Consider the following 72,089-nt stretch of genomic DNA (forward strand, 5'->3'; position numbering starts at 1 on the left):
ATGTAATTGTCATGCCTCAAAAATTGGGAAAGGGACTCAAGGGCATACATAGAATGAACCTACTTTAAATTTTCTTTTAATTCATTGATTGTAGTTCCAGTTGACATTATGACTTTCAACTTAGAAGCATGCTTTGCTTAAAAACCACTTAGCAAATGCTGTAGGAACAGTGGCATTTTCTTTGAGTGCCTTGATAGGACCACATAGCTCAGCTCACGAGAAGTCAAGTGACAGGAAATTCCGTGGGCACAAGGCAGCTCAGCTATCATCCAGCAATCTGAGGTTTTATAAAAAGGTTTGGTCTGGGGCTCTCTGCAGGTGGAGGAAGGCTTAGGGTATGTCTACACTATGAAATTAGGTTCAATTTATAGAAGTCAGTTTTTTAGAAATCATTTTTATAGAGTCGATTGTGTGTGTCCCCACACAAAATGCTCTAAGTGCATTAGCTCGGCGGAGTGCTTCCACAGTACCGAGGCTAGCATCGACTTCTGGAGTGTTGCACTGTGGGTAGCTATCCCACAGTTCCCACAGTCTCCCCTGCCCATTGGAATTCTGGGTTGAGATCCAATGCCTGATGGGGCAAAAACATTGTCACGGGTGGTTCTGGGTACATGTCATCAGGCCCGCCCTCCCTCTGTGAAAGCAACAGTAGGCAATCGTTTCGTGCCTTTTTTCCTGAGTTACCTGTGCAGACGCCATACCACGGTAAGCATGGAGCCCGCTCAGCTCACTGTCACCGTATATCTCCTGGGTGCTGGCAGACATGATACTGCATTGCTACACAGCAGCAGCAACCCATTGCCTTGTGGCAGCAGATGGTACAATAGGCCTGAAAACCATCTTCATCATGTCCAAGGTGCTCCTGGCCGCCTTGGTAAGGTCGGTCAGGAGTGCCTGGGCAGATATGGGTGCAGGGACTAAATTAGGAGTGACTCGACCAGGTCATTCTCTTTAGTCCTGCAGGCAGTCCTAGTGTACCATCTTCGGCCGAGCAGCCAGGAGATGTGGATGGCTTGCAGTCCTTCTGCACCATCTGCTGCCAGCCAAAGATGTAAAAGATAGATGGAGTGGATCAAAACAAGAAATAGACCAGATTTATTTTGTATTCATTTGCTCCCCCTTCCCTCCCTACCTGAAGTCCTCCCTGAAATACCAGAGGGAGGGATAGTTTAGTGGGTTGAGCATTGGCCTGCTAAACCCAGGGTTTTGAGTTCAATCCTTGAGGCGGCCATTATGTGTGACAGTTGTTTTTGTTTCTCCTTGATGTAAAGCCACCCCCTTTGTTGATTTTAATTCCCTGTAAGCCAACCCTGTAAGCCCTGTCGTCAATCGCTCTTCCCTCCGTCAGAGCAACAGCAGACAATCGTTCCGCGCCTTTTTTCTGTGCAGATGCAATACCATGGCAAGCATGGAGCCCGCACAGATCACTTTGGTAATTAGGAGCACATTAAACACCATGCGCATTATCCAGCAGTATATGCAGCACCAGAACCTGGCAAAGCGAAACCGGGCGAGTAGACGACGTCAGCACTGTGACGAGAGCGATGAGGACATGGACACAGACTTCTCTCAAAGCATGGGCCCTGGCACTGCAGGCATCATGGTGCTAATGGGGCAGGTTCATGCTGCGGAACGCTGATTCTGGGCCCGGGAAACAAGCACAGACTGGTGGGACCGCATAGCGTTGCGGGTCTGGGATGATTCCCACTGGCTGCGAAACTTTCGCATGCGTAAGGGCACTTTCATGGAACTTTGTGATTTGCTTTCCCCTGCCCTGAAGCGCAAGAATACCAAGATGAGAGCAGCCCTCACAGTTGAGAAGCGAGTGGCAATAGCCCTGTGGAAACTTGCAACGCCAGACAGCTACCGGTCAGTCGGGAATCAATTTGGAGTGGGCAAATCTACTGTGGGGACTGCTGTGATGCAAGTAACCAACGCAATCAAAGATCTGCTGATATCAAGAGTAGTGACCCTGGGAAATGTGCAGGTCATAGTGGATGGCTTTGCTGCAATGGGATTCCCTAACTGTGGTGGGGCCATAGACAGAACCCATATCCCTATCTTAGCACTGGAGCACCAGTGCTAAGCGAGTACATAAACCGCAAGGGGTACTTTTCAATAGTGCTGCAAGCACTGGTGGATCACAAGGGACGTTTCACCAACATCAACGTGGGCTGACTGGGAAAGGTACATGACGCTCGCATCTTCAGGAACTCTGGTCCATTTCAAAAGCTGCAGGAAGGGACTTTATTCCCATACCAGAAAATAACCATTGGGGATGTTGAAATGCCTATAGTTACCTTGGGGACCCAGCCCATCCCTTAATGCCATGGCTCATGAAGCCATACACAGGCAGCCTGGACAGTAGTCAGGAGCTGTTCAACTACGGGCTGAGCAAGTGCAGAATGGTGGTAGAATGTGCATTTGGATGTTTAAAAGTGCGCTGGTGCAGTTTACTGACTTGGTTAGACCTCAGCGAAACCAATATTCCCATTGTTATTACTGCTTGCTGTGCACTCCACAATATCTGTGAGAGTAAGTGGGGGACCTTTATGGCAGGGTGGGAGGTTGAGGCAAATCGCCTGGCTGCTGGTTACGTGCAGCCAGACACCAGGGCGGTTAGAAGAGCACAGGAGGGCGCAGTACGCATCAGAGAAGCTTTGAAAACCAGTTTCATGACTGGCCAGGCTACGGTGTGAAAGTTCTGTTTGTTTCTCCTTGATGAAATCCCCCATCCCTTGGTTCACTCTACTTCCCTGTAAGCTAACAACCCTCCCCACCTCTCTTCGATCACCGCTTGCAGAGGCAATAAAGTCATTGTTGCTTCACATTCATGCATTCTTTATTAATTCATCACACAAATAGGGGGATAACTGCCAACATAGCCCAGGTGGGGTGGTGGAGGAGAGAAGCACCGGGAGGGTGGTGGAGGAGCGAAGGACAAGGCCACACAGCACTTTAAAAGTTTAAAACTTTAAAACTTATTGAATGCCAGCCTTCTGTTGCTTGGGCAATCCTCTGGGGTGGAGTGGCTGGGTGGCCGGAGGCCCCCCCACCATGTTCTTGGGCATCTGGGTGAGGAGGCTATGGAACTTGGGGAGGAGGGCAATTGGTTACACAGGGGCTGTAGTGGCGATCTGTGCTCCAGCTGCCTTTCCTGCAGCTCAACCATATGCTGGAGCGTATTAGTTTGATCCTCCAGCAGCCTCAGCATTGAATCCTGCCTCTTCTCATCATGCTGCCACCACCTTTCAGCTTCAGTCCTCTCTTCAGCCCACCACTTACTCTCCTCAGACCTTTGTCTGCCTCCACGCATTCATCTGTGCTCTGTCAGTGTGGGAGGATAGCATGAGCTCAGAAAACATTTCATCATGAGTGTGTTTTTTTCGCCTTCTAATCTTCACTAGCCTCTGGGAAGGAGAAGTTCCCGTGATCCTTGAAACACATGCAGCTGGTGGAGAAAAAAAAAGGAACATTGGTATTTTAAAAAAAACACATTTTTATAGAACAATGGGTACACTCTTTCATGGTAAACCTTGCTGTTAACATTACATACATAGCACATGTGCTTTCGTTCCAAGGTCGCATTTTGCCTCCCCTCACCATGTAGCTAGCCCCTCCCCATGGCTAACAGTGGGGAACATTTCTGTTCAGCCACTGGCAAACAGCTCAGCAGGAACAGGCACCTCTGAATGTCCCATTAAGAAAAGCACCCTATTTCAACCAAATGACTATGAATGATATCACTCTCCTGAGGATAACACAGAAAGATAAAGAACGGATGTTGTTTTAATGCCAGCAAACATACACTGCAATGCTTTGTTCTACAATGATTCCCAAGTATGTGCTACTGGCCTGGTGTGGTAAAGTGTCCTACCATGGTGGACGGAATAAGGCTGCCCTCCCCAGAAACCTTTTGCAAAGACTTTGGGAGTTCATCCAGGAGAGCCCCAAATGCCAGGGCAAATCAATCATTAAACATGCTTGCTTTTAAAACATGTATAGTATTTTAAAAGGTACACTCACCAGAGGTCCCTTCCCTGCCTGGCGGGTCCAGGAGGCAGCCTTGGGTGGGTTCGGGGTGTACTAGCTCCAGGTCCAGGGTGAGAAACAGTTCCTGGCTGTCAGGAAAACGGGTTTCTCTGCTTGCTTGTTGTGAGCTATCTACAACTTCATCATCATCTTCCTCATCCCCAAAACCTGATTCCATGTTGCCACCATCTCCATTGAAGGAGTCAAACAACACAGCTGGGGTAGTGGTGGCTGAACCCCCTAAAATGGCATGCAGCTCATCATAGAAGCGGCATGTTTGGGACTCTGACTCGGAGCGGCCGTTCGCCTCTCTAGTTTTCTGGTAGGCTTGCCTCAGCTCCTTAAGTTTCACGCGGCACTGCTTCGGGTCCCTGTTATGGCCTCTATCCTTCATGCCCTGGGAGATTGACAAATGTTTTGGCATTTCGAAAACTGGAACATAGTTCTGATAGCACGGATTCCTCTCCCCATACAGCGATCAGATCCCGTACCGCCTGTTCGGTCCATGCTGGAGCTCTTTTGTGATTCTGGGACTCCATCATGGTCACCTCTGCTGATGAGCTCTGCACTCACCTGCAGCTTGCCATGCCGGCCAAATAGGAAATTGAAATTCAAAAGTTCGTGGGCCTTTTCCTGTCTACCTGGCCACTGCATCTGAGTTGAGAGTGCTGTCCCGAGCGGTCACAATGGAGCACTCTGGGATAGCTCACAGAGGCCAATACCATCTAATTGCATCCACAATACCCCAAATTTGACCCAGCAAGGCCGATATCAGCACCAATCCCCTTGTCGGGGGTGGAGTAAGGAAATCGATTTTAAGAGCCCTTTAAGGAGAAAAAAAGGGCTTTGTCGTGTGGATGAGTGCAGGGTTAAATCGATTTAACGCTGCTAAATTCGACCTCAACTCCTAGTGTAGACCAGGGCTTAGTGATCTGACTAACCCCTGCAGCGATGTGAATACTGTTAAGCAAATAATTATAAAAAATATCTCTGTCATGAGCTCCATTAGCACCTCCCTCCACAGACAGGCTGGGCCAACAGAATGAGGCAGTGGTTGCTAAAAGGTTGGGTGTATGACACATTAGAAACTGAGATATTCAAATGATCTTCAGAGCTATGCAAAGTAGTTTGACAGAGCCAGAGCTGTGTGCTTACACCGCCTTTCAGAAAAGCCAGTACAATCAGAAGCTGGACTCACAATCTCCCTCTCTCTCACTCACAGCTGAGGTGACGATAAGAACTGTGGGGAACTGCAAAATTTGCCGTGCTCAGCAGCTTCACGTGTGAGGTCACTTCTCCCTTCTGAGAATGGGCCTTGTTCTCATGCAAAGAGGATGATGGTCCAATGCTTACGGCAGTAGTCTGGGACTTGGCATAGCTGGATTGAATTCCCTGCTCTGTCACAGGCCTCTTGGGTGACGTTGGGCCCAGAACCTCCAAGGTAGTTAGGTGCTGCTCTGCTGAGCCTTGCAGTGCCTATGCCCAGGAGCCCCGATGGCTAGTGGCAGTCTCAGCCCCAAGTTAGGCACCCAGGCTCCCCGTACTGAGATTGGCACCTCCCTCTGCTCAGGATCCTCTGCGGTGAACCCTCTCCTGGAGTGAGGCACCTAAGCCAGCTCAGTCGCTGAGGCAGCCCACACCCTAGCAGCCAAAACTGCCTGTCTCCTGTTCAGTACCTCTCTCACACACACCCTACATTGCCCTGTACTCCCGTGTGTCTTTTGTGGGGGTGCTCTGCTGCCCCTCCACCTATCAGTGACATGCCTCCAGTCCTCCTGATACAGAGGCTGGCAGATAGCAGGTGTGCTCTCAGCACGCCTATGGAATCAGGTGTGTGTATGGGGGGGCACCTAGTTTGAGAATCCTGCTTTGGCTTGAGCTAGGGCTCTGAGCAGCTTGTTAGCTGTGAGGTGGTGTCAGCACTTAGGTTGCATTGCAAATGCCACCTGGCAGAAACGCAGGCATCTAGGGGATGTGGACACCTATGAAGTTAGGTGGCAGCTGAGTGGTAGCTTTGAAAATAGCCGTGGCACCTAACTGGTGAGCTAGACAGCTAGTCTCTTAAGTATCTTTAAGGATCTGGGCCTCTCTCTGTGCTCCTCTGTAAAATAGGGATAATGGCACTTACCTCCTCACAGCAGTTTTGTGAGGTTAAATACATTACAGACTGTGAGGTGCTCAGACACGACGGTGATGGGGCCAGATAAGTACCTGTGAGAGCTAGAATCCTGAGTCTGTTCAACTGGGTGTGGGAGTAGTGCTTAATTTGTAATGAAAGAAGTGCCAGAGCTCAAGCAATTCTTTTACATTTATAACAGATGTGCCAAGCCGAGGGGGGCTGGGGCTATGAACTGCCAAATTTAGAGCTGCTGGAGCTCAGCCCTGGCACAAATTAAGCTTGGTGTGGGAGGCTAGGTTGACTCGCAAGGTTTTGGTTAAAAGAAAAGGAGTACTTGTGGCATCTTAGAGACTAATAAATTTATTAGAGCATAAGCTTTCATGAGATACAGCTCACTTCATCTTCTGCTTCTTTGTGATTCAACCAGCAGGCATGTCCTCAAACTGCGTGGGGGAAGCTTTTTGTGTCTGTCTACTTTGCCATTTTTTTCTTTTTAACTGCAGAGACAGATGTTTTTAAACCCACCCCTGGTTCTTCCCTGAGATGTCTCACTCTCTCAGATCAGGCCTGTTTTCCCCCAAGACACTCCTGGCTTTGGGAAGACAAAAAGCCAAATATAGTGAAGATAAGATACCACCCTCAGTGTGACTTCTCTCTACTCTGCATCATTTGATAATACTGTGGCAGTAACAATGTTATACAAGACAATAATAAATATGAACAAAGCGCTGATCCTACATATAGGTTTGCTAGCCAGCCATGTAGTTATAGGTTTGATTTTAACTGTGGGGACAAATGGATGTTGGCTAGAGCTGGGCCTGAACTGAAGCCCCATATTAGACCTCTAGATCCAAATGTCCTATCTCTGTAGTGGGTAGAATTAAAACCACAGATATCAAAAATGCTGAAACTAAGAGAGTGAATTCTAGATCCTAATTCAGATTTTTCCAGAGTTAGAGGACTTCCTCCCAGGGCTGTCAGAGAGGCACAAAGTCTTACAATTTGAACAATAAACACACTCTGGGGGCTACATACCTTGGTTTACCAAATTCCATAAGTGTCCCCAGAGGCATCTTCTACCCAGGCACAGAATAATTTACTGAAAGTCAGAGAAGTGGCTGTTTTAGCCATCATCACTCCTAGTGATTTCATTGTTTTAACCTCGTGCTTGTTAAAGCTTGATTTCCCTTTCCAAATGGTGTGTGGGATCCACAGTTCCAAAAATAAACCCATAGCTATGTCAGTGTGACAAAACTTGGACATTCAGAAAGGAGAAGCTGCTCTACAGGCGTTTCTTTTGCTGCGAGAAATGATTTGCAAAACAAACCCAGCAGAAATTATTTATTACAAAGCAAATACAAGTTATAGATATACTAGAGGGAACCAACCTGAACGGGCAGATGGAGACTTGCTCGGCCTTTTACTTTATTTTTTCTAATTAACACTGAACACCAAAGCTATTTGAACACTTCTGCACAGCACCCTGAAACTGACTGACACGGTATGTCTACACAGCAATCTGGAGCGAGTGGGAACAGGCCTCCATGCCCAGGTTGACAGACTTGGGCTAGAGGAGCTCATGCTATCGCTGTAAGAATAGCTGTGTAGAGATCACTTTGAAGTTGCGGCTCAGGCTGAGCAGAGACTTGCAAGGCTAGGGAATGGCACTTGCCTCTGACTAGATCTAGTTTGCCTAAAATGGAGCAGAATGCAGCCACTTATCTTCCTGGATGGAACACGGGTCCTAGCTGCTCAGGTCAAACTGGAGCATTGCATGCTGGCACCTGTGGTCTCAGAGGGCCACACATTCATAATGAAGATGAACAAAGCCATTGGCTGCATTGTAGAATGGTGTGAAAATTATTTGCCTTGTGGGATACACTTTGGTCCACCTGGTATTAGAGGATGGAACAGAGGAGAGTCAGAGGAAATAATTTGCATCTCAGTGAACTCTGAAGACAGGGCCAGCCAATGGATCAAACATCATTTTGAGCAAGCCAGAATCACAGCCCCCATGGTATAAACGTTCCAGGATGAATGTTAATAATAAATCTATCACTCCACTAGTGCTCCCTGATTTGCAACACTCTGGGATGCTCTTCTATAATGCTGGCCCAGTGTTTGTTGGGAAAAATCCACTTGGAAGCCAATACCATTTTGATGAAGTTCTGCAGGTTACTATACCTTCAAAAGCACTTTGCTAAACTGTAGACAAGCAACCATGAGGATTCTTAATGAGTGGGTTTCCGTGGTGCAATGAATAAGTATATTGGGACTGAACGTGATTATATTTCATAAAAGGCCTTGGTCACTCATCGCTGTCAGTTTCAGGCTGCTTGAAATATGCACGTGCCTCATTCAAAGGCATATATACACTGTAGCAATCAATATAAATCTTTAAACAAAATAAAACAAATTTCATCCCATAAAGATCTAATTCATTAATGTAATGGGGGTGGAGGAGAGATAGGATGGGAAGAATAAGTGCTCCCCTTGCACCACAGCGCCTGTATACATTTGCATGGAAAGGGTAACAGCTCTTTGGTTGGAGGTTTGAGTGTCACAATCATGAGATCCTGCTGAAATCCAGGTTGGACATCTTCAAATGTTCATTGTCAGGGTGATAAACTAGTAGAGAAATAAAGATCAACAGTTATGACTGATAATCCCAGCTACCACCATCAAACCCCGGGTGCAGGAGGAAAGGCCCTTGTAACAGCACCATCTTGTTTTGAATCGATGCCGTACAATGCAGGGGAATTCTGATTCTTGTGTCAATGAGCTAGTTCCCTAGTTTAGTTGTAGTCAATACAAATATTTGTCAGCAAAGATAATGGCAAGATTCAAACACTTCTTCATGACTAAGAGAAAGGCAACAGGACAAATTCTTCTCTCACCTGCACCTGTAAATCTGAAGTAACTCAGTGGACTTTGCTGGAGTCACTCTGAATTTACAACAGTGTAAATAAGAGTAACATTTTAGTCCAATTATTACAAGGAAAGAAATCTTAGGATGCCAAAAAAGAAAATTTAATAATTCCCAGTAGCAGGGACAGAAGTTGAACCTCCACCTCCCCCTGACTCTCTCACATGGAAATTGTTCAACATTAAGCTCTTTAGTTAAAAAAAGGAATGCACTGTAGATCTCTAAGAATTAGTTTATTTATAATTATTTATTATTATACTGTGGTAGCACCTAAAGGCTTCCATTCCCATTGTGCTAGGCAATATACCACCATCTAACAGCCAGATGGGCCCTGCTCCAAAGAGCTCCTAATAACTGAAATGTGGAATGAGATGGAACGGATGGGCACAACAGAGAGACGAGGGAGCACAAGGAAACAATGAGAAGATACGGATCACCGCAGTAACAAGAGGACAAAGTGCAGCAGCTGCCTGTCAGGCACAGCCTATAGTAAAGGGTGGTATGGATCCACAATGACTTAGAAAGAACCAGGAGGCATTTTTCTCCAATCAGCTGCACCCATTTGCCCCAGCAGTGAATTGGGCCCAGAGAGAGTAAGGAGGAGAGACCCCCAGAAAGAGGAGAGAAAGGGAGCAGTGACTATGAAATGGGGCGAGAAGGTGAGAAATCAGCTTGGAGGAGAGAGAGTTATGCAGTAATGGTGAAATCCTGGCTCCACTGAAGTCAATGGCAAAACCTCCAACTGAATTCACTAGGGCCGGGATTATTCCCCAATTTTTAAAAAGTGACAAAGTTCTAGAGCAGATTTCCAGGTTGTCAGTTTTAAAATGAAGTTATGATCATACCTCATTTATATTCAGGTTAATGAAGTCTCTGTTTTTCTTACTTAGTGCCAGGAATACCCCTGAAATAAACATCAGGACATCTCAGTTATAAAGACTCCCCATTCACATTCATACACATAAGCAGCCTGTCCCACTGCGAAGCACCATTTGTGACTGTTCCATATAGAGGAAGGAGCTGGCTCTCTATAAAGGCTTAGATCACAAGTGACTGGTGAACCCTTAGAATGAGTTTGAAAACTGAAGTCCTTGTGAAGGCAAAATGGCCATTGATTTCACTGGGACTTTTGCCTGAGTATGGACTTCAGAAATGAATCCAAAGCTGGTGGTGTTTGGATACATGTCTTACTCCTGAGGGCATTTGGTGCCAAAAAATTAAAAATTCTGCACCAAAAAAAGTAAAATTCTGTGCACAATATTTTAAATTTTTTTCAAAATTCTGCAAATTTTATTTGTCAAATAAATGTGGAGGCTCCAGCATGGTATTGGGGAGCACAGCACACTGGCAGCACAGAGGTGGGAGATCACTGTGCAGCTCTCACTTATCACCCCTACCCGGGACACAGACTCAGCAGTGAGGCTGCACCCAACCCTGACAGTGCAATGACCAGGCCCTCCCCAGAAACACCCCAGAGCCCTGCTCCTCCATGCCAGGTGCACCAATTATGGGAGACAGGCTCAGCAAGGCAAGATCCAAATATGGAGGGGCTTAGTGTAGGGGGGATCCAGGTGTGGGTTGAGAGGGTTCTGTGTGGAACAATCTGGGTGTGGGCAGCTCAGTGGTGTAACTGGGTGCAGAGGGGATCTGGATGCACAGCAGCTTATAAGGGGGTTCAGGGTACAATGGTAATGGGACTCTGCAGGGGGTCCAGGTGAAGGTGGTTGGGGCTCAGCGGGGGGGTCTGGATGTGGGAGAGCTTGGGGGGTCCAGATGCTGGGGGAGTGGGGCTCAGTGGGGTGGGTATCCACGTGCAAATGGTTGGGGCTCAGTGGGGTGGGTATCCACGTGCAAATGGTTGGGGCTCAGTGGGGTGGGGATCTGGGTGTGGGTGGCTTGTCGGGGTGGTCCAGGTTCAGGGAGAATGGGACTCATTGAACGGGTTCTGAGTGCAAGGGGTGAGGCTCAGCGGGAGGGTCTGGGTATGAGAGGGTCTGGATGCATGGGGGTTGGGCGGATGGGGGAGCAGCTCCCTATACAGGGATCCCTCCCCCTGCAGCTGAGGAGCAATGGATGCAAGAAGGGCAGGGGGGAGTTTGCAGAGCTTCCTGCAGCCAGGAAAGAAATCTGGAGGTGGGTCTGATCTGGCCCTGGATTCCATGCAGGGGAAGAGGAAGTCCCATCCTCCCCAGCCCAGCCTAGCCCGGACTAGCAGCTGAGCTTGGTGCAAGGTAGGAACCACCAGCCGGGTCTTCCCCAGTCCCGCTTCCTGCCCCACAGTGATTTACCTCTCTGACAGCTGCCCTGGGCACACAAAACATACTGCTGGTGAGGGTCACATGACCACTCTTATGGCTTCCCTTTGCTTCCCCATCAGAAAGTCATTTTTCTGCAGGAAGCAAAGAAATCTGCAGGGGACATAATTCTGCGCATGCACAGTGGCGCAGAATTCCCCCAGTAGTAATGTCTGAATTTTTTCCAGGCTATCTGCATTTCCTGATTCTAAAAAGTGATGGTGGGAATATAGCGGGAATATGGCAGAAATACGTACTCCCTCTCTGTGTTTTGACCCTTCAATTTCCAGCACAGGCTGGAACCAGAAAGGAAAAAGAAGCAAAAAAGTTAATAATATTGTTTAAGAAAGTTAACTAAACTGTTTTTGATCCTCAAAGTGGTTGGGTTTGGTCTAAGGTTTGAGCAAGGGTCAAAGGATCACTAATTTAGGCTGATTTACCCATCCCTATTAATTGCTATTAGTCTGGACAGAGAAAGACCCTGCATGCAAATGAATCAAGAGCCAGAATTCATAGCTGTATTGTCGGTTATATTTTTCAGTCAAAAACCCAAACAAATAGTTCAAAAGTGTGCAATGTCAACATATGTGCATGTCTAACAATCCCTTACATGGATCACTGACAGCATTTGAAATGGGCCTTCAAGATCGTAGGTCAGACCTCCAGTACTTGAGCTTGAGAAGTAACTCCACTAATTGGTTGCAGCAGTAGAATGTTATCTTTTAGTGGACCAGCCTTTACCAGGGATATAACCCAAACTTTGTGAGTGTGTTACACATATGATTTCAGCAAAAGTGGATACTCACGACTTGCATTCTCTAGGCGAATTAAGCAGTTTAGGAAGTCATCAAAATCAATATGGAACTGGTCATCAGAATATCTGAGGACAATCAGCTGCAGCAGGTAATTATTGAGTTGAAATCCTTTAAAAAAAACAAAAACAAATACATAAATAAATAAAGAACCAGCAGCAACAACCTAACTGACCTGAAAAGAAATCTGTGAGACTTTTATAAATAATCTAGTTATTTGTTGGAAATTTGTTAGTGGTCAAGTACTCTATGAACTGATTCCCTGTCTCTAGCAGAAACTGAGCTGACTGCAAACTGGTTTTCATTTAAAATCGATGTAGAATTCAGAAATAAGAATTTTTGAAATTTTGCAGTTTTCACTCTACAAATTGTTCTCTGTGTGAGAGAAAGTTCAGTCTCCGGTCGAAGATCTGCCCCATAGTATTTCTGTTTTCCCAACATAAATCAAATATTTCTTTTACCTGCAGCTGTTAGGGCACTACGAAGCTCATAGGAGGACATGGTGCCGGATTTATCAGAATCAAACTTAAGGTAGACACCCTGCATGGGGGAAAACGTAGACATTCAGCATTTAGTACGTTAACAAATCTCACATATTTGTAGAATATAAAGCAATGGAGTTTCATGTTCTAGATGCTTATCTTTAAAACTGTTGATGTAGCACAAACATTTAAGGAAGTTGAGGGGACTTTGATCTGGATCCAATCTGGCTGTGTAACTGAGGGTATATTTGGGATCAAGCTGTCTCTATCATATTTGTTATGAGCTGAGTGAAAGTTGTTATGGGTTGAGTTAAAACCTCATTGAAATCGGTAGGTGTGAACTCACTCTTCAGTTAACATAACTGCAAGGGTGAGCCCCCACCTAAGACAAAAGGAGTATGTGAAACCATCCAAAACTTTTTGCAGAGTATTTTGTGTGTGTGTGTGTATGTGTATGTGTGAGAGGCAGTGCTTAAAGTGGTCTGAAAGAAGTAATGGGGGTGGGGGGTTTGTCACAACCTTAGCCTAAGTTAATTTTCATGCACTTGATACAGATAGCTCACAATTTTTGCATATATATAATACATAATACATAAAATTTTTAGTTCAGTAAAGTATGTATACCTATTTGTGTAATGCAAATTACTAAAACAGAATATATCCTGAGAGTTTGAGGGGGGGAAGGTCTGGGGGTTTGTGAAATTCAGTGGGGTCTATTTGGGGATAGGGGGCTGGTGTGCAGTGAGATTCAATGGAGTTGGGGGTCTCTTTGGGAATAGGGACTGGGGAGGCCGTAGGAATGGGGTTGAGGGGGTCTCTCGGGAGTGGGGGACAGTCAGTGGGGTTTGGGGGGATCTGAAGGGGGAGAGTGTGCAGTGACATACAGTAGGGTCTGGGTCTCTCAGAGCATGGGGGTGCAGTGACAGTGGGGATAGGGGTTCTGTGAGATTCAATGGGCCTGGGGGGATCTCTGGGGTGGGAGTGCAATGACACTGAGGTTGGGGGTCTGAGAGGATGGCATACAATGTGATTCAGTGGGGTTGGGGGCCTTAGGGATGGGTGTGCAGTGACAGTGTGGTTGGGGGTCTCAGGGTGCAGTAAAAGTGAAGTTTGGGGTCTCTCTTGAGGATGGGGGACTAGTGACAGTGGGGTTGGGGGGTCTCTCTGGGGCTAGAGAGAGTCCTTTGGGGGCCTGTTCTCTGCCTCCCATTCTTGCTGCTCCACACCCCATCCCACTCTGCTGGCCTGGCTCCGAGCCTGCTCCTGCAAGGTGGTGGGTAGCTGGAGGGGTAGGGTCTGAGGCCCCTGTGGATTCTCCCAGCCCCATCCTGGCTTCTAAGTTGTGCCAGGGCTGGTCTCCCTATCTGAGCTACTACATCTGCTGCTCCCCGGTCTTCTATAGTTCCCAGCCCTAGGCTCTGCTCCCTCAGAGACACAGGCCCCCCCGTCTGCAAGATCGGCAGGCAAAGGAGCCAGGAAGTGGGCACTACCTGTGGCCAAGCCCTGTGCTGTATGAGGAAGCAGCAGGAGCCTGGGGAGCTTATGAGGCAGCAGCTATGGTAGATGCTCTGTGCTCCCCATTAACCCCAGCTGAGCTTTACATTTCCCCCCCCCCCTAGATCTGCAACCCCCTGTGATCACTCCCACTTTAATAAGGGAGAACATGTATGAGAGAAACTCAGAGAGACAGCTGAAAGCAGTGGCTGACCCTGGAAGAAACCTGAGGAGCGGTTTTTGGGTCAGGGTGCCGGCTGAAAAGAGCGCTCTTGGTGCTATGAGCAAAAGAAGTTGTTTCCTGCTGTTTGTTTCCTTCCGCCGTCAGAGACACAGAGCTTTGCATGTTCTTTGTAAATAAACAAAACTAAATCAAAGAAACACCTGACTACCACTAGTTCCTACTCCTAACTGGAACAACTTACCAGACCCTGAATTTCTGACTAGCTGCTTGGGTCAAAAGAGGAATTAGGAAGCATGCTGAGCTGAAAATCAAACAGCACTGTTTATCAAGCTGAAGTAAAGTTCCACATTTTCCTTGTGGGACAGAATATATTGATCTTCACTCAATTGTGAATTAGTTATATCCATTGTTATATTCACTCTGAATGTTTTAATCAGAAATATCTGGAAATCTCTCCATTGGGGGCATGCATTTCTTAAATGTACCAGTTTAAAAAAAAAATCACAAATTTGTATTAAAGGATTGACAAAGTAAAGTGATCCAGAAAAACAATTGAGATTTTGGATGAAAAATCCAGGAAGCAGAAAATTGCAATGATCACATCTTGGATGTAGCATAAATTCAGAAAAGATTATTAATGGCCCATGAGGAAACAATTATTGTGCCTTGAGATGCAATCCTGCAAACATATACTCACATGCTTAACTTTACTACCATAATAGTGACACTGATTTCAAAGGGACAACTCATGGTAGTAAAGGTAAGTAAAGTGTGTAAGTGTTTGCAGAATTGGAGCCTAACCAGTTAACATTGTTCCAGACCCTCAGTATTGCTTACTGCTGAGGAGATAAACAATGGAACATAATAATTCATCACATGACTATTTTCCACTAATCACAAGTCAGCATTTTCTTCTTGTGTGAAACAATAGGAATAGAATCCTCAAATGTTATTTTGATTAGCCTCCTATTAAAGCACATTTCTGAAATTCATTACCCCAAACATAGTTTCTTAGCTTACCAAAATTACTGATATTTCCAGTAAACCATTCTGGTTTGGGACAATGGAAAACTAAAAATTGGTCATACTTCCCAGAAGAAAAAAACATTTTGAAGAGCTTGTGTTTTTAATCAATATTTTGTGCTTTTGAAGATGTATGCCATTAGATTTTTGTCTCTGAAAATCATAGAAATAGAGGGCTGGAAGGGACCTTAAGAAGTCGTCTAGTAGTTCATCCTGTGCTGTGACAGAATCAAGTATATCTAGACCACCTCTGAAGTGTGTTTGTCTGATATTTTCCTAAAAAACTCCAATAACAAAGACTCAAAATAATGAACACAGTCACATACAAGCCACTTCTTTAGTTTGTCCCAGAAAATCTTGAACTCATTAAATTCCAGTTTCCCATTACCACTGGACTAGTATAAGCCACATTAAGGAAAAATACTGGTTAAGTGAAATCCCATGTTACGTCCAAATCCCATTTTATGTCCAAGTCATTCCTTTACTCAGATAACAATAGCTACACTAGTCTAAGCCTATGATGCTGTTGAGAGCAAACAATTGCAATGATTGCTGTTGGAAACCTAGAACACTGTATGATAGCTCTGCTGAGTAATGTAAGGAGAACACTGTCCCAAAGCAAGAGCAGCTTTGGATTCCAATTGGATAGGAACGATTCAGATAATTAAATTACCTGATAAAAAATGCTACCATATTTTACGGGAATTGCTCACTCACGGCATTATCAGCATTGCTATCTTAGGGCCAGATTCTTCTACCTGGAGTCAGTCAAAAAACAATGGAACTACTTGTAGAGTGAGTGTGACAGAACCTGGCCTTGGTGTTTGGGACAGTTGCTATAGAAAGCTGAGGTACTTTTTAATAGAGGGGTATTGAGATTTGTTATAACTTGCCTCTTTCCCATATGTGGGAAAATCCCTCAGTCCTTAGGGCCCTGATCCTGCAAAGTGCTGATTTTAATGGGAGCTGAGACACTCAGAACCACCTCCCAGGAGGTGCTAAATCCATCACAGGATGGGGTCCTTACTCAGAGTGAGGGCATCAGGATTTGGCTGGTGATGGCTACTTCTTCCACCTCGTCTCAACATTTTATCTTAGTTTTTCAGGTGAGAGCCCTCCTAAAGGCTACCAATGCAGCAAGCATTCCTACAGGCCACAGTGTTCAAATCTGGGTCTGCCTAAAGTCTGGAGCTACACCCTAAACAAGCCCCTGAGTGGATGGCCTAATTTGAAGAGGCACTGAGCACCCATAACAACCATAGGATTGTAAAGGTGCTCAAGCACCTCTGAAAATCAGACCACTTACTTGGATGCCTAAGCATGGATTTAGGTGCTGAACTTCACACACTCAGGTTTGAAAACTTAGGCCAGAGTAGTTTTAGAAGCAGCCATCTTCTATAGAGTGGCACTTCCCACTATTCAGCAAAAGAATAAATGGTCCCCGGTTTTATTCAAAACTGGGCAGATTTGCTTGAGAGCCTCACAAATCTTAACCATTTTTGACCAGCCTGGGCTGAGTTTTGAGTTGGTAGCTGTATCTCAAATCAGAGGCAGTTTTGTTTTGTTTTGTTTGGGCTTTTATTGCAAGTATTTGTGAGGAGGTGCCACAAATAACAAGGGCTGGAGAAACAAAAACAAAAGAGGAGAACTTACTAGCTGGACAGGAGACAGATACAGCAAGCAGCAGCCAGCTGCTATGTTAGGGCTGTGGCTGCTTGGTCTGCAATATTAAATGGCCAGCTATCAGGGGAGCAGCTCAGCAAAGTACCTATGAAAGGGAAGAAGCTATCCTAGGAAGCTTCAGTAGTGATCAGGCAGTTCTAAGACAGCTGTTTCTTGGGAAGGAACTGGCTTTTTGGAGCGCAAGGATCTGGTTGACAGCTATTTCCAGATTTTTCAGATTTCTGCCCAGTAGTTGAAATAGCAACATCTATTATATAAATAAAATGAGTGAGATTTTCAGAAGAGCTCAGACAGGGACTACACTGAAGTCTATGATATAACCTGAATGCTTTTGAAAAGTCCCACTTTAAGTTTCTATAATAAAAGCTGGAATACAATTTTGACACCATTTGTTTGTTGTGCTTAGTGTACCTCCACTATTTCACAATATTGCACTCATGTCTAGCATAGGGGATGAGAAAGATCTCTCAGGGCACTTGCATACATTCAGTGCCAGTGTGGCCCCAGAGAATTCACATCAGCATTTATGTGAAAGGATACATCCATGAGAGAGATGATGTTTTTACATGTCATGAGGCTTACTTTCTCAAATGCGATGGTGTTTGCTGAAAAAGCATAAAAATCAAGTTAAATAAGAAATAAATTCATTGGGCATAAACTTAAAGTCTAAAAAATTAACAATGAAAAAAAGTGGAACAATGTGCTTCATAAAGAAAGATATAGTTCCAAAGATACTCCTATGACTCTACTCACATGAGAAACCTCCAATGACTTCAGTTAAAATCTCATTCAATAGGACTACTCAAAAGAGTAAGAGCTGCAGGACTAGCTTTGTAAAAATCCTTTAAAAATCTTAAATATAATGATATTAACAGTCAAGCAGGGATTGACCATCTCATCAATCTGATGATGCAGAGTAGAGCTGATAGAATCACAGTTTCAAAACCATATGTCCATATATTTTATGCATTTATTGTTGTCTTAAGGGGTGTTACACATACTTTTGAATTAGCCACTAAAAAATTATTGCCTGATCGAAAGCTCAATGCAGTCACTGGGAGTCTAATGGGACCCACCATTATTGACTTCACTAGGTACTGGATCAGTCCCTTAGAATTTACTTTAGGTAACATTTTCAGAAATGCCTATGGGTTTAGGCACTTCTGAACATTTTGCCTTTTAACACAACTATTAAACATTTTGATTTCCAGTGTTTTCATGATGAGGGGGAGGGAACCAACCAACAAACCAACCAGAATCGGAGTAGTATAATAGTGCAACAGGATGCACCTGCCATTTAAGATTTGTGAGACCTGTAAGCCAGCACTTCCCCCTTCCAACTGTGACTTTTTAAAATATCTATGGAGCAGAGGATGTGGTCAGTGAAGGGAGGAAGTCGTCTTGGGGAGGTGAGCTGGGATTTGTAGGACACCACACTGCTGACTCAGCACATAGGCCCTGAGACAGGAGCCCTATAAGCAGGGTGTGCCAGACCTCTCCTCTCCTTTGGTGGTAAGAGCAGATTGGGGTAGTTCCCAACTGGCCTTGCTCTGGGATCCAGGGGTGTGGTATTGCTGGGAAATGTTATTTCCCTGGCAACTAATTTGGAATCCTGATCTGGGCAACGCATGTTGTAGGCAACTGAACCCATTTTGTTTTTGAGGCAAACTCTTTTGAGGAGGGTCTACAATTTCTAAAGTAACTGGAGGTCCTTTGTGCTGCTTGTTTGATGAGTCAAACCAAAGCCCTGGGCAGGTTTTTTTTCTTCTGTTTCTAACCTTCATGGGCATGCCCTTTTGTTATTGTTTGGCCTGCCACAGACAGTGACAGGCCCAGATCTGCAAAAGTATTTGGGTTCATAACTCCCATTAATTCAGTGGGAGTTGGGTGCCTAAGCATTTTGAGGATCTGGGCTGTATGGACTCAATCCTGAGTTAAGTGGAAGGGGAAATGTGCTGAACTACACCTATAACTGCAGAGTGTGGCAAGACGGTCACCAACATTACCGCAACAAGCCCTTGCCACCTCCCCATATCCTGCATGACTACATAGTTCCCAAAAGGAGCATAGCTGGAGGTTGAGGATGGTCTTTTCCTGAAAGCGCTGAGCCCAGATTCACAGGATGATAACAAAGTGCTCAGCAGCAGAACAACCGGAGACCAGAGAAATGAGTGACGCATTGCTAAACATGCTTCATCAAAGTATCCCACAGTGCTCAACAAACCTGAGGAGATGATTAACAAACTAAGCAAAATAGGTCTCTGAAATCCACACTGCATATTTCTTAACTGTCTATGGCTAAATACTGTTCTTGGTTACTGTGGTGTAAATCTGGAATGATTCTACTGACTTCAAGTGAGTCCATCAGGTTTCATATCAGTGTAACTGGGAGCAGAATTTATCCCTTCTTATACAGAGGCCACTTAGAACATAAGAACAGCCATACTGGGTCAGACCAAAGGTCCATCAAGCCCAATATCCTGTCCTCTGATAGTTGGCAAAAGTAAACTGGACAAATGACCAGTTTTGCCAAAAAAGCGGCTGCGACCCTTAGTGGGTGCGACCCCTAACAGGGTGCAGAGGAATGGGGGGGGGGAGAGCAAGTGGCAATGCCAGCCCTGTGTGGGAGGGAGGTCTTGGGAGAGTGGCTCTGGCCAGCCATCCCCACGCGGGTGTGTGGCAGGGGGTCTTGGGCCGGCCCCACATGCAGGAGGTAGGGGGGCCTCGGGCTGGTCCCAAATGGGCAGGGTAGAGGGAGACTTCAGGCCAGTCCCAAGCAGACAGGTGGCAGAGGGGGCTCGGGCTGGCCCCATGTGTGGGGGGGAGAGGGATGCCTCGGGCCAGCCCCACATGGGCAAGAGGCAGGGAGGGCTAGGCGAGGGGACTTGCAGGGGGGCAGGGAGCGGGCCTTGGGCTGGCCCACTGTGATGTTCTGTTTTCTCTTTGGGAAAATATGGTCATCCTACTGAAGTGAAGCCACTTCAGGGTTGAAACCAAACAACTGTGTAACAGCACTCTGCAGAGCTACAGAACAGCTGAGGATGGAAAGTGAAGAACACTGTTAGCTACAGGGTAATTACAGGTAGGAATTAAATGACAGCAGCTGTGTTTATGTTCTCATTTTGTGGACCTAGTGTGCCTTGTGCATGAGCAGATATTTAGTGGGCATTGATGCTATTCAGTGAATGGAGCATTTGCTGAGATGAGCACACACAGATTTCCTGCACATTCCCATCAAATGTAAACACAAGCTGCTGTTTGTATTGTGGAGAATGGCTTGAGTTTCCTTTTCCTTGACTATTTTAAGAATCAGAAATCCAAATGAAATTTAGATACCCCAGAAAACCAGAGAACATTAGTTCTGCTCCCAGTAACTCATTGAGTCTCATATTCTTCAGGAGGATAAAAAATAGACTTTTTACTTTTCACAATTTCTTCTTTGGTTTTGTCACTATTTCGTTACTATTATTATCATTTGTTTGTTTTATGGTACTGCCTAGAGACCCTGTCCAACATGGAGGCCATATTGTGCTAGGCACTGAACATACACATAGCAAGAGACAGTCCTTGTCTCAAAGAGATTACAATCTATATAGACAAGACAGATGAAGGGTGGATGAAAGGAAATATGATCCCCATTTTACAGATGGGGAACTGACAGATTAAATAATTTTGCCTAGGTTATGGTAGAGGTAGGATCTCCTGAGTCTCAGTCCACTGCCTTAGCCATAAGACAATCCTCTTTCTCCAGAGCCGGGAACTGGCATCACTGACCTGAAATGGATTTTGTTGGGAGACAGCGTAGGCTAGGGGTTATGTCAGGGAACTTGGGTTCTGTAACCCGACTCTGCCACTCACTTGCTGTGTGACATTATGCAAGTTACTAGGCAGTGCCTCAGTTTTCCCACCTGTAAAGTGGGGATAATATCCACTTTTATAAAGCCCTTTGAGGTCCTTGGATGAAAGCCACTATATAAGTGCAAATAAAGTTGTTAAAACCTACTTTTTTTTAATACAGCATCCAGAATGTATTCAAGTTCTTCTGCAGTTATCTCCATGTCCTAAAGTTGAGAAATTAAAGCAGCTGTTACTTTTGTGTGTCTAGATTCAGACATATTGAAAGCCTAACAGAATGCAAATAGCATCCATCTGACAACCACAAAACTCTACTGCACTACTGTCACTGGCTTTACAGCTTGCTGCTGAAATCCAAGAAATAGTGAATCACACAAACAACAGAAGGACTTAAAAAAAGGGGGGAGATGGCAAAATACAACCGAGCTGCTCACTGACATGCTACATGGAATCACCGTTCTTCTCAAACAGGAGGTGTTTATTTAAAAAAAATAACTGCAGCTTCAGACACAAACAGGCTCCCTCACAGCTAGTGTTCTAGTGTTTCAGAGTAGCAGCCGTGCGAGTCTGTATTCGCAAAAAAGAAAAGGAGGACTTGTGGCACCTTAGAGACTAACAAATTTATTTGAGCATAAGCTTTTGTGAGCTACAGCTCACTTCATCAGATGCATTTGGTGGAAAATACAGTGGGGAGACTGGGAATGGATGAGTCATTACACAAAGTAAAACTATTTCCCCATGGTATTTCTCCCTCCCACCCCACCCCCCACTGTTCCTCTGATATTCTTGTTAACTGCTGGAATTAGCCTACCTTGCTTGTCACCATGAAAGGTTTTCCTCCTTTCCCCCCCCTGCTGCTGGTGATGGCTTATCTTAAGTGATCACTCTCCTTACTGTGTGTATGATAAACCCATTGTTTCATGTTCTCTGTGTGTGTGTATATAAATCTCTCCTCTGTTTTTTCCACCAAATGCATCCGATGAAGTGAGCTGTAGCTCACGAAAGCTTATGCTCTAATAAATTTGTTAGTCTCTAAGGTGCCACAAGTACTCCTTTTCTTTTTGCGAATACAGACTAACACGGCTGCTACTCTGAAATCAGGAACTTTATCAAGGACACAGAGACATCTAGTGGCTGAATATATACTGCAAGTCAACATATTACATATGGAACCCTGAATTTTAACTTCACATGGAATTATGTGACAATAGACATATATATTTTCAGCTACATAGAGTTGTTCCCATTCCAGTTTTTTCAAGACATTCATGATTTTTATAGTTTCATAAAGTTGAAAGCTAGATGGGATCATCAGACCTCCTGCACTTCACAGGCCATTGAACTGCATCCAAATACCCCTGTGTTGAGCCCAATGATGTCAGTTAAACTAAAGCATTTTAGTCCTCAGGAGACAAAACTATTGTGCGCCACAAGCAGAGAACAGGAAAGGCCACTGCCCAAGGCCCCTGGGATGCCAGAGAATTGATTGGGTTTGAGATACACGCAGATGAACCTGGCAAGTGATACATGGGGCCCACGTAGCAGAGAAGGCAACTCTCGCCCCCAGTTTCCTTGCTAATCTGACCTGGGAGAAAATTCCTTCCTGACCCAAAGTCTGGCAATCATACGAACAAGACTCACCAGCCTGATTGCACTACCTCAGAGCACCGGCCACCCCAGTGGGTATCATGTCTCTACCTGTGGCAGATCTCTGCTGGGTCAGAGGAAGGTGAGGCCCCCTCCCCGAAGATTACAAGTGTATATTGGGGAAAAACTTCCTTACTGATCCCCTCAGGGGACTAGCTAAAGCCCTGAAGCATGATGTCATAGGCATGACCATAAGACAAAACTAAAAGCGTTCTGAATATGCACTCACCTCTCCTGCAACCTGTTTAAACAATGCCTGGAACTGTTTTTCTTCTTCTGTTTCTTGTTGCAGTGTGGCTGGTTTAGGGGGCTACAAGAACAGGGATAATTAAAACTATCAGAGAGCTAACATTTGTTCTTGCACACAGATTATGAGTAACAGTCACAGTAACACACTTTAAGATAGAAGGGAGCACCAGACCATCTAGTCTGGCCTCCTGTATATCATAGGGCAGTGACACAGCCAGCACCCGCACACTAAACCCAACCACTGAAATGAGACCCAAGTATTACAGTCCATAGGAAACTAAATTATGATGTGTCACAGGCAGAGAACAGGAGGAACTGAGATGCACCAATGCTTGAGGCCCCTGCAATTGCAGGGTAACAATTAATCAAGCCAGCCATCCTTTCAGCGCATTTAGGAGAGCTATGCATTTTGAAACAGATACACCTTTCAGATTTTATCATCTTTTGTATGAAAAGCTTAACCCTCCCTGGCACTCAATGTCTTAGAAATTTTCACCTTTCATTTCCGATAGCCCATGCTATTGTGTACTCCTAAGGTGTAGGCAGAGCACGGAGCTGAACAGCTGATCAATGGTGGCCTCCAATGCTACACTGTTTTAAAACTATCAGTTTTCCATTTTATAACCACATTCAGCCAAGTAAAGCCTGGGATAAACAGGTGCAACTGTCATGGACGTCTCGGGGCCAGATTCAGTGGTGATATTAACTGCTGTGTGAAATACAAGGCTGGGTGTAAGTTGATCGTAAAATAGATGTAGGCAGCAAAGTAGTGTAACTTGCCCTGCTTTGGCACTCAGTGGCTGTGCAAAATGAGTGCAACTTGCATTCCAATGCACTGGAAAGGTATGCGCCGAAAGAGAATCAATTAAGTGAGGAAGGTCCCACACTGTGCCCAACACTGCCTTAGAATAAGAAGTATAAGTTACTGTATATCCACTGAATGCCAACATGGTGGAAGTTACATTAATTTGACACTTACACTCATTTTTCTGACCAATATACACCCGAAATGACACTTAGCCCACCATTTATCTACTACCATTCAGATGCCAGATGGCAGGCACTTTAATACCTTGGCTAGATGAATAGATGTATATCACTAATGACTGTGACCTTGAGAATCTGGAAATGTGAAGCTCAATTTGTTACCCAGTCTCTGGAAGTAAGGGAAAACTGAGTGAAATATTGCCAAAAAGATGCAAAGCTGAATCTTGCCTTACTTTCCTTCCGTAAGCATTTCCACTGAAATCAGTGGGACTATTTGCAGGAATAAGGTGAACAAGATCTAGCTCAGACAATACCCAAACATAGTGACTACAAAGTGGTTCAAGGGCTGCCTATCAGATTTTTTTTTAAGCGTAAAAATCAGCTTAATGTTCAGCAGCAAAAATTGTCTAATCATTTTTATGAAAATGCAATATCAAGCTTTTGACCCCAAAATGTTCTGAGAATATGCGTGCATGTTTGAGTGTGAATAGGTTCTGTGGCCCAAACTGTGTAATACTGCACAGTATGGCTAATGGGCAGATCCTCAGCTGGTGCACATTGTCTCAGGTCCATTGATTTTAGTAGCTATGCTTATTTATACCAGCTGAAGAGCCAGCCCTTAATTTCTTTCTGGTTTCAGCTGCCTAACAGCAAACAATTGGAAGAATTATTAATGATTATGATTGTATTATTAGGGTTGTTTTACTAAACCCAACACAACTGTAGATTTCACACACACAAGGTTGGCATTTTCATAAAATTCACTTGAAATGAAAAAGTACAAATAGAGCATATTGGATGATGCTGACTTATCCAGTCCTTATTTTAGTTCTGTCGATTTACCTCTGGGAGATTAATGTCAATGTTTCCATCCACATTCCTGAGGAGAACAAAAACGTACTCAGTAACAAAAGACTTTGCTGGGGATCCTTTCTGTTTAAATTTTCCAGGAGTAAAAGCAAATATGGTATTTTTATTGAACAAATTATTCACTTTGGGTGAAATTCATCCCCATGCAGCGGGTCAGGTCTTTGCATCACATGAGCTCAAAACAGAGTTTAAGTGGTTCCTAGGCCTGTCTGAGCCTTGTCTACAGGGGTTGATTTCAGTTTTTATACGTTGTGCAAATGCTTTTTAAAAATAACATTCTTTATTAAATATGGTCATACACAGAGGAAACAAACAGGAATATTATTACATGTGCAGAACAATATATACTATGGAGCAGCTACTAACTCTTCACAGTTAAGGTTGCAATTGAGTTTTCAGAGTAGCAGCCGTGTTAGTCTGTATTCGCAAAAAGAAAAGGAGTACTTGTGGCACCTTAGAGACTAACAAATTTATTTGAGCATAAGCTTTCGTGAGCTACAGCTCACTTCATCGGATGAAGGGAGCTGTAGCTCACGAAAGCTTATGCTCAAATAAATTTGTTAGTCTCTAAGGTGCCACAAGTACTCCTTTTCTTTTTAATTGAGTTTGTTACAAGTCTGATTTCCCCACCTCCTAATACCCACAAAAATAGTCAGAGTGGGCTAAAAATTGGGAAATTAAGTCTGGAGCCATGGTAGACATTTTCTACCACATTTTAAGTGTATTGAAAAAGTGTGCTGATTTAGGCCCTCCTGAAATAGAAGCGTTCACTAGAATTCAAAAACTCATTAAATTCTTTCTTCCCCACTTTGTAGCAAAAAACCTGCCAATCCTCCCCCACAAAAAAAACAAAAAACAAAAAAACCCCAACCAAACAAAAACAACACACCCAACAACAACAAACAAAAAGAAAAGGGGAAAAGCCTAGATTACTAGATTCCCCTGGCTGAGATCTAATGCACAGCACCACAGGTTAACTTTTGTTAATTACAAGAGTTGCTCTGGCAATGAACTCCATTTAGTTCATTGGGAGCCTCACATAGCAGTCGAGGGCATGCAGGAAGTGGATGGGAGGGATGCTTCGTCATCTCTGGGGTCTCTTGTCTGGAGCAAGATGGGGAGAATGCCCTCAGGAATCTCTCATGGTTCTTAAAAAACCCAATTAACATGGCTGGTGTGTGAGAGTTTTGGAAGTTGCAGGAGGCCTGTTTGACTGACCACCCTCCACTGATTACTTACTCTGTGATGGCTTTTTTCTCAGAGAAGATTCTCAGGCAGAAGTCAGCTTCCTGGTGTGGCTCAAAAGTAGTAGGAACAATAACATAATCCCCAGGTGGCAGCTTGACTCGGTCAGAGACTTCCCTTAAGTTAATGTAGGTTTTGCTCCTTGCCTTGGAAGGGTGGTATCTGAAAAAGTCTTTGTTCAAGTGTCCATCTTTGCTAGGGCTCTGCAATGGAATTTGAAGCAGGGATTTCAGTTTTATTCATTAGTGTGTGCAAAGTAATTGATGTGCATGGTTCAGATATGTCAGATTCCCACCTCCCTTCTTGATCTAGAATCATAGGGCCAGATACATGCATGATTCACTGGCTCCAGGATCAGGAAGTAACCATTAGCCCTGGGCACTCCTCCCATCCCACTCTCCTGTGCTGAATGGAGCTTGGATACAAGGGGAATCTAGCTCTCAGACTCTAAGGTCAGGCAGGCATTTTATGCAGGGACTCTAGGATGGAGAAACTCCATTTTATCAAAGCCCTTCTGCACCAATATAAGGACATTTTAAAGGGAAAGCTACCATTCTCATCATTATTTAAAGAACGTAGGTGATTAGATACCATAGCAATGGGTGTGATGCAGAAATCTTGACTGACGCACAGAGAGATACAAGGGGGGAGAGAGAGAGAAAGAGCAAACATGGCTACTACATCATAAAATACCAAGTACCTCATAAATAGCATAGCCAATTGTCAGCATTTCAGCACCTAGTTTCCTGAGTTTACGTCGATTCTTTTGCATCAGAGCTGCTATAAACGTGCATTCATCTTTCCCATCATCTTTCTCTGTCAAATGCAGCTTGATCTGTGGATTTGTCCAAAAGGTGTCTGCCAAAGCAAAGAACACAGAGGTTTTTCCCCTCAAAAAAAAAAAAAAAAAAAAAAAATTAAACTGAGCCAAACAAGGACAATAGAGAGAGTAATTTGAGGTTTGGGGGTTTTATGTTTTTTTTATTTTTCCATTTTCCATTATGTACCTTGATGATTTCAATGCAATTCTGCACACACAGAGCCAAATCCTGAGGGACTTGGGATTTAGTATAAACAATAGCAGAATTTAGCCCCAAGATCTCATTAAACGGCAATGGTTTAAATCGGAGATGAAAGTTACAAGACAATTAATGGAGGTTTTGTTGAAAATATAAAAGCACAAAGGGTCAACTTCTGATCTCATTCATATTGGTGTAAATTTGGTATAACTCCATTCAATCAGTGGAGTGGCTTCAAGTCTACACCAGCATGATCAGAATGTGATAGTAAGGGCTGGATTCTCCTCTCACTTACAGTCCTTTGACATGGGTGTAACTTAACTGATCTCAGTGGAGTTACTCCTAGTTTGCATAAATGTACATGAGTGGAGAAAGAGGTGCACAAAACTGCAAGACAAAGAAAATTATTTCTCTCAAGTGGAATCTTGTGACTGTTTTGATATTTTGCTGGGTTTCAGCTAGTTGAGACTCCGCTGGCTTTATTCAGCATATGGTTGTGGAAGTTACAAAGGGGTGAAGAATTCTGTGGTCTATAATGGATGCTTCCATGGGAGTGTGAATTTTTTTTTAAAGAAATCTCTGTTCACCTAGAAAATTTCTGCACCCTCCAGCAGTGGAACCTCTGACCCAGCTCCCTTGATGGACCGTCACCTCCCACTTGTTGGTAGCATTGTCCCCAAGAGCATCTGGGGTGAGGTTGCAGATCTCAACTTTATCAAAATGTGCTTTGAAGTCTTCAAAGTTCATCCTAAATGAAAGGAAGGGAAACCAGTCAGTGCATCACATTAGTGACTGAACAGAAGCAGAAACTACTACCGCAGACCAATTCAAAATGCAGAGTATCAGAACATAGGGCCGGATCATGAGTTTCTGTAAATCAGTGTAGCTTCATTGACTTCATTGGAGCTATGCTGATTTACACCAGTTGAAGAGCTCTCTCCATAGACCTGATTCTTCTCTCCTTTACACAAGTGTAATCACAAATAACTCCATTGACCCCAATAGGCCTGATTCTGATCTCTCTTATACCAATCTTAATATAGTGAGGCTCCACTGACTTCATCTGAGTTACTCCTGATTTACACCAGCATCAGGGAGAGAGCAGAATCAACCAATGGCGTGACACTAGTGAAAAACTGGTGTGAGAAGGGACGCTCTAGTCTTCTAAAAGAAAAGGAGTACTTGTGGCACCTTAGAGACTAACAAATTTATTAGAGCATAAGCTTTCGTGAGCTACAGCTCACTTCATCGGATTTTGCTTTTCTTTTTGCGAATACAGACTAACTCGGCTGCTACTCTGAAATCTAGTCTTCTAGCCTCACAGCTCCTGGCCCAGTGATCCTTTTTAGTGCAAAAACAGGACAGAGGGGTTAAAGTTCTGCCAATATTGAACTATAACCAAGTGTGATATGCTGCGTATAACCATTCCTACCCACATACCAAGAAGCGTACAGACAGCCCACTGTGCAGCAAGACATAGGAGGGGTCCACTGGCACTTCGCTTGCTGTGAACGGGTCTGCTTTCAGACCTGAACCAAACTGGAGTAAGAACCAGTAGGGGAAGTATTTACCAAATCAGAGACTGGTGTGCAATACAGCAGCTGCTGCTGCTGGATAGCATGGGAAATAGAGCAAGAAAACAGTGTAGCAGAAACCAGGTATAGCGGGGCAGTTACCCTGCTCCAGCTCAGAAAAGGTTAAAAGCCAGTCCTTGGAGAGGGCTGGGGCTGAGAGTCAATAAGAAAAGGCTGATTGGGAAGGCAGCCACAGCTTGGGCCATGCCCAACTAGGAGACAGCAGGCCCTATTAAAGGGCTGTGAAGCAGTAGCTGAGTCAGTCTCTCTAGCTCTTGAGAGAGAAGGACCTGACTGCCTGGGAGAGAAGGGTACTTGAGACAGAGCAGTGCTAGGGAAAGGGAGCTGCAGCCTGGCAACTCCCCAGGCTGCAGGCCTTGATAGAGGCCTATGCAGGTACAGGGGCTGGGAGGAGCAGCCTAGGGTTAGGCAGAGGCAGCTGGTCCGCCCCCCTTGCCAGTGATGAGTGGCCATGACAGATTGCAGTTTGCCCCAGTGAGTGGGGGCTAGATGATGGCTGACAGTAGCCACTGAGGCAAGGTGGGGATAGAGGGTTGGGGGTTCCCCTGGGAGGGGAGACCTAGACTGTGGGGTACTGCTGGGGCCAGAACCCTGAGGTAAAGGGCACCGGCGTCCAGGAGGGACCCGGGGCCAGCAGCAGGCAGGACACCAGCCTGTAGAGGGCACTCTGAATGCTAGAAAAGAGCTAATTCCCAGACAATCAGCAGGAGGCGCTGCGCCAGTGACTCTCAATTCGCTACACCAGGTATCAAGTTGGGCAGCTAGGCCCAGATCCTCAAAGATATTTAGGCTCCTAAGATCTATTGAAATCAACCTTTGAAGTTCTGGGCCTTAGTGACTGAATGACACAAATGAACAAGAATAGCAGGAAAAAGCCAGTGAGCTCCAGGCAATGTGTATGAGTGGGTGTTGACAGGATGCGATCCTTGCAATAGCACACAGGGGTAGCAACGTCACAGTCCCACCAGCTATAACAGATCCCATATTCTGCTGAATAAGTAATAGGTGCCTAGGATTACTTTAATTTACACTGGCCTAGAAACTTTTCACCGCACCCTTTTGATAGGGGAGCAAATAGCACAGTTTGATTTCACTGTCTTCGTCTCCCTTTTTGTATTGTGTCTCCCTTCAATGTATTGCTAGCTCTGCAAGCCAGGTGCACTCCAGCTTCTCGCTTCTGTTCTTGGTACATTGAAAATAAGGGCTGGATAACAACCCCTTTTGCTTCTGTGTACCCAGCACAAATATCCTGGCCGTGTAGCATAATTTATGTCTTTTGGGCCAAGTGCAAATTCTGCTCTTCATTACACAGATGTACGTGTGAAGTACTTACCAGCACTTCATTGGGGTTGCTCTGGATTTACACTGGTGTGACTGAGAGCAGAATTTGGCCCTATATCTTTGAAAGAAAGAGAGGGAGGGAGACAGAGATTTGGAAGCTGATTTGCTAACTAGCCCCAGGGTTAATCTTTCCCCTCTGGCAGAAGTACAATAATGAATGTGAAATTTGCCTCTCCTCTCTACCCTCCCTTATCAAGACTGACCTTAATTACTCTTGGTGTAAATCCAGAGTAACTCACTGTAAGTTACTGAGATCAGAATCTAGCCCTGAACATGTTACCCTTAAGGTCTTGCTAGTTCCTAGTTACTAGGAACCCTTAGTTACCAGGAACCAAAGGGTAAAAGAGACAAATTCTTAACAAAAATGTATTTCCCATTTGAAATGTCTTAAAATTTATATTTAAAACAGTTAACGCAGCCTTCTGTAGTTTGCATTATGCCACTCTGATCTGAATGCATGAGAATAAACTGGTAAAACATGACAGAAAAAAACACCACATGTAGGTGCTATTATTATTTATAATGTAGCACATAATCCACGTGCCCTGAGAAATGCATGAAAGTTAGCCATATCCAGAAGCTATAGAATAGCACTGGTCTTTAAACTGTTAGTGAGCTGTTTAATTTTTTCCCTTTAATTTTCAGGTGCAGTATGTAATGGCTTACAAAGTAAATATCTGTTGGAATCCCTGAAATTAAGACTTAACTATTATTATTTATTATTATGTCTACTGCAGTAGAATCTAGGGACCCCCCCCCCGCAACGCCATTGTGCTTGGTGCTGTAAACATAACGCAAAGATAGTCCATGCCCCAGAGAACTCACAATCTGAACATTTAAGATGTTGAATAGAATTTTAGGGGAACTTGAGAAGTCATCAAGTCCAGCTCCGTGTTGAGGCAGGACCAAATAAACCTAGACTATCCCTGGCAGGTGTCCAGTGATGAGGATTCCATGACCTCCCTTAGAAGCCTATTTCACAGCTTCGCTACCCCTTATAGTTAAAAAGTTTTTCCTAATATATGACCTAAATTTCCCTTGCTGCAGATTAAGCCGGTTACTTCTTGGCCTACTTCAGTGGATGTAGAGAACAATTGATCCCAGTCCTTTCTGTAACAGCCCTTAACAGATCTGAAGACTCTTATGAGGTCCCCCCGTCAGTCTTCTTTTCTCGACTTTTCAAAACAGGCCCAGTTTTTTTTAACCTTTTCTTATAGGTCAGATTTTCTAAATCTTTTGTCATTTTTGTTGCTCTTCTCTGAACTCTCTCCACATTTTCCATGTCTATTTTAAAGTGAGGTGCCCAGAACTGGACACAGTACTCCAGCTGAGGCCCAATCAATGCCAAGCAGAGTGGGACAATCACCTCACATGCCTTACAGACAACACTCCTGTTAACAAACCCGAGAATATTAGCCTTTTTTGCCACTGCATCACATTGTTGATTCATTCTCATATTGTGATCCACTATCACCCCACATCCTTTTCAGCAGTACTACCCCGCTAGCCAGTTATTCCCCATTTTATAGCTGTGCATTTGATTTTTCCTTCCGAAGTAGAGAACTTTGCACTTATCTCTACTGAATTTCATCTTGTTAAATTCAGACTAATTCTCCAATGCGTCAAGGCTGTTTTGAATTCTAAATAATACTTAACTCTTATATAGCATTTTTCACCACTAGATCTCAAATCACTTTACAAAGGAGGTCAGCATCCTTTTACAGATGGGGAAACTGAGGCACAGAGAGGGGACATTTCTTGCTCAAGGTCATTGAGCAGGCCAGTGGCAGAGCTGGAAATAATTCATGGGTCCTCTGAGTCTCAGTCAAGTGCTCTATCTACAAGATCACACTGCTCTAAATGACAGCAAAATATGAGAAAAAAATAGCTGAAAACTCTTCAGAAGTTGTTCAGCTGCTCTGTGCTGATTTCACTACTTTCATGTCCTTAAGGATGCACGGCACATGCAGTGCATGCAAGGAGCATTTGTGTAGCCTCTGACATGCAGCACTGAAACTCATGAGTCATTCTTTCACCTGGTGTGGCACATGCTGCATTGGGAGAATCACCCAATTCAAATGGCATTAGTAAATTGAAATGTAATGTACAGGAGTGGAGTATTTAGACAATACAAAACTTGATAGACTTGTTTTTGAAGCATTCCTTACATTGTGTAAGTCACCTGTGTCTGAACAGAACAAGGAATAATGGTCTCAAGTTGCAGTGGGGGAGGTTTAGGTTGGATATTAGGAAAAACTTTTTCACTAGGAGGGTGGTGAAACACTGGAATGTGTTACCTAGAGAGGTGGTGGAATCTCCTTCCTTAGAAGTTTTTAAGGTCAGGCTTGACAAAGCCCTGGCTGGGATGATTTAGTTGGGGATTGATCCTGCTTTGAGCAGGGGGTTGGACTAGATAACCTCCTGAGGTCCCTTCCAACCCTGATATTCTATGATTCATGGTCCTGGCCCAATGAGTTTATGACCCTGGACAGGCAGAGAGACAGACTACAACTCCTCAGAGGTCTTTGATTTCTGGGTGTCTAAGGGTACAAACTTGGATGCCTCGCACATTCCAAATTCCTACTGCAATCCTACTTTCAGGAAACAAGTCCAGTACAGTGTCATTCATTTTGATCTTGAGAACTTTCAAATTCACAATGTTTTAAATATATTAATTACAGTTGCTAAGTATGGCATTTTAAACATCGTAAAGATATACTCTGCTATTAAGAATATGTAAATTGAGAGTGGCTTATATCAAAGTTGTATTGTTCCAATCCTCTTTGGATTAAAGCACTAATTTCCCATTCAGAGCTAGTCTCCTCTGCCACACTTGGTCTGCCTGCTTACTGTATTTATTCTCATCAGCATATTTATTTTTCAAAAGGGTACCATACCAGAATTCTCCATCATCTAGCACTGTCTGACACAGGCGTTTATGCTCCGATGGGCTGACTGACTGCCATTCAGGAGAACTACAAGAAAACAAAGTCAAGCTTTACAAGGCTATCAAGCACTTCATTTCCCTTGGCTCAAAGACACCAGATGGATATATTAGCAGATTACACCGCTTTCAGATTGATTTTATTTGAGCAGTAGCCACAACAGGTGCCTTTAAGGAGCCTGATTCTGCTGCTGTTAAAACCAATGGTAAACCTTCCATTGACTTAAACAGAAGCAGGATCAGCTCTTAAATCTTGAGGTTACAGTACTGCTGTACTGACCAGTACCGCTGTGTTTGCAATGATCCCCACAGTGAGAATAGGGAATACTACAAAAAACAAGGTAAATTTAAGTACTGCGAGTGGTATATCTCTAGATTGTACATCCACTGTACTGTAAACCTTGTTGTGCATCTGTATCATTATTGCCATGAAGTTTTTTGGTAGTATAGAACCATCCGGTGCTCCCAGATGAAGTCAGTGGGAGCAGATGTTGCTCTTTAATTGTACAAATGAGTGGAGAGAGAAACTGAAATAGCTGATGTCCCAACTGAAAATCTATTTTTTCATTTCCATTCACTGCTGCCATTCCTGGTTCTAGCAGGGATGGAAGCAGAAAAGTCTACATGTTTAATGAAAGCCTGCTCTTACAGCAGTGTATATTTCAAACCTGATTCTAAGCAGGAAGTACCAGAAGTCTCTAATGAGATTATTAACCTAAGCCCTGTGCCTGCAAGTCAATGTGTTAGTGTAGACTCCCATGCCCACATGGAGTCCCACTGGCTTCAGTAGGACTCTGTGTGGACACTGTGATCTGCATTAGCATTTCCACATGCAGGATCAGAGTCCCTTTTGGCAGACACAGCACTTTGGCTAAAAATCTCAAATGGCTGGATACCAATTCTAAGTTGAACTACTAAATCTTTTGAGACTTAATCATCTCTAATTATACTGCTCAACTCTTCTCCCATTTTTGGAATTTACAAAGGATCATAACTACCTTTGGAAATGTAAATATCTGGGATTGATTTGTTGATCGTTTTAAGAGAAGGGGCATTTGATAAATTTCCAGCACTGATTCAAATCTGCTAATTATTTCACTGTTTTTAAAAGGGCTGTCAGGATGTATTATGGAACCGTCTCCTCTCATTTATACCAGTGTAAATCAGGAAAAACTCAGTTGAAGATAATGGAGGTAAAGCAATGTAAGTGATCTCAGAAACAGGCCATGAATAAATGTATTCAAACATGAAAAATCCAGCACTGATTCAAATGTCCCTTCTCTTAAAACTAGTAGGAATTTTCAAAATAGAATCTACTGTTTACCATTTATGCTGTTTGCTTTTTTAAATGACTATTTGCATTTCATCCAGCTTGGATAATGAAAGAGACTAGGGAGTTTCACTTTTTTTCCCAGTTGGCATTTGTTGGGTCTTTTGCTCTTTACACAGCCACTGTAATATGAAGGTTTCAGAGTAGCAGCCGTGTTAGTCTGTATTCGCAAAAAGAAAAGGAGTACTTGTGGCACCTTAGAGACTAACAAATTTATTAGAGCATAAGCTTTCATGAGCTACAGCTCACTTCATCCGATGAAGTGAGCTGTAGCTCACGAAAGCTTATGCTCTAATAAATTTGTTAGTCTCTAAGGTGCCACAAGTACTCCTTTTCTTTTTGTAATATGAAGGAACAACACAGGTAAGTGTGGTCCAAATTGTCTTTAATAATTATACAACATGCAAGGCCTACCTACATATATACCTTGGAGCTCTGGCTTCAGAAACATAGAACACAGTAAGTGCCATTAGAGGGCTCACAAAATATTTAAAAAGAGATACTGTCCAATTCCTACACACTACCTCAGCACTTTCCAGCTCTCCTGCAATAGCACAGTGTTTGGATGTTTGTATACTGCAGGGGAATGTTTAAATAATACAAATTATACATTTTCCATTGGAATTATCTTAAAAATAATGATATTTATATTAATAGTGGATTTTGTTTCTATTTTTAACAGTACCTACATTTTGGGACTAAACAATCTTTACAATGCCTCTTTAAATGGTAACTGAGCAGTCTTGACAATACTGAAGTCAGGATGTTATGACTACAACAGCACTGTTCTGCATGCGTAGACTGTTAATTAGACTTGACTTTCCTCCTCGTCAGTCTGACCTCTATGCAATACAAATGGTTATTATACATAAAACTAACTTGTCACTCCAAAGGCCTTTCCACTCCACTTGCCCCCATGGATTTCTTGGCCGTATGAGTTGCACCTTTCGGCCTCGGTAGCTCACCTAAATAGGAAGACAAAAATAGAGAAATTCTTGAGTGGCCTTAAAATATAATGGGACTATTGGTATTGTAGTAATCCCTGGCTGGCTGCTGTCATTAACTAAGAGACAATTCTCCAGAGTGCATAGGCTAGATAACTCTTCTGGGCACTGGAGAACTCTGCTGGAGCCAATGTGCAGGGGGTAGAAGGGATGGTGGAGAGGAAGGAGAAACCTCCCACCGGGCTGAATTAGAGTTTCACTTCACAGGGGAGAAGAGTGGTGTTGGGTGAATAATGGAGTTTTTGGTTTGCTGCAAATTTAAAAAAAAAAAAAAAAAATTTCAGACCAAACTGAAAATTAAATTGTCTGATATTTCTGGCAAACCCCCAAAAGTTGAAAAAAAAATCATTTCAGATTGAACAAATCACTTTGATTGACCCAAAATGAACCATGCTGTTTCAATTTCATGCATCTGAAAATATTTTTAATTTCTAAAAAATGAAAGGACATTTCAAAATAAAAAGTGGTTTTGAATCAAAAAATCCACATGCTTCAAAAATGTGTTTCAAAAATGGCAACACTAAACGTTTTGGTTTTTACAGAATTTTTTTTCCCAACCGAATTGGTTTGGTGAAATCAGCACAAATTCGTAAGATATTTAGTGTCACAGAATCAACATTTTTTGCCCCCTCCCCCCAAAAAAGTTTTAGTTGAAAATTTTCACTCAGTTCTAGGGAAAAACCGGAGGATACAGACAGTCCTCTGGCTCCCAGACCTCACCCCCTAAGTTCCTTGAGGCACAAGAAGCTGGGCACAAAACCTTAGAGGGGGAGAAGGGGCATGCCCCGTGTGGCCTGCCAAAATCCAGTCCCCTCCTCGTACACCGCAGCCACCCCAATTCTCCAGCCAAACTGCATCCAGGAGATGTGAAGAACAGGATTTATGATCTTTCACTTTCCAGCTCTAGGTTTCCACCCACTTGAGATTGCACCTCTTGCCAGCTCACTTTCCACCACATACTGTCAACATAGCAATAATTGGAACGTACCTCGTCAATGCCAGTTATTGAATAAGCATGACCCTTTATGAGGCCGAAAGGGGTTCGAGCTTCTGACTCAGCTGCGCTGCTGGTCTGAAATATGAAAATACACTTTGACATACCCTTCCTTGAGAGGACTTTGTATATGGTGACACTCTGTCAGTATCCAGGCCCGTCACAGCTAGATACACTGAGAAGTAAGTGGCTGTACTAAAAGGTAGCGTGAATGACAGTATAGCTTTTCCTCTTCTGGACACTGCACACTGGCACAGTCTTTTAGGGAAGACACTTTCGCCACAGAAAAAATGATTTCATTTTTTTTCACAAATTAGAACAATATGGGACTTTCTACTAAGATTGTCATCAATAGGAATGCTCTCAGAATTCCAGGGGGAAAGACCAAGAATCTAGTGGGGATGGTGAGTGAATTATCTTCTCTTACCCCTATGGCAGGTTCCTCTAGTTCAGAGATAAGACACACTGGCAGAATAGTGTAAGGAAGCTTACAGCTGCTGCCCATGTGGTATCTCGTCTATGGATAAATCCAGTCTTCAGTGTTGTAAATAGGGTTGCCGATCCTCTAGGATTGTCCTATATCTGGTATCTTTCATGAACAACATTAATTTACAAACTCAGGCATTGACTCTGCAAAGCCCCCTGTGCCCACACAGAGCTTACTTCAGGATTGCAGACAAAAATAATAATAGCACAAAAATTGTAACAGCAATCATTGCAGCCAGTAGACACTGACTCCTGCCCTGTGACAGGTTAAACAGCTTTACCTCTGACCCAGATCAGGTGAATGGGGCCAGGAAATAAAATTCACTGTTATTACACACATTACATACACAAATAAATTGCACATACGAAGCTGAAATCCAACGACTCTTCTTCCAAACAGCTGTCATAATGACTAAACTGGTATTGCATGTACATTAGATTACAACTATTGGTTATAAATGATTGCAGTGCTTATTTGCTACTATTGCACATTATTTGCTACTAATTTCAGTGGGATTTTTAAAATTTTTTACTTAAAAAATACCCCCCACAAAACTAAACCCTCTCTAGTCTTTTACTTACATCAATAGAACAGCCCACCAATGAACCTCTTTCAAGAGCTTTTCCCAAGATTTCATAGAAATTTTCTGGAGCCTTTTTGACTTCGTACATTTCTCCAACTCCTCCAGTGAAATCTTCCATGGCTTCTAGTGTACTGCCTCCTTTTAGGGCTTCATAACTCCCATTCAGTCTGAAAAATACACATCCGTAGTGAGAAATGTTTTTAAAACTTTTTTTTTAGGTTACACTGAGCCTGATTCTCACCTATTTACACTGGTGTAAACCAGCAGTAACTCAATTGAAGTCAATGGAGTAAAAACTGGGTTCAGTGACAGGAGAATCTCAGTCCCAGCTAGTTAATTACATTGTAAACTTTCCCCCCACCTCCTCATCCTAATTTCCAATTCATTATTGGTTCAAATCCAGCCCAGGCTGGCAGTGACCATGCTGTAAGTCTGGTTCTCAAACTTTTGTAGTGCTGACCCCTTTCATATAGCAAGCTTCTGAGTGTGACCCTCCCTTATAAATTAAAAACACTTTTAAATATATTTAACACCACTGTAAATGCTGGAGGCAAAGCGGAGTTTGGTGTGGAGGCTGACAGCTCATGACCCCCCATGTAATAACCTTGCAACCTCCTGAGGGGGCCCAACCCCCAGTTGGAGAACCCCTGCTGTAAGTTGTTCAGTGACCTGCTGGATGCAAAACCAGTAGATAGTCTTATTCCAGTTTTTAGCCATAACAGTTGGCATCATTATTAGCACTCTCAGCAGAAAAACAGAGAGCAGGTTTTAGGACTTGATCCAGTTCTCACTGAAGCCATCTGGAGTCTCTCCATTGACATTACTAGAAGTTGGATCAATCCATCGGGGATTAATTTAGGACATAGTATCTCCAGGTCAAGGCTGAGGAAAATGCAATGCACAAAAAAATCTGATGATTTTCATTGTGTGATAAACTGAGCAATGCATGCACCAAAGGCAGACAGTACATACTTGGCATAGGCTTTTTCCAGTAAGGCGCTCCAGAATTCATTGTGTTCAGACGAGTGTAGAAAAACCAAGCGGTCTTTAAAGGTGGGTAATCGATCATCAATAACAATATCCAGCCACTCATTGTGCTGCCAAAACTGTGTTGAATGGAGGGCGAGAGAATTGTTCGAGAACTTGTAATATTTCATAAGGCGAGCATGCCTCTCTAACTACCATATTCCCATGTTCCTAAAGTATCTCAGTAACATTTGGGGGCTGTTATAAGACTAAAATCTCGCCACTTTTGTGAGCCAGGTGAAATCTGACCCAAAGTAAGCACCACATTTCCTTCAATAAGCCTCTTCTCAATCAAGTCAATAAAGAAACTGGTGGGCTTCTATTTTCTAAACCTGACACGAAGACACAGCTGCTGTGAAACCTCCATAGACACAAACTGCCATACCTGGAACTGCATCAATTTCCTGATCCTGAGCCACTTTATATATGCTGTAGCGTCAATCTGTAGTCAATTACTTAAACTATACTGAATTCATATGAGAGCTGTATCTTGGGACAGACTTTCAATTAACATATACATTACAAACTGAAGGACACTGAGTGCTATGGGACAAAACAGTAAGTAACAGACTGAATTCATAGCAGGCAGGAATTTTGTACATCTCCCCACAGTTTCTCTGAGTCCTTATGATAAACTCCAATAGAATCCAATAGAGTTTTACAGAAATTAAGTAAGGTTCTATATAAATTATTCTAAAAATCTATAACATTTAGCAGAATATACAATTTATATAGAATTTTTAAACCAACCTAAAGAAGAGATCTCTATAGCAGAGATCTATTCTATTTGATCCATGTTCTTACATCATGCCCACCACCATGGTATCTGAGCACCTATAGTTATATATTAAATCTAGAAGTTTGTTCTAAAAATGTATATAATTATCACTCTCTATTACATTATATTGGACTATTTAGAACAGAGGAGGGCAAACTTTTTGGCCCAAGGGCCATATCGGAGAATAGAAATTGTATGGCGGGCCATGAAAGCTCACAAAATTGGGGTTGGGATGCGGGAGGGGGTGCGGGCTCTGGGGATGAGGAGTTTGGGGTATAGGAGGGTGTTCTGGGCTGTGGCCGAGGGGTTCAGAGGGCGGGAGGGGGATCAGGGCTGGGGCAAGGGTGCGGGAAGGGATGCAGGTTCCCCAGCTGGAGCGCTGGCGCAGGGCCGAGCCACATGGTGCGGCCCCCGACCCAGCCACAGTGGAGCTGAGCCGCATGGTGCAGCTTGTGGGCTGGCTTAAAATGGCTCACAGGCCGAAACAGTCTTGCGGGCTGTAGTTTGCCCACCCCTGATTTAGAAGGAGCAGGAATCTGAACTAAGTCAGATACACTGATATAAAAAGTCATTAGGAATTGTATTATATATCTTGATCTGAACTAAATATAAAATATCATGCGACTCAAGCCATCTTAAAAACCTACATATACTGTAGGGCCAAGTCTTCCTCTTGATTACAACTATGTAACCCCTTTGACTTCCTGGCAGCGGGGTTGGACATATGTAATTGAGTGTAGAATTTGGCCCTGGGTATTTAAACGTTTCTGGGATGATGCCATAATTTCTAACAATGTACTTCCCTTTATAATAGAAAAACAATGTGGGACTGTGAAAAGTTAACATTTTTTCTAGATTTCTTCTCAAGATTCTCACTTAAGGTGAGTTTAGCAAATACTGCTTTGAATAACTCAGACATCATTCGGAGGTCAGACTAGATCAGTGGTTCTCAACTAGGGATCTGGGCCCCCCTAGGGGCTGCGAGCAGGTTTCAGGGGGTCCACCAAGCAGGGCCAGCATTAAACTTGCTGGGGACCAGGGCAGAAAGCTAAAGCTCCAATGCATGGGGCTGAAGCCCAGGGGCTCTGAGCCTCACCACTCAGGGCTGAAGCTGAAGCCTAAGAAAAGTAGCTTTGCAGGGCCCCCTATGGGTGGGGCCTCGGGTAATTGCCCTGCTTGCTACCCCCTAATGTCAGCCCTGGCTTTTATATGCAGAAAAACAATTGTTGTGACACAGGTGGGCTGTGGGGTTTTTATATCACGTTGGGGGGGCCTTAAAAAGAAGAAGATTGAGAACCTCTGGACTAGATGATTTAATGGTCTCTTCTGGACTTAAACACTATGAAATCCAATTCTACACTAAACAGACAACCCTGCCACTAAATGGACCAATGCATTTAGCTACCCAGCCTCTAGAAGTGTTTGCATTTTATGCTGTTTTACCTGAAAGTGAAATATTCCGGCATAACCCGGTCCAAAATTTTGATCTTGAGGTACAACTCTGGCTAATGTTTTTTCATTCAATGTAAGAGAAGCTATAGCTGCTAATAGCCAGCAGTCACCTGCAAATTGAAAAGACCAATACACAGATCACCAATAATATATTGTGAACATATACACAATCTACAGGAAAAAGATACTGCAGCAGCCTTGTCTCATACTGTATGGGTAAGATTCTGACTTCAGTTACGTTGGTGTAACTGAAGTCAATGGAATTATTTTGGATTTATGCCACTGTAACAAAGATCACAGTCCTGCCCTACATGTATTACAAGTTCTGCATTCAATTATGTATTAAGAGTTCTCATTGGGTGGTGTAAACTCACATTGATTTCATTTATTTGTGTTTTATTTCCTGTGCAATGTGAGAAGCTACACAAACCAGCCATAACTGACTATGAACACAACTACTGTCAGCTGTTTTTCTCCATGCAGTGGGCTAATTTTGCTCTTATTTACTATTTCATTGTAAATCCAAATGAATTCCATTGAAGTCTGTTGTTATTTGGGTTACCACTGATGTTACTGTAAAGCAGACTTTAGCTCATTATAGTGAAAGTTCATAAAGTCTGGGAAGTACTTTTTGCCACTGGGGGAAAAAAAAGGTGTGATGGGGCTTCATTTGCTGACTCTACATGTGACATTTCACATGGCTTTCTATTACAAGCCGGGAGTATGATGGCTGGTTGCCCACCACCCAAGGACACATCAATATCCTATTTAACTTAAAACTTCAGGAGAAGACTGGCTGGCTACCTGGCACCAATCAGGCAAGATGCCACATGGAACCATTCAATTCTCAGCTTCCTTGGAAGTCTTATAGCAACTGAGCCAAGACCTGATCTCACTAAAATAAAGAAGAAAGTTTCCATTGGCCTCATCAGGACCAGGCTTTGACCTTTGTGTGTTTTTCTTCCTCAAGATGAAGGCAAGACCTTGGCTTTGTGTTAGAGACTCACAGGAAGGGAAACTGCTTAAGAATGAAACAGAACAAAAATGAGTCATGTGAACTTTTTCCAAACCAGCAGGTCTGCTGCAAGCTCTGTGTTGTTTGCACAGAGTGAAGGGAGTAATGAGTGTCTCATAGGAGGCGGGAACTGCACAAAGGTCTGAAAAATCCCTATAAGCCATTTTGGAAGAGTATTAGGAAACCATTCAACTTGCAATGTACACCTTATGGAAATGTCCTATGAAATTCCGCTGGGATTAAACAAATAAATTTCTATGGAAATGTAATAGGATTACACAGAAATTACTCTAAAACCTATAGAATTCAATACAAAATTATAAACCTTCTTTGGAGAGACAAGGTCAGTGAAGTAATATCTTTGATTTATTCACCCACCTTGTCTCTGACCAACACAGCTACAACACCACCGCAAACTTTTTTTTTTTTTTTTATGTTTTTTGGATGATCTTACAGTGTTGTATAGCAAAAATATAATTCTCTGAAATTCTGTACAATTCTATAGCTGTGACACTTTTTGAGTGTAGTGCAATTCAATCCAAAGCACCCATTGTTTAGAGTGGGGGTGAGCAAGAAGCTAAAACCAATTTAGAAGTTAGTCACATAACACCATGTGCCTATACTAACGACCTTCATCTTTTTAAAATGAATTTTTATATTCTTATTTGCTCTTTCTCCGAGGGTAACCACTTTCCAAATTTTATCTTGCAGGACCGAGTAGGTATATCATGGCATTATTACCCAGTCAAGTTGCATCAGTGCATAATATTGCATCATCATGTCAAACACAACACTGGCATCAGCCTGTGGTGTTGCATTGATATGGTGGCACACAACATCAGTATGTGTCTGTGCAGTGCCCTGCCATGAGGATAGCTGCATCATGATTTTAAGACTGCCCCAAATGTATTTGAGACTCTAAATTTCTGTAGATGCTTTTATGCGCTTACAGAACACAGTCCTGGGACTCGCCTGTGAATTTCATGATGGATGGCAACTGGCAGCACTAACTTCTCCCTAGCTTTTCACAGCTCTGTCTCTTTAATTTGGAGGGAAGAAAGTGAGAGAGTGCCTCCACAGCAACCAATACTTTATTGAGGCATCCAGAAATGGGTATCGGGTTAGAATGAAAACACATGTTACTTCTGAGTTTCACTTCTTTCACCAATTTAGGGAACAAGAGACTGGAGAGGCAGATTTGCCTACTGGATAGAGCACTGGACTGGGCTCTAGACACAGTTCTGCTGCTAGGTGACATTGGGCAAATCACTTTCCTACTCTGTGCCTCAGTTTCCCCACCTGTAGAAAGGGGGTATTGATACTAAACTCCTTTGTAAAGGACTTCGAGATCCACTGATGAGAAGTGCTACATAAGAGCTAGGAATTACTATTCGATAATAAACATCCTCCCCCACCCCCTTCTAAAATCTTCTGCACCACAGCACTTGGATAAGTGTGGAATAATTCTGTAAAGGGAAAACACTCACCAAGATCCCCTTGACAAATGTCAGTTCTTGTGGCTCCTCCAGTTATAAACTGTGGGTCTTTAACGATTTCCTGAGAGAGTAAGAGAGAAAAATCATTTAAAATATGCCTGGAAAAATATAGCATCATTTAGGGGATGAACCTGTCACCAATATGCTACATGCATTACTGCAAGCCTTGAGGAACTGGCTACCACACAATAGTACAGACACTGTGATACACTGTGTTGAGCCTTTGTTGCTAATTATTGCTTGTCACAATGAAACGATCATTTGTTCTCATTTTTTCTAATTAACGTTGTGCTGATGAAAGGTACTGGATTGACAACCCTGAGAGAGCAAAGTCCTGTGTTTACTTGCAGAGCATTTATAGCATAGATAGTGGTTAGCAACCACAACATCTTCCCTTAAAGAGAAAAAGGCTGATCCCAACCTTTGTTTGCCTTACCAAGTAATATTAGTTTTAAGTGGGAGCTGCATCAAGTATGACACTCCACACCCTTGAGCATCCAAAGGTTGAGAGGGGCTGGGCCGATAAGATACTTGTAGAAAGGAAAGCAATGTTGACTGGCATTTCTTTGATTATTTTAAGTGCAATTAAAAATATCGCAGATATTCTGCATTGGATAGAAAATTATGTTTGTAAAACAATGAGTCTGTCAGGGATTTCCCCCCTTGAAATCTAACTTAAAGTTGTCACTTCAAAAAAAAAAAAAAGCATTCACTGCTTTGCCGCTGGTTCTCTATTGCATTTGTGGCTCATTGAATGGAACATTGGGGTATGATGGGTAAGGCTGCAAATTAGTCACAGAGGTCATGGAAGTCACAGAATCCGTGACTTCCAAAGACCTCCGTGACTTCAGCCAGTGCAGGCTGGGAACTGCAAGGTCCCCTGCTGCCTGTGGAGGCAGGGAGCTGTGGGGTACCCCCATAGTTCCCAGCCACCACAGGTGGCAGGGAGGAGCCCCACAGCTTCCCATCGCCACCACGGGTGGCAGGGGGAATCCACCGCTCCCCCTGCCGCAGGCAGCAAGAGGGACCCTTGCTACTCCCGGCCACCATGGGTGGCAGGGGAGATCTGGCAGCACGGAGGGATCACTGCTGCTCCCACCCACCATGGGTGGCAAAAGGGACCCACAGAGCTCCCAGCTGCGGTGGCCAGCAGGGAGGATCCCCAGAGCTCCCGGCCACTACAGAGGCAGGGGGGATCCCCGCTGCTTGGAACCACCAGTGGAGGGGGACCTTGGAGCTCCCACCCCCCGCACTGCCGAGACTACCCATTTTGTCATGGCTATTTTTAGTGAAAGTCAGGGAGAGGTCACGGGTTTCTGTGAATTTTTCCTTATTGCCCATGACCTGGCCATGACTTTTACTAAAAATATCCATGACAAAATCTTAGCCTTAATGATGGGCCCCTATTGATCTTTGTCCTTAAGTACCCCTTTTATCGAAATATCTTAGGTACTTCTATGGCTCTCTTACTGTAGTGCCTCATAATCTTTGATGTAGTTATCTTTGCAATACCTCTGTGAGCTAGAGAACTACTTTTATCCCTGTTTTACAGATGGGAAACTGAGGCATTGAGAAGTTTGCCCAAGATCGCACAGGAAGTCTGTGGTGAGCACTGACTGAACCCACTCCTTTAAAATGGCAGGCAAGTGCCCTACCCCTGGATCATCTTTCTTTCAGTGGATAGGCCTCCCTCTCCTTTTCTACCCTCACAGACTCCCTGGCACACCTAAGAGATCTCCCTGCAGTTCCACCTTTGTGCTGGAATACAGGTAGCTACAAATACCTTCTCTTGTCTCCCTCAAGAATGAAGACAGATGCTAGTGTCCATCTGTGAATGGAACCAGCCAGCATTCATTCAGGACAACCAGAAAGCAACCACTTCAATATTCTATAACAATGGGATCTACTATAGTGACAAAGAGAAACTTTTTTAATATAAAGGACACACAGAAAATATGATAGTATAAACATCTAGCCCGCCATCCTAAGCAATAAAGGTAGGCTACAGAATGAAGGCCTGATCCAAAGCCCATTGAAGCCAATGGAAACCCTCTCATTGACTTCACTGGGCTTTGGATCAGGCCCTAGGGAAAGAAAAGAAACAACATGGACAAAATGTTCTCTCATACATTTTGTGATCTATCTCCATTTTTCTCTAGAAAGCCACCCTGCGTCTCATGACTACCTAGGGAATACTACGTGTCATCAGGAGGGCTGCAGATGCACACCACCTTGATGTACCCAAGTCAGTAGTCAAGTTATACCTGCACAATCCCACGGAAATCACAATGGGTCAGGGGTGCTGGAACAATTTGTATAGTGGGGGTGCTGAGAGCCACTGTAAACCCTGAATATGATGGAAACCACTTCAAGCCAGGGGGTGCGGCAGCCCCCCCAGCACCGCTAGTTCCAGCACCTATCCTAGGGGTCCAAGCCTGTAAAGTGCTAAGCTCCTAAAAGTTAATGGGATTGTAAGTGAGAGCATAATTCAGCTCTCTATATCTATGCAGTAGCAGTTTCAATACCATAAGAACAAACACCTTTCAGTGACGCCATGTCATCTTCTGAGGCATATCAACACAATGGCAAATGAAACTCAGTGTCAATACATGCAAAGTAATCACACTGGAGGGGATAATGTAAACCATTAAAACACTTCACAGCATTCTAAATTAACTGGATCAACTCAGGAAAGGGACATGGGCATAAGTATGGTTAGCTCAATTAAGACCTCTCTGCTCAATATGCAGCTGTGGTAAAAAAGCAGCAAAGATGTTACGTTGCATAAGGAGTGGCATGGCAAATAGTATGGAGAATATTAGAATGCAGTTATATAAATCAATGGGGTTCAGAGAAGGGCAATGAGAATGATCCTAGGCCTGGAAATATTCTCTTGTGAAGAGGGATTGATAAGATTGGGAATGTTTACCTTAGAAAGGAGATGAATAAGTGGGGACATGATAAAAATATACAATAATCATCAATGGTCTAGGCAAGGTAGATTGGGAGCTCTGTTCTCCCATCACATAACACAAGAACAAGGGGACAGTCAATTAAATGAATAGGTGGGAAATTCAAAACTGATTAAAAGGATATTTTTTCACATAATATGTAATTAAACTGTGGAACTCATCCTAGGTGCTGGAACTAAGGTACTGCCTCACCGTCTGGCTTGAAGTGGTTTCCATTATATATAGGGTCTACAGTTTGGTTTAATGGCTTTCAGCACCCCCATTATACAAATTGTTCCAGCACCCCTGGAATTCATTAAACTTGAAGTTTTTGAGGCCAAGAACTTATGAAATTATTGGACATTTATATGGATCTCAAGAATGTCTAGAGTTAATATAATTAATGACAATAAAAAATTGTGGCAGGGATATTAAATCTCATGTTTCAGGATTTAAGCCAAAAAGCTGGACGTGCACAAGTCCATGGGGCCGGACGAATTGCATCCGAGAGTGCTGAGGGAATTGGCGGCTGTGATTGCAGAGCCCTTGGCCATTATCTTTGAAAACTCGTGGCGAACGGGGGAAGTCCCGGATGACTGGAAAAAGGCTAATGTAGTGCCCATCTTTAAAAAAGGGAAGAAGGAGGATCCTGGGAACTACAGGCTGGTCAGCCTCACCTCAGTCCCTGGAAAAATCATGGAGCAGGTCCTCAAAGAATCAATCCTGAAGCACTTAGAGGAGAGGAAAGTGATCAGGAACAGTCAGCATGGATTCACCAAGGGAAGGTCATGCCTGACTAATCTAATCGCCTTTTATGATGAGATTACTGGTTCTGTGGATGAAGGGAAAGCAGTGGATGTATTGTTTCTTGACTTTAGCAAAGCTTTTGACACCGTCTCCCACAGCATTCTTGTCAGCAAGTTAAGGAAGTATGGGCTGGATGAATGCACTATAAGGTGGGTAGAAAGCTGGCTAGATTGTCGGGCTCAACGGGTAGTGATCAATGGCTCCATGTCTAGTTGGCAGCCGGTGTCAAGTGGAGTGCCCCAGGGGTCGGTCCTGGGGCCCGTTTTGTTCAATATCTTCATAAATGATCTGGAGGATGGTGTGGATTGCACTCTCAGCAAATTTGCGGATGATACTAAACTGGGAGGAGTGGTAGATACGCTGGAGGGGAGGGATAGGATACAGAAGGACCTAGACAAATTGGAAGATTGGGCCAAAAGAAATCTAATGAGGTTCAATAAGGATAAGTGCAGGGTCCTGCACTTAGGATGGAAGAATCCAATGCACCGCTACAGACTAGGGACCGAATGGCTCGGCAGCAGTTCTGCGGAAAAGGACCTAGGGGTGACAGTGGACGAGAAGCTGGATTTGAGTCAGCAGTGTGCCCTTGTTGCCAAGAAGGCCAATGGCATTTTGGGATGTATAAGTAGGGGCATAGCGAGCAGATCGAGGGACGTGATCGTTCCCCTCTATTCGACACTGGTGAGGCCTCATCTGGAGTACTGTGTCCAGTTTTGGGCCCCACACTACAAGAAGGATGTGGATAAATTGGAAAGAGTACAGCGAAGGGCAACAAAAATGATTAGGGGTCTAGAGCACATGACTTACGAGGAGAGGCTGAGGGAGCTGGGATTGTTTAGTCTGCAGAAGAGAAGAATGAGGGGGGATTTGATAGCTGCTTTCAACTACCTGAAAGGGGGTTTCAAAGAGGATGGCTCTAGACTGTTCTCAATGGTAGCAGATGACAGAACGAGGAGTAATGGTCTCAAGTTGCAATGGGGGAGGTTTAGATTGGATATTAGGAAAAACTTTTTCACTAAGAGGGTGGTGAAACACTGGAATGCGTTACCTAGGGAGGTGGTAGAATCTCCTTCCTTAGAGGTTTTTAAGGTCAGGCTTGACAAAGCCCTGGCTAGGATGATTTAACTGGGACTTGGTCCTGCTTTGAGCAGGGGGTTGGACAAGATGACCTTCTGGGGTCCCTTCCAACCCTGATATTCTATGATTCTATGATCTAACTACTAGAGATTGGGATGAGATATGCCTAGTGCAGGGATGTTATACCTTCCTCTGAAGCATATGGCACTGGCCACCATAAGACGCAGGATATTGGACTAGATGGACCTTGTCTGAGGCGGTATGGCAATTCCTCTGTTCTTAGAGAAAGAAAATAATTCTGAAGCACTGGGGAACGCAGCTTCTGCATGATTTCCGCTCACTGTGGCCATTAAATATCACCCAATTGTCCTGTTTCTATTCCAGGCTGAACACTATGGGATAAATTCATCCTATGACTGTGCCAGCTTCCACTCAGACACAGGGTCCCTTAGATGGAAAATCCACCAAGTGATGATATGGTGATACACAGTAGCCGTCTGTAATTTCCTTCCACCAGGGGGCCCTAGGGGAGACTAGCACAGTCCAAAAAGTGGCTGGTGCTGGTTCAGGAGAAGACAGGGACCAAGTGGCCTTGGGGTGCATTGATTCAGCACCTCACAGCAGCAGTTAGTAGTGGTGCAGCTTCTGTGGATCTCTGGAAGGTTTTTAAGCTGCTTCCACCCAAATTACCCAAAAGAGGCAGCCACCTCTGATTAAATATCCCCCGGTTGCACCAGGAAGAGTGATTCTTGCTCAGTGAAATCCAGTTCACGTTGTACCAGAATTCGGTTGTTTGTTGCCTGATGAAACCTTTCCTGAGGCAAATAGACACAGGGAATCAGACCCTAAGCACTGTACGTAACGCTACCCTGGGGATGTACATGCCTCTGACACATACCTAAGTTGTCTGTTTTATCTTACGTTTTGGCAACATTTGTATAGCTTGTCATGCCAATAAAGTCTCTTGGAATTGAACTGAACAAAAGGGTTAAGTCCTGTGCATCCAGTTAGTCAATCTGTCCTAAAATCCTGTTGCAGAACTGGTTGTATAAGTGATATCACAGTTTCAAGGTACCTGCACCCTCCTCTGTGGCACATACTAGAAGTGCCAGGTTAAGTCTCAGGTCTCTAGCTGTCACCTATCTCTGGGCAGGGACCCTTGTCCCATGCCATGTGACTGGAGGTTTTAAGACTGCTCAGCCTCTTGCCTTGCCATGTGATATCCCCAGCCACCCAGTCTGCCTAATGGCCAGTGCTTGTGCTTTTCTTTCTTTCTGAGGGCTATGAACAGTGTATTACCAGCAGTAACAAGTTACTGCACTGCCCTTTCTAAGCAAACACAATAATTGAAAAGATTCCAGAGAAAACATAATGAACAACAAAAGGACCGAAACATGCTAAAAGCTAACCAGAGATCACCCATCAGTCTTAGGGGCCCTGGTAGGCCAAAGTCCTTCCAACCCAGGAGCCCCCTTGGACAGAAGGTCCTGTCCCTTTGCTGGATCAGAAAGCAGGCCCTCAGTCAGTTGAAACCCAGCCTCATTATAACAAAAGCCCTTTTTTCAGTTGGTGGTCTCTGGAAAACCCAGTTTCAACCAGTATCTGTAACCCCCCCACTGGGAGTGGTATCTCTCTGGAGGTATTTACAACCTATATGGTTCCTTAATCACCCCTCAACTGTTTTTGGTTCTTGGAGGAGCTGCGATAACCCTGCCCCCTGGAGTTGCATAGGATCCCTGGCCAATAGTGATCCATAAACTGAATACGGTATGATCCCTAAAGATATTGCATGCAATTGCAATATCTGTCACAAGTGGGGCCACACTATTTCAGTTAAGCAGTCAAGCAAGAAGCCCCTTTATTGATGCCTTTGCAGAAGGAAGAAGTTCAATAGAAAAAACAATAACGGGAACAAATTCAATCCTTCAAACGTGGCAGTTCCCTAGAAGGAAAATTAGTTGGTTTGTATTTATTTTAGTGTATTTAACAGTCGTAATTCTGTAGTGTCAAAGATTCTGATTCCTTCATAGCTAACCAAGGCCCAAGTCCAGGTCCAGGTCCGGGCAATGAAATCTGGCAATATCCCAAAATTAGTAAGTTAAACAGCCTGCAGTTTTAGACTCTCAGGGAACACTATAAAGTGAATCTGTTTGCCAGGCTTTTGTACATGGGGCAGATGGCTGGGGATTAATATGCTCAGCGAGGGTGGGGTATTTTTATATTATTTACAGAGTGTGATTATTTTGTTATGTTGGGGTGGGAAATAGGGATAAATTGCTGAAGTTGTATATGTATTATATCGTGTACATTTATGGTTCTAGGCACCAGGAAGTGGGAGAGATGCTTTAAAAATATCTACACATCTAAATAAGTTTAAAAATGCACCCTTATGTGTCGGTGTATGTTGAAAGCAATTTATAGCAGCAGCTATATGTACAGATCATATGTAGTATACCTGACTCCACGCAGGATAAAACATGGACAATCTCCACAGGAAAATAAAGGTCAGCAGCACCGTTTGGTTTTCTCATGTCTATTGAACAAGCTTTATAGCAACTCATGTTTTTAAAAAGTGGATATTTGTCAAAGTGTGTAGTCAACATCACTTAAAACCCTATAACATGGCAAGCCCTTCACTTTGCTATCTACATGAGCCAGTTTGCTACACCCAGACCTGCTGCTATGAAATATTATAGAAAACTCTTTCCTGGGTATCTGGCTGGTGAATCTTGCCCATGTGCTCAGGGTTTGGCTGATTGCCATGTTTGGGGTCGGGAGGGAGTTTTCCTCCAGGGCAGATTGGAGAGGCCCTGGAGGTTTTTTTGCCTTCCTCTGTAGCATGGGGCATGGTTGACTGGAGGGAGGCTTCTCTGCTCCTTGAAGTTTTGAACCATGATTTGAGGACTTCAGTAGCTCAGACATGGGTGAGGTTTTTCATAGGAGTGGTGGGTGACATTCTGTGGCCTGCGCTGTGCAGGAGGTCGGACTAGATAATCAGAGTGGACCCTTCTGACCTTAGTATCTATGAATCTATGAAATATTGCCAAGTTCTGGAGTTACCCCCTTTGCAGCTAATTCCTGCTGCATACGGCAGCATCCCTGTGAATCGCCAAAATTCCATTTGAATGCCGACTTGTTAAAGACCTAGTAGTGGACCTGGCAAATGGGGTAGCCCTGGAGGTGACCAAAGTTCCCAATTCAGGAGGCAGCAACCAAGTGATTAAAAAAGCGACCCACCCTCTCAACGATCAAACTGCATGTCCCAACCCATGTTGAGTGCCCCCCCTGCAATGCGCTGAGCATATTGCTGCCAGTTCTCTATTCCATCCTGGTCTCTTTATGCTAGTTTGGTGGCAAAGGGAGGGTAGAATTGGCCTCAAGAATAAGGGTTTTGCTGAGTGGCATAAAGCCAGAGAAATGGCTTTGTGCCAGACCCCCCTTGCAGTAACGTGATAGAGTGTGCTGGGGTTATGGCTGGGGGAAGGGTTCAGATTATCCTTGTTCTGCAGCTATTTTCATCCAAGGAATAGCCTCAAGAGACTTGATACTGGCTGAGTACAAGCTAGAGCAACCATGAAACTGCTCTAATTTACACAGGGTGCCTGGCTAAGAATACAGTGAGGCACAAAGGTGGTTTAAAGCCACCTTCCCCCCAGGCCCTGTTTCTGCACTGAGCAGAGCAGCGATCTGGTCCTTTAGATATCACTGAAAACTGAGGGAGCTTAGTCTACTTGGAAAGCATTCAACACCTTTCAGCCTTTAGGGAGCATAATACTGCATCTTTGCAACAAAAAGGCTCAATCCTGCTCCTATTGAAGTAAACACAAACATGCCAAAAGAGCACAGCCTTACAGAGGAGGAGAAGAAAGACATTAACATCTGCACAGCAGGTAAAAATGAGAAATGTCTATGGGCAATTAAAGTCATTAGCCCGAGCTGCAAATCACACATTAAATCAGCATAATTTATGCTCATGTAGGGATGAGGATGGCACCTTTAGAGTGTTTCCTGGATTCAGAGGAAGTGGCAGAGGGCAAGTGACCTGCCCACCTTCCTTCAAGCCAAATGCCTTCCATCAAGAAGCAGTAGTGAGTTTGATGTGTCACAGTTACAGAAAACACTGGCAAATCAAACCAGAACTTGTCATGACCTGACCCACCTGCTTGTTAAATACACCCTGACGTGTGACCTGTAATTAAGTGATAAAAAAAACAAAACAAAACCATTCATAGTCCTTACAACATTACAGTGGAGGAAAAAGTGAGGGGGATTTTTATTTTAAAAATATGCATTATGTTAGAATTGCTGCTTAAAGGGAACTTAAGTATGTAGCGATTAAGAAACTCACATTTTAAGAGAGAGAGTGATTAACTAAATCTGTCCCCAAACACCCTAAAACTTTGTGTACCTCCCTCAATAACCTTTACTCCCTATGTATTAGGTGCACAGAGCTACCACCGTACTCTTTCTGTGCACAACCTCCCGAGGCCAGGACATTGGTAACCAACACCATCTAGCTCTGGATGATAGCATGGTCTTGAGGTATCCCAGCTCATTTTTACAAATATTTCATATCCTACTTGTATAAAATACCCTTCCCTCCAGACTAAATGGCTTGTCGTAATAATGAGATAAGGAGCCTTTCAAATCCAGGCCACTAGTGGGAATCTATCTTAGATTAAAGGTAAACAAACCATATTACTGTCTGATGATTGTTTGGTAGCCGCTGTAAAATGAGTTGGTGGTCACAGGGCAGCTCCTAGAGAACTCTCTCTGCATCATAATTAGCACCCTTGTGGCCATTCTCGTGAGAGACGTAGACCTCCATTCTGCTTTTGTTTACCATAGTGTAAATCGGGAGTAATGTCCCTGACTGTCACTTACATAGGTGTAACCTAGAGGAGAATCAGGTCCCAAGGAATGAATGGGCATGAAATCTGAACCATGGGCAGCCCTTGTCTGCTTTAACAGATTTCAGTTTCCAGGGCTATCAAGCCTATACCTTACAGGAGCACTAAATTTTCAAATCACTTCTCCTTGTGATTTTGCATAGCAGTCTCCAAACTTTGGGAGCGTGACTTTACAGGTGCTCTTGTTCTGCTTATATATAGCCCTACCATATTACATTGTTAGAATTGTGAATGTGTGTACTACGCAGTATCCAGGTATCACCTTGAAAGAAGGCCCTGATCCCTGTCAGTTTAATCCAGTACGAATGGTGGTGCAAGGGCTAGGTGAGAGGCAAGTTGCAGTGGTTCAAAGTAGTGGCAGCTTCATTTACAAAGGGGAGATGGGAGGTCATAAGGATCCCAACTCAACCCCCAAAGCGGGAGGTATTGGCTGAAAACAGGGACAATGACCAGGGCAGGGAGGCAATCCACTGATGGAATGACTTCCAGAGATTCCCATCAGCAGAGTTCGCACAACAACAGAGTTCATTTTTTTCCACTGAATGCATGCGATGAAGTGAGCTGTAGCTCACGAAAGCTTATGCTCAAATAAATTTGTTAGTCTCTAAGGTGCCACAAGTACTCCTTTGCTGTTTACAAAACCCCCTGTCCTCCACTGAGGGGAATTCCACTATCAAGTGCAATAGTATTCCATGATACAGGAAGGAGAATGTCACAGCTCTCCATGGCAAATTTGCTGATTTGGCTATATACCTGACTGCATATTCAATAATTATAGAACAAAAGGCTATTTACAAACCAAACATGGAATGCAGTTTCAAGACACACCTTCATGTTTCTTACTAATGGCATGCAGATACAGATGCATGGCAATGCCTTACTATGTAATATGATTTCATTCCAACACCAACACCCCTCCAAAATCTGGGAATTGACATTATATAACACTACAAAATATGCTACATACTTGGGGAAACTGACTGGAATAGCTGTTGTGGAATGGATTGTTATGCAATAACTATTCAGGTCAATTTTCCCCATGTAGACATTCCCTAAGTAGATGCAACTTGCATACCAAAGAGATGAAAGAAGGTGATACTCACAGTAGTCCAAACACTACTTTAATTTATAGTTTCTTCTGGCTCAAGAGACGATAAATTACAATAACTTGGTTTCCCTTCCATATTGAGAGTGTGTGTGTAAGCCGGTCTGAGGGAGTCTGAACTGGTGTAAAGAAATCTCACTTTCATGACCTTACATTTCACCTCTGCCCCCAAACTGACTGCAACATTCAGCTCCAGATTTGGAGGTTGGTGGGGGTTGTTCAGATCAGGAGAGTTTTGGTTCAAGTCCATTTCTAGACTGCAAATTCATTCGCATGGGCAAGCGATGGGGAAAAAATTATTTAGTTTTTTTCATTCCGTAATTTAAATGCCCGTGACATTCCCAGGCACTAACTATTACAGAATATGTAATATTTATACTGGGCTAGACACTAACAAACTAAATAATACACCAGGGTATAGAGAAAAGAGAGGTGGATCATGCCAAGAGGAAAATAATAAAACCAGCTGGCCTACACTGTGTACACACACACACACACACACACACACACACACACACACCCCTTTGACAAATTAGAAAGTCCTTCTTATACTGAATAAAGGAGATAAAGCTATTTTTGGGTGCAAATCTGAGAGCTGGCAATGCAGTTACTCCATTTATTTTAATATTCTTTACACAAACTACTATATAGAGGGTTTATTATCTAACTTCTAATAATATTTGAGTTTAAAAATTCCACAGATGATTATTTCTTCAAGTTTTAAAAATGCCAGGTCAATTTGGCGGATGTGAGAGACAGCATTAGTCAGTCTCCCTTACACAAAAAAAGAGAGAGACAAGATGGGTGTGGTAATATCTTTTATTGGACCAACTTCTACGTTGGTCCAATAAAATATATTATTGCCAGACCCGCCTTGTCTCTCTAATATCCTGGGACCAACACAGCTACAATTACACTACATATGCAAAACTCCCTGACACTTAGCCCCCATTATTCCCACTTACTATGATATGAAAGGGAGACTAAACTGGCTTGATTTACATTCTGAAGAGCCAGAAGAAGGTTAAACTCAAAGTAGGGTATGGGCTGCTGTAACTTATACCTTCTTACCCCCTCCTGTTAGCTGCTTTTCTTGCTATACTGCTCTCTCTCTCTCTCTCTCTCTCTCTCTCTCTCACACACACACACACACACACACACACACACACACACACACACACACACACGGCAGAAATCACAGCCTAAAGGCACATCCCATGTCAAGTCACTTATTTGGCTTGAAATGCTTCCAAATTCAGCTTGCAAAAACTAGTGACAGCTGGATCTGGAAGAGACGCTGAAGACAGACCACTCTCCATTGCTCCAAATAATGACTTAGAACAATTATGATACTAATGGACCCCTGGTAGAAAAAAAACATTATTGACTACTTGATAGTCCCTGTGTGTTTCAGAGGGAAAGATAAACAGGACTTTTGCAAATATTTGCATTTGGTACCAGATACAGTATGTAAGAATCATACAACCATATCATCTCACTATGGCCACACATTCAAATTTATAGCTTATCTTCAGAATATATGTTCCACAATTGGATGGAGTCAATGGACTTTATACCATCTCACACCTAGCACCTGCAGGAAGCCACCCTGTCCCTGGGACGGCAGTACAGACAGCACCCGGGCGACCTTAGTCCCATGTGGGTTAGGCAGCCTGGAGAGTAGGACCTGATGTGAGAAGTGTCTGTAGCAATTCCATAGTTAAGGTTGAATTTTTCCCTTAAAGTGGGGATTCAGCCTCTTTGTTATGTATGAAAACTAGAGAGCATCCTTCCCATAATTACAGCACACACACTTTGGATACAAAATGAATTTTCTGAGACTTTACCAGTAAATCTGTTAATTAGTTTAGGAACTATAATTAACTAAGAATGGGTCTTTTGAGAAATATAGCACCCACTGGCAGACCCTTGCTTTGCCTTTAAAAATCTCAGTAACAGAGGGGCAGAGCACCATACTTGTGTATGGAGCTTTATAGACAAATACGAAACATGGGGTGAAATCCTGGCCCTGTCAAAGTCAATGGGAGTTCTGCCTTTGCTCTCAGTGGGGCCAGGATTTCACCCAGAGTCTCTGCCCCCAAAGAATTTCAGTATGAATCAGGCTCTTTAATTAAAACTCACTAAAACCTTGTGCAAAGGCTACACTTGACTATTTTTTATGATCAATGATCATTTCCCTCCATTTTTCTTCCTAGCTGAAAGACAGAAGTCTTAACTCTGCACTGCAATGATGCCATGCCACACCTGTATGATTAGGATCAAGGCATTTTATTGTCTGTGGCCACAGCTTGGATTAAATCAATTTTTAAAGACAAGTTTGTTTTTATTTTTTCATTCTTTTCCCCCTTCAAGGTGTCATTACTGGGCTGAGTTAAAGTTCCTGTTTTTATTTTTTCATTCTTTTCCCCCTTCAAGGTGTCATTACTGGGCTGAGTTAAAGTTCCTGTTGAAGGAGAAACTTTCAGTTGTGAAGAATGGCAGAAAAAGATGAGCATTAATCCTTAACAAATATTTCAAATGTAACATGTGCACCAGATTTCAGCCAGTTTTTACTGACTGAAAAGTGTATGGCAGACAGGGCACAGCTAAGGTTGCTTGAGTGGCCCATCTGCATTTCCAGACCTTAACATGTTTGAGTTTCTTTTAAATTTAACCTTAACTGTGGATTTCCTAGTTTATAGCAAAAAGAAAAGGAGTACTTGTGGCACCTAAGAAAAGTACTCCTTTTCTTTTTGCAGATACAGACAAATACGGCTGCTACTCTGAAACCTAGTTTATAACAGTAGGTTTTAGGATCATTATAATGTACCAGGAATGTCTTTTACTCTAAATGATTCATATGTACTCTCAATCTTAGCTCTATCTTAACATAGCATTTGTCTAGGAATAATGCTAGGCAGTGGGCTTGTTGGAGGTAGTCTATATGGTAGCACTCAGCGTGCTACTATACAGACTACAGAAGGGGGCACCAAAGAACAAAACTAACTAAATGCAAAATTCTAAAGTGAATAAGTCAGATTTTCTGGCAAGGTAGAGGTGATGAGAAGGGGTTACAGGAGTTATGGTTTGATATGGAATTTTTAAATGTCATTTTAAAAAAATGTTTCAAAACCACCACATTGTGCACATTGTTTGTGCATGGTATGATCTGATTATGGTTACCATCATTTTTCTCCTGCCCCTTCAATCATTTGCTACACATTTATGCAGCTTGTCTTACATTAGGCCCGATTCTGCAAAGATTAAGGCAGGTGCTTAACTTTAAACATATGAGTAACACCACTGAATTCAACAACATTCAATCTGCTGTGGATATGACCTACCACAGCCCTTGCTGAGGATGGAAAATATGGCCCTTACAAATTGACTAAAAATCATGGACTCAGTTCACTCTGGATTACACAGGCACAAACCAGGAATAATTCTATTGAATACAGTGGAGTTACACTGCTGTAAAAACCACCAGAGGAGGATCATACCAAAAATAAGTAAGACATATAGCATGCACATGTATATTGCTTATATGTAAAGCTACAAGAGATCTAATTTACACCTGTATTTATCTATCCATCTATACGTGTACCTCTATCTCTCTCCACACACAGACCATGTCAAGATTCTCTCTCTTATTCCACATGAGCAGATCCTGATTCATACTGAAATTCTTTGGGGGCAGAGACTCTGGGTGAAATCCTGGCCCCACTGAGAGCAAAGGCAGAACTCCCATCGACTTTGACAGGGCCAGGATTTCACCCCATGTTTCTTATTTGTCTATAAAGCTCCATACACAAGTATGGTGCTCTGCCCCATTATGTTCCTTTTTGTTTTGGTTGATCATTAAGAAGTCCAGTGTCATCTGACTCTTGGCAGGAGAGATGTATATATATGATGCATAGCAAAAGTGGGAACAACCTCATACTCACCCCAGGCCTTTTCCATACAAAGGGGATGGGTGGCTTCTCACTGTAGAAGAGAGAGGAGATATTGGCTGGGAAATCACAGTCCTCAAATAGGGTCCCCTTCTGCTGGCACTGGCACTTCAGCTCCTCATATGTCTGGCCAGAGGAGTGTGTGGCATGAGCACTCTGAGGTAGAGGGGGAGACCGCGGTCTCGAGTCCCGGTATGTGTAAGGCATTGTTCTGCCCCACGTGCAGTAGCAAAAGCTCCAGTGATCACAGAGATAAACGGGAGGTGGAGGATCAAGCGAAGGGGGGGAGAGAAAAATGCCAGCACCTACCAAGCAAACAGAAGAGAAAAGAAACAAGATGCTCTCTACAAGAAAGAATGAAAGGAGCCTGTGTGCTGCAGGGAAGTGAAAAATGTGCCCAAGCACCTCCTCTTTTGCACCTGTTTGAATGACAAGGAGACCTCCCTGTCCACCTGAAACAACAATAGAAAGGAACGCCCTGAGAGCAAACAGAAAAACCCTGTTTGTCCTTTTTAGGAGTTCCAGCTGCTTATCGTGCGCCCTCTGGTATACTACCTCAAGACCACAAACAGGAGTTAAGAGAGAACTCTATTTCGTTCCTGTGATGTGAACCTGCTGCACCCAGGAAGAGACAGCGAGCATGTGAAAACCCTCAAACCAACCCTTTCATGCTCTAATGATATGGCCAGGGTGTGGAACTATTTTCTTTGCTGGCTGAATAACTTTGAGAAATGCCACTGTGCATGAAAATCTCTCAACTCCTGATAGAAAGTTACCTAAGTATGGGCTCTCACCACTTTTCACCTTTCACCACTCCCTATCCCTGATCAAAGGTCACCTGAGATAACCTCCGCAAGGAGGCCCCCAAAGCCCCAAACCTCCTTCATATAACAGCAGAACCAGAAGGAACTCCAGAGCTTCTTCATAGCCTAAGTGGCACAAGGGGGTCTCCTTCCTGCTATGTACTCCATGGGACAGGACAAGGATGGGAACTGCCCATAAGCCCAGGAACCTTCAGCATTGAGTGTGATATCAAAATGAGGTAAAGTTATGTTGAGGGAGGGAGGGATGATGAGGGTTGTGGGTGGAATGCTCACAGGATGAATTGCCCAGGATGTTGTGTGGAGTGCAGACACACCATGGCTGGGAAGGTGCGGGAAGGTATGTGTGTGGGATTTGAATGGTGAGGGAAGATGGGCACTGGACAGAGGGGGCAAATGTGGGATAAGGAAGGGGGCACTTAGCCCTGAAAGGGGATTTTAGTGGGTTGTGGGGAGGGAGATTTGTACACATTGTAGATCGTGTTTTGGAGCAAGATGTGTATATAAGCTACCTAACTAAGCAAACCTATTTTTGTGGCCCATGTCTACCCAACCTTCTATATCATGAACTTTTGTTTGTAGCTTTCACAGCATGTCCATTAGATTGTAAAATCTTCATGCTAGAGAGTGTGTCCGTCTATCTGATCTGCAAAGTGCCTAGCACAGTACAAGTGCTATGAAGAAATAAAAGTAAAAAATATTATTTCAAAGCCAAAGTTGGAATGGACATTCTTCCAGGCCTGCAAAGGTTGAAGATGCAGACTACTTGACAAAAAATATAGTTAATGTATTACAAAACACTGCCTTGTTATACAAACACTGCTAGTTTTTCTTCCATTTTAATTGGTACTCTGCCAGCTCAGTCAATCTTGCTGCTAAAATACGATTTATGGACATCAATTAGGTGAATCAGAATGCATTCATTTCTGTTCTGTTCTTTTCCATAACAATGTGGGAAGGAAACCCTTCACTTTCATAGTGCGTATTTCCTTATTTACCTCCCAGAATTGTATTATTACTATAACTGCCTAGATACTCCAACTGAACTCAGGGCCTCACTGTGCTCAGCTCTGCATAAACACATTGTAAGAGAGAACCCTTGTTCTAAAGAGCTTACAATTTAACCAGACAGGACAGACACAAGAGGTCAGGAGAACAGAGGCATAGAGAGGGGAAATGAATTGCCCAAGCTTACATATCAGGTTAGTGGAGTGCAAGAAAACAATGAAATGATTTTGTGAACTTCATGCTCATGATGGGCGCAAGATTGACAATGCTGAAGATTCCTGATCTGAAGGAACCATCACCTGTATGGCTAAGTGGGCAATTAAATCCATTCAATTTCTGGTGAAACTAACAACCAGGATGCAGATTACAGTGATGATTATTGTGATTCTCGCATCTGGACAGAGTAACAACCCATTTCACGTAACTTGCTAACAGCTTTTGGACGCTGCTGGGCTGGATTTGAATTGGTGAACTAGAAGCGAAAGACCTTGTGTCTTATTATTCCTCTCTTGAGCAATAGAACATTGTTTTTTAGCATTGTGGCTTCCCTTCGAACTCTCAGAGCAAACACATGTTGCGAGAGACAGAGTGGTGTCAGTCTGTTTATAGCTAAATGTGACCATGTGAATGGACAGATGGTGACATTTAAAGGGAAGTAAATGTAGTGCTTGGGATAGCTGGGCATACCAAAGTCCTTTCTGTTCATCCACAGAACAGGTACAACATGGTTAGCAGTAGTGCACACTCCTCCACAGTGTCCCACTTAAAACCTCAAGATCAGAACTGACCACTCCAGGGGTGAGAAGACAATTCAGTCCTTAGCCTCCTCTTCGCCTGCCAGGAAAGGAGCTATGGTGCTGTCAGCTGTAATGTGGACTGATTGAGAAACTCACTTCCTGCAGGCCTCTGAAAAACCTTTGATTTTGTAATTCATTCCTGTGGGGTGTAAATATCTTAATAGGAGCTACATGTCCAGATGTACTCTTCAAGGGCACAGCACGGCGACATGAGGAATGTAAAGGCTGGCAATTCATGCTAGGGATGAATTCTTGTTGTTCTTTTTCTCCAGGCACCATTAAACATCTCTTCACAAGATACCTTGCAAACAGTTTTATATTTCCTACAGCCAAGGTTCTTATGCTTTTTCATAGTGTGGGCCACAGGCTAATAAAAAAGGTCTCCTAGAAACTGGTGATCGCACAGATTCAACTCCCCTCCCCCTGGTGATCACAAGGACATGGCTGACCTGTCACTGGTGATGGCACAAATCTGTCCCCACTCTGGCTGGCGTCTGCACAGACTCACCTCCAGTCCTATTGGGGATCATACAACAGCCATATGAAGGGTAATATCAGGATAGCACTTACTGTATCTTTTGTCTGTTAAAACAGTTTAACAGGTGGTCACAAGGAGGAGCGTCAGCACTATGTGCCCAGCCAGCTCTCCATAGTCCATCAGCAAGTGCTCTGCTCACCACAGTCTGGGAACCACTAAACCACGCTAAGTTCTCTTCTCTATGCCTTCTTCCCTAGCACTCTCTGATGATAATTCAGTGTTTTAGTTTTGTCTCTCTCTAATCCATCTAGGTATAGTCTTATAACACACCCATCATGGCAGTAACTGAGCATCAGTGTCTCCATTGTATCTGAACAACTAAGCCCAGATTTTAAAAGGTATTTAGGTCCCTAACTCCCACTGCAATCTATGTGCTGTGGCTATTTCGTGCCTTTAATTAATAAAATCAAGTTTACTACATGTCTCCATGTGAAGTTTCCTTCCACTGCTCATTTCTGTCATTGCGCGTCATAATGGCAAATACTACCAGCTCTGATTTGCTTGAAGGTGTTTTTAAAAAGACTGCTATAAGTAAGCCCAGTGCATAAAGATCCTGGCTCAGACCTATAATTCTTATGCCTTTTCTCTGCCTTCCTTTGGATGAGATTCTCACCCCCTCCTTCAGCCTCAGTATAGCTGGTAAAAGGGTCATGGCCCCATAAAGAACTTTGAAAGCCTTGGGTCTGACCAGGGGAGAATTCCCCCAAATACAGGAACGGAGGACGCCATCCCGAACCCTGGCATAGGGGTGTGCCAGAGGCAGGGCTGCAGCATGGAGCACTGCTGAGATTCTGGACAGACCTGCTGCCCATAGGGAAGTGGAAACAAGCTGCCATAACTAAATTATACTGGGGTTTGAGTTGGATTCCGGAGCAGCCCAGAATCAGGAGGTAGAGCTTAAAGCCATTTTAGGCCCCACCTCCCAATAGCCTACGAGTAAAATTTTTGGTGGGGCTAAGGGTTGAAGCCCTCAAAGGGGGCGTAGGAGCCAGATCCACCTATACTGTGGATCTGGGAGGGGTGAAGCACCACAGGTAGGCATGGCATGACAGAGGGGAGGACAGGCCAAATTTTAGTGGTGTCATACCCCATGTGCCAGCTTCCAACACAACTCAAATTTGGGGTGGTGGGGCAGGTAACCTGGGCTGCCTCAACAAAATTCTCCTTGTGTCCCTGGCTCAAACATTGGTGGGGCGCAGGGCCTGCAGGCCCATATGACCCAGGGTCTATGCCTGAGAGTTCTGCGCTCTGTCTAGGCACAGCACACAATCTCCTCCTTGGTCAGTAAACTTGTTGAGTGTGTTTTTCTTAGTCATATTTATATCATTTCTCTGCTATCCAGACCTGACTGACTCTTACCATTCTGGGTTTAAAGCGGGTCACTCCAATGAAACGGACCTGATTATGGTCTTTAATAACCCTTCTGTTGTTAAATCTCTTGGTCTGTCATCATTTTTAATTTTGCTGGATTTAGCCACAGCCTTTGATCTGCCTGATTTTGTAGGACTCTTGTTCATTGGCTATCCTCCACATAAGCTGAACTCGACTTGATTCATCCTACTCTAAACGATTGTTTCAGGTTATATGAATTTATCCTAATCCCACTAACACTGCGAGTAGACAATGTTTTGAGGGTCACTGCTGGGTTTTGTCTAGAGTATTTTATCATTTCCCTTGGGTCTCTAAGGTTACAATTAAACATTTAAATAAATTACAAGGCTTTAAATACCACCCACATGCTGATGAAGTTCAATATCTGTTTCTTTCTTTCCCCTCTCAGTTTTTTTTAAATGAAACAAGATACCTTTGTTTTTATGATATTAAAACACTAGACTCAGTTTATATTGGTAGATTACCTCTGAGTTTCACATTGAGGTTTAAGTTCAAATGCTCCAATCAGTCATTAAATCACAAAGTTTCTTCTTGGCTCAAAGTTGCTTAACTGGACCCAACTCTGTGTGAAACTCTGGCCAACCTCACTCATACCTCGGGTCAAGTTCACTGAGAGGATCACAAGCTGCAGCAAACCTTTTACAAATCAGGGTCATGTTTTGTGGTTTAACGACCATTCAAGCCAGCTGAAATCATTCCCAGCATGGAGTTTTTGTGGAGAAAGTTTTGTTTGGCGTGGAGTCATAATATAACCCTTAGTATACTTTCTCTGTTGATCACAAAGTACTCTGGATAGGTGGGTAAGTGTTTACAGAGTGGTGAACACCAAGGCTCAGACAGGTTAAGTGATCAAGTTCACACAATGAGTCAATGGCTCGGTTGGCTCTCCTGTGCCCTATCCACTGGACCACCCTGTCTGTCTAGATATCATTTGCTATACATTAGCCAAATGTGCTCAGAATGTTTCAGATTTACTATTCTGTCTGAAGAACAGAGAGAAAAGAGATTTTGAAGATCAAGGGTGAAAATCCCTCAAGCCAATAAAAAATGCATTAAAAACAATAGATACCAAAATTCTAGTCCAATTAATGCTCATTATTATTATTAAACAGTTATATTGGGGTAGTGACAAATGGTTGTAGCCATGTTTGGCCCCACTGTGGCAGGCATTGTCCAATCATCAAATAAAAGATGTTTCAGTCAAAAATGTTTTGTCAATATCTGCACAGTACAGTACACAATTGGTCTTTGTCTGCATAGCACCTAGCATGATGGGTCCCTGGTCCATGACTAGGGCTTCTAAGCACTATGGTAATACAAATAATAATAATCTTTACTCCAACTCTCTGTGTCTATCTTCATAGCCAAATCTTTGTGTTTGTTCTGTGGGATAACTAATGCACATTAGCTCTCTTGCTGCAAAACCCTAGTGAAGACAAGTGTGTTGCTTTTACCACAATGTAGCTAGGAGCGGTCAACACTATGCCCCTTGCCTGCTGTTAATCTCGCTTAGCTGACCTCACAGCAAAACTACAGTGCTTTGTCTCCACTAGGATTTTACATCGAGATAGCTAACACACGTTAGTTATCCTGTGGTAAAAAACACACCTTGTTTGTCACTGAAGACAAAGCCTGTGGTTTAAGTACTTCATTGCAGGGGGAGCTGGTACTGTCCTCTATATTTAGGTTGCCTTGCTTCACGCTTCCCATTATAAAAGAGATTGAGACCTTGTTTGAGATACTTTTCCACCTTCATTGTTTGCAGCAGGCGTTTGAAAATCATTCCGGGATATATATATATATATGTGTGTGTGTGTGTGTGTGTGCGCGCGCAGGCGGGGGGGTGAGGGTGGTGTTTCCATGAAATTCATTCATGTTTTGCTGAGATACAAGCGCTTGAAAAAATCACCATTTTCTTGTTTGCATTGCTCAGGAAAACATTAGTAGCCTGACAAAATAACTAAACATGAACATTACTTCTATCCTCTTGGGCGTAAGCATTATACTACAGTCTTTATTTACAAGGGAACATACTTTTTTTTGACAGGACCCTTGCCTCAGTCAATGCACAGGTAGGATTCATAAGGAGACAGAATTCAGGTTGCACAGGCAACTGTAAGTCAGGCATTCCATAACTTGCAAGTGCTTGAATTTGCAACAGAAATAACATCTGTCTAATGTAGTTTTATATGTAATATTTACATACAAACCGCTCTTGTGCTTTAGTGAATTATATTGTCACCATAAATCCTTAATTTAAAAAGCTGTATATTATCAGTTTGAACAGAGGTTATTCTACTTAAAAGCAGTTATCAGTCCTAATAAGTACAATAAATTTCATGCAGAATTTTAGTACAATAGTTTTCTTGGACTTTCATTATTGGGTCCTTCAAAGTCCTGACAGGGAACAGAGAGGATTCTGGGAATTTCTTAATACCTTTCCCACTAAGAATACTTTAGGCCAAATGTATTCTTCCCTATCTTTATCCCTTGGATAAAATTTTCCACTATACAACAATCCTGATGTCACTCACTTTATTAGAAACTTAACTACTGAACCAAGGAAAGAACTAAGGTAACATTTCATTTCACATCTTTGATTCTTTCCATTAAAAACATCAAAACAGAATGAAAATGGATCCCAAACTGCGGCACAATAAATATTTGTTAAAGTAACCAGTAAAAAATGGAAGAACATGAAATTCTGATTTTCAGAACGACTGTTATGCTATTTACCTCTGAAATACAGAAAATTGACGAGTTATAGTTTTACTTCCTGTAAAACAATAGCAGATATAGCAAATATCTAAAGCTTGGTCTGCTTTTGTTTAAAAAATTATAGGCTTAATAATGTAAAGGAATATCATTGTCCCCAGTGACTATTTGATAGCCACACCTATGAACATTATATACAGTAAAAAGAAAAGGAGTACTTGTGGCACCTTAGAGACTAACAAATTTATTAGAGCATAAGCTTTCGTGAGCTACAGCTCACTTCATCGGATGCATCCGATGAAGTGAGCTGTAGCTCACGAAAGCTTATGCTCTAATAAATTTGTTAGTCTCTAAGGTGCCACAAGTACTCCTTTTCTTTTTGTGAATACAGACTAACACGGCTGCTACTATGAAACCTGTCATTATATACAGTGTAATACACACAATACACATACATTATGCATTACAGATGATCAGGGATCTAGCTGTATAGCTTCACAATACAGAATCGGCTAAGAAACTAGGCAGTGTAGTTCTAAGAGGACTTGATAACACCCTTTCCTGTGGTGTGAATTTTCAAGTACTCCAAAGCTTAGACCAGAAAATAGTTACACACAGGCATTTCTACTCCTATGCAGAGCAGCGTTCACTGTGAGCCTATGCTGACAGGATTGTAGCTAGCAAGTCATTGGCAGACATGTTATCTTCTGCCAACAGAAGGTCCCTAATCTTTTGAGGCAGAGCTACCATTATACGAATAAGATTCATAGATACTAAGGTCAGAAGGGACCATTCTGATCATCTAGTCTGACCTCCTGCACAGCGCAGGCCACAGAATCTCATCCACCCACTCCTATGAAAAACCTCACCCATGTCTGAGCTATTGAAGTCCCTAAATCATGGTTCAAAGACTTCAAGGAGCAGAGAAGCCTCCCTCAAGTCAACCATGCCCCATGCTACAGAGGAAGGCGAAAAACCTCCAGGGCCTCTCCAATCTGCCCTGGAGGAAAATTCCTTCCCGACCCCAAATATGGCGATCAGCTAAACCCTGAGCATATGGGCAAGATTCACCAGCCAGATACCCAGGAAAGAATTTTCTATAGTAACTCAGATCCCATCCATCTAATATCCCATCTCAGGGGATTTGGCCTATTTACCCTGAATATTTAAAGATCAATTACTTACCAAAATCCCATTATCCCATCATACCATCTCCTCCATAAACTTATCGAGTAGAATCTTAAAACCAGATAGATCTTTTGCCCCCACTGCTTCCCTTGGAAGGTTATTCCAAAACTTCACTCCTCTGATGGTTAAAAACCTTCGTCTGATTTCAAGTCTAAACTTCCTGGTGGCCAGTTTATACCCATTTGTTCTTGTGTCCACATTGGTGCTGAGCTGAAATAATTCCTCTCCCTCTCCTGTATTTATCCCTCTGATATATTTATAGAGAGCAATCATATCTCCCCTCAACCTTCTTTTAGTTAGGCTAAACAAGCCAAGCTCCTTAAGTCTCCTTTCATAAGACAAGTTTTCCATTCCTCGGATCATCCTAGTAGCCCTTCTCTGTACCTGCTCCAGTTTGAATTCATCCTTTTTAAACATGGGAGACCAGAACTGCACACAGTATTCTAGGTGAGGTCTCACCAGTGCCTTGTATAATGGTACTAAAACCTCCTTATCCCTACTGGAAATGCCTCTCCTGATGCATCCCAAAACCGCATTAGCTTTTTTCACAGCCATATCACATTGGCAGCTCATAGTCATCCTATGATCAACCAATACTCCAAGGTCTTTCTCCTCTTCTGTTACTTCTAATTGATGCGTCCCCAACTTATAACTAAAATTCTTGTTATTAATCCCTAAATGCATAACCTTACACTTCTCACTATTAAATTTCATCCTATTACTATTACTCCAGTTTACAAGGTCATCCAGATCCTCCTGTATAATATCCCGATCCTTCTCCGAATTGGCAATACCTCCCAGCTTTGTATCATCTGCAAACTTTATTAGCACACTCCCACTTTTTATGCCAAGGTCAGTAATAAAAAGATTAAATAAGATTGGTCCCAAAACCGATCCCTGAGGAACTCCACTGGCAACCTCCCTCCAACCTGACAGTTCGCCTTTCAGTAGGACCCGTTGCAGTCTCTCCTTTAACCAATTCCTTATCCACCTTCTGATGTTCATATTGATCCCCATCTTCTCCAATTTAACTAATAATTCCCCATGTGGCACGGTATCAAATGCCTTACTGAAATCTAGGTAAATTAGATCCACTGCATTTCCTTTATCTAAAAAATCTGTTACTTTTTCAAAAAAGGAGATTAGGTTGGTTTGGCACGATCTACCTTTTGTGAAACCATGTTGTATTTTGTCCCATTTACCATTGACTTCAATGTTCTTAACTAATTTCTCCTTCAAAATTTTTTCCAGGACCTTGCATACTACAGATGTCAAACTAACTGGCCTGTAGTTACCCGGATCACTTTTTTTTCCTTTCTTAAAAATAGGAACTATATTAGCAATTCTCCAATCATTCGGTACTACTCCTGAGTTTACAGATTGATTAAAAATTCTTGCTAATGGGCTTGCAATTTCAGGTGCCAATTCCTTTAATATTCTTGGATGAAGATTATCTGGGCCCCCCGATTTAGTCCCATTAAGCTGTTTCAGTTTTGCTTCTACCTCTGATATGGTAATATCTACCTCTATATCCTCCTTCCCATTTGTCATGCTACCATTATCCCCAAGATCCTCTTTAGCCTTATTAAAGACTGAGGCAAAGTATTTGTTTAGATATTGGGCCATGCCTAGATTATCTTTAACCTCCACTCCATCCTCAGTGTTGAGTGGCCCCACTTCTTCTTTCTTAGTTTTCTTCTTATTTATATGGCTATAGAACCTTTTACTATTGGTTTTAATTCCCTTTGCAAGGTCCAACTCTACTCGACTTTTAGCCTGTCTCACTTTATCCCTACATGTTCTGACCTCAATTAGGTAGCTTTCCTTGCTGATCCCTCTCATCTTCCACTCCCTGTATGCTTTCTGCTTCTTCTTAATCACCTCTCTAAGATGCTTGCTCATCCAGCTTGGTCTACAACTCCTTCCTATGATTTTTTTCCCCTTTCTTGGGATACAGGCTTCTGATAGCTTCTGCAGTTTTGATTTAAAGTAATCCAAGGCCTCCTCTACCTTTAGATCCATAAGTTCTTCAGTCCAATCCACTTCCCTAACTAATTTCCTTAATTTTTGAAAGTCAGCCCTTTTGAAATCAAAACCCCTAGTTGCAGATTTATTTTTGTTAATCCTTCCATTTAGTTTGAACTGAATTAGCTCATGATCACTTGAGCCAAGATTGTCCCCTACAACCATTTCTTCTATGAGGTCCTCGCTACTCACCAAAATTAAATCTAAAATGGCATCCCCTCTAGTTGGTTCAGCAACTACTTGATGAAGGAATCCATCAGCTATCGCATCTAGGAAAATCTGAGCCCTATTATTATTACTAGCACTGGTCCTCCAGTCTATATCTGGGAAGTTAAAGTCTCCCATGATCATGCAGTTTCCATTAGTATTTACTTTATTAAAGACATTAAAAAGGGCTCTATTCATATCCAGATTAGATCCCGGAGGTCTATAGCACACCCCAACCACTATCGTAGGAGAGGCTTTACTAGCTTTCTTCCCCAATGTAATTTTTGCCCAGACGGACTCTGTCTTATCCATTGCATCGCTTCTTATTTCTTTACATTCTACCTCATCATTGATATACAATGCTACTCCACCCTCTTTACCTTTGTTTCTGTCTTTCCTAAAGAGCACATACCCCTCAATACCTGTAGTCCAGTCATGACTACTATTCCACCATGTTTCTGTTATCCCTATAATATCTGGTTTCACTTCCTGCACCAGTAGCTCTAGTTCCTCCATTTTGTTACCTAGACTCCTCGCATTGGTGTATAAACATCTTAATTTTTGCTGTTTGGCCTCGCTCACATTTTGTACCCTATTAGGCACAGTCATTCTACAGCCAGTATAACCTATTAGACTAGTATCCACACCGCCCTCGCTCCTTATATACATTCTCCTACCCACGGCTGTATCCTTTCTTACTTCATCTTCTTCCCTCTCAATGCTAAAATCTGGTGTGGAGATTTTCTGGACATCTCCCATCCATCTCCCCCTAATTCCTAGTTTAAAGCTCTCTTTATCAGTTGCGCCAGCCTCGATCCTAGAAGTCTATTTCCTTCCCTACTCAGATGAAGTCCATCCCAAGAGAACTGTCCTCTGTCCGTGAATGCCTCCCACTGGCCATACATCCCAAAGCCCTCCTTATAGCACCACTGCCTAAGCCATCTGTTGACAGTCATAATCTTGTCACACCTTTGTTGCCCTTCTCTAGGAACAGGAAAGATCACCTGAGCCTCAATTTCCTAAAGCATCTTCCCCAGCCTACCATAGTCTCCCTTAATACTTTCCAGCGAGAATCTAGCCGTATCATTTGTTCCCACATGAAGGATAATTAGGGGATTCTTTCCCGCTCCCTTTAGGATCCTTTTCAACCTCAGGTCTACATCCCGTATCTTAGCACCCAGAAGACAGCACACCCTTCTATTCTCTGGATCAGCTCTAGTTACAGGCCTGTCTATTCTTCTCAATAAAGAGTCCCCGATCACATAGACCTGCCTTTTCCTGGTGACTGTGCTATTCTCCAGTCTCTCCCCTGTTCCCTCTGGCTGCAAGTTCTTTCCATTCCTATTTTCCCTTACAATCTTCTTCAACCCATCCTGTATCCTCCTGGGGCTCATATTTGGTGTAGTCTCCCTTGACTCTTCCCCTTTTCCTATAGGACTAGCCTCTCTTCTCTTCTTCCTTACCCTTCCACCTTCAACAAGTACCTGCTGAGCCCCTTCTTCATTTTCCAACTCTGCAAACCTGTTCCTAAGCTCTATTTCTCCTTCACTAGCCCGTCTTTTCCTCTGCCTGGTTCTTTGAGTCACATGTTTGAGTCACATGACCACTTTCCTCACCCAGTCTCTCCTCAAAATTCCCCAGCCCTGCTTCCATCTGTGAGTCTGAGCTTTTCCCTTCAGATACCTCATATCTTTGCTCCATCATCTGCTCAAACCCCTTCCTAAACTCAACCAGACTTTCCACCTGCATCTCCAAACCTCGGATCTTTTCCTCCATCAGCTCTATCAGATGACATTTCATGCAGAAAAAACTCTTACCGGTTCCCCCCTCCAGGATCATGTACATACCACAGCTTCCACATCTAGTCATCCTCAATGTGTCTTTCACTACAGGAGTCACTCCCACAGCTGCCTCTGTATCTGTCATCTCCTTCCCACCTAAATCCTGTTAATCTGGGAAACAGAAGCCACACCAAAAAGACCACCCCCCTAGCAAAAGCAAACCCCAAACAAGCACCACAATCCAAACTCCCCTTACAAACTCCCACTCAAACTCCCCTGTTTAGAGCTCTGTTTGCTAGCTCCTGTTTAGATCACATAGTGGAGGCAGCTAGACACAGAGCTCTACCAGTATGTTAATAAAAGACCTGATAAAGAACCAGAAAAACTGCCAGGCCACTAAAATATATTGTCCCAGTAAAATAAAAATGGTATGCTATGTCATAAATAGTCTATGCACAGCCCTCCTCTACTGTTTACCAAATGTACTTAAGTCCAGCTTCACAGTATTCCTTCTATTCCTTAATTTTGAAATATATGTACACATTATTAATGGTAATAGCTCACTCTCTCTACATAGCTATCAGAGTGAAGCCAAGACTGGAACTTTGAATCAAATTGTTTGACATTTCAGGGAAGTTCAGATTCCCATCTGTAGATCCAAACCCAGTTTGGTTCTGGAGAGGATCTCAAACTGGAAGAGACCTAGTCAGTCAGTTCTGGTTCAGAGGTGACCAAAATCTTGTGAGAGCAGCTGAATAAGGGCCTGAGCCAAAGCCCAAAGGAATCTTCCCACTGATTCATTGGGCACCAGATCAGGGCCCTAATGAGGTTTTTTGCCATTTGAGACTGAAATCTCACAAGAACTGTTCAAAAGATTTCAGGGCTATTGAATATGAACCCAAGCCCTACTTTAAAACTAACATGGATCTGAAAACCACCTACACAGCTCACTTCTCCAAATCCTTATCTCTTAAAATGTTTCTGCCAGTTTGAGTAATACTTCCAGTTCTCCCAGTATTCCCCACTTTAACAATGGGAAACCTCTCTCAAATTGGTAGACTCTTTCAAAATGTGGGAAACTTAAGTACGATCATTGTACATGTATCTAGCACATTTGATCCTAATGCATTTTACAAACTATACACCTATAGCACTGCTAAATTGCAGCAGCTTCTGGGATGGAAGCTAGCAGCCAGCCAATGCCCAGAATACTGCCCAGTGATGAGAGGGGACATTTTGTCTTAGAGCGAAAAACAAAAACAAAAATGCAATGATTTTTTTTTTAAACATCCCTGCAAAGCAGACCAGATTAAAGATCTCACACACACACAGTAAATTTGTATGGAACTTAATTTTTCACCTTGTAAAGTTTAAGAGATTTGGATATTTGCTTCCCGGGACTGTAGGAATTTAAATCCCAAGGCATACAACATTACGTCCCTGACAGCACTAGCCAAGCCTCTTCCCCCACACTTGTCTGTGATGCAATAATTAAATAAATTGACTGAGCTTATACTGCTGGTTTCCTCAGATGGAAAGCACTGAGGGGGGGGGGGGGCTGCACTGCCTCCCTTGCACCAGGCAATGCCAGTGTAGCAACATTCAGCAAGTCTCACTATATAGTGTTCTCCTCTGGGCTCTCCCCAGGTAGAACACTCTACAAGCACTGCCACTGAAGTGGTGTATTTCCTTTCCTTCCCCTGAGCAACACTGACAGAGAAGCCACACGGTCTAGTAGATAAGGTATTGGGCTGGGAATCAGGAGATCTGGATTCTATTCCCAGAACTGCTACAAACTTGCTGTGTGACCTTGGGCAAATCACTTCCACATTGTGTCTGTGTTTCCCCTTC

General features: G+C 43.3%; 1 protein-coding gene across 1 annotated transcript; it reads right to left on the reverse strand.

Moving 5' to 3' along the window:
• Positions 1–7,342: 7,342 nt before the first annotated feature.
• CAPN9 (calpain 9) lies at positions 7,343–58,132 on the reverse strand. Its single transcript, XM_038397243.2, has 20 exons — positions 57,761–58,132; positions 42,958–43,027; positions 40,447–40,565; positions 38,172–38,305; positions 37,198–37,366; positions 36,124–36,207; positions 35,011–35,096; positions 32,755–32,832; positions 27,509–27,669; positions 26,603–26,760; positions 25,897–26,105; positions 24,631–24,667; positions 22,781–22,861; positions 21,053–21,110; positions 17,590–17,654; positions 15,693–15,761; positions 12,645–12,723; positions 12,178–12,294; positions 9,923–9,981; positions 7,343–8,779 (listed from the first exon to the last, which is right to left on the reverse strand). The coding sequence occupies exons 1-20, from the start codon at positions 57,971–57,973 to the stop codon at positions 8,753–8,755; spliced, it is 2,073 nt and encodes a 690-aa protein (XP_038253171.1). The 5' UTR covers positions 57,974–58,132; the 3' UTR covers positions 7,343–8,752.
• Between the last annotated feature and the right edge of the window lie 13,957 nt (positions 58,133–72,089).

The sequence above is a fragment of the Dermochelys coriacea genome, chromosome 3 (assembly GCF_009764565.3).
Source record: "Dermochelys coriacea isolate rDerCor1 chromosome 3, rDerCor1.pri.v4, whole genome shotgun sequence".
In the NCBI taxonomy this organism is placed as follows: Eukaryota; Metazoa; Chordata; order Testudines; family Dermochelyidae; genus Dermochelys; species Dermochelys coriacea.

Bases quoted from the DNA above. Each gene is read 5' to 3' on its own strand.
- CAPN9 (XM_038397243.2), bottom strand. From the start codon at position 57,973: ATGCCTTACACATACCGGGACTCGAGACCGCGGTCTCCCCCTCTACCT. The intron at 43,028-57,760 runs GTGAGTATGAGG...TTACTCTCTCAG, and splicing joins TTGTATGGAAAAGGCCTGGG to GAAATCGTTAAAGACCCACA. The intron at 24,668-25,896 runs GTAAGTAATCAG...TGTTCTCCTCAG, and splicing joins GAGAAAAAAGCCATCACAGA to GAATGTGGATGGAAACATTG.